This window comes from Saccopteryx leptura, chromosome 2 (genome assembly GCF_036850995.1).
Source record: "Saccopteryx leptura isolate mSacLep1 chromosome 2, mSacLep1_pri_phased_curated, whole genome shotgun sequence".
Classification (NCBI taxonomy): Eukaryota; Metazoa; Chordata; class Mammalia; order Chiroptera; family Emballonuridae; genus Saccopteryx; species Saccopteryx leptura.
This window is the reverse complement of record NC_089504.1, coordinates 74,309,011-74,381,099: the sequence shown is the minus strand read 5'-3', so window position 1 is coordinate 74,381,099 and position 72,089 is coordinate 74,309,011.

The window sequence follows — 72,089 nt, the reverse complement described above, 5'->3', positions numbered from 1 at the left end:
GGATTTTGTTGGAAGAAGCAAGCATGTATTGATTTCCTATTCCTTGAACTCCATAAGAGCTGATCCTTTCCATCCCTGAGCCTAAATTGTTTTCATCTATTTCCTTTTCTGGACTAAGGACAAGGATGTGAGCACTGAGGAGGTATAATTTCTGAGGACCTGCAACTTTCCCCTCCTTCCATTCCAGAGCTCACAGACACATTCATGAGTTTGATTGAAAGGTCTCAGACCATGTAAGTTCACAGAATGGGTATGAAATAGCCAGTTTGGACACTGTAATCCATCCAGGTGCACCATAACTTAGCATCTGGGTCATTAGAAAGAGAATCAATACTTATTGTGCTAGGTCCTGTGCTAGGTACTTTTAAGCACATTGTCTCATTCCCCAAAGAACTAAGGGGTATTATGATATAATGGAAAAGTAGAAGAGAAGGAAGCCAAAGACTGGCTTTTGTTGAATGCAACATGACTAGCCCTTGCTGTCAAGCATCTTTCTAAGTACTTTTATATAGCCTCACAACTCTGTTTATATGATTCTCATTTTACAGACATGAAAACAAAAGCTCAGAGAGGGTAAATCCCTCATGTAAGACCCATCCAGTGAAAAACAGAGAGGGCCAGATTTTGAACCCCACTGTTGGCCTAGGCAGTTTCTTTGTGTGTTTTGAATGTTTATCTCAATTTTATTTTTAGAGAAATTAGTGCTTTTTGCTTCTCATTGAATGGTGTTCTTATATTTATCAATGTATAAATATATTTTGCATTCCATTTACTGCTCTATTTGGTCAATAAGTGTTTTTGTGCCTTGCTATGTATTTGAAACCACTTTACTGAAGTCTCAACTTCTTGATATAAACCTAAAATGATTTTATTTGTATGTTTTTTCCAAGTTCTCCTACGGTATTGAAAAAATCTCCTTTTCCCATGGGCAACTCCTTTAATGCCATCTTAGATACATCCTATCAATTTCAGCCACTTTTTGTCTTAGAGAGATCGCATTCTAACAATTGAGTCTCGGTCTGTTGCCTTTTAAACTTCTGTTTCAAATTTGTTTTCAAGTTTTTCCTGTCCTTTTCTTCCATGCCAGGTAAGGCCTGTTTGTAGGCACTGGATGGAGTTGTAGTGAAGACGGCAGTAGATGGGGGGAGACCAGAGTTGCTCTCTATATACCTCCCCTGCCCCCCACCCATGAGGTGATCATACCTCTCAGTTTTCCAGCGGAGAGTTCCTGTTGTCCTGGTGTAGTTATCAATAGCATTTTTAAAATTCTTAGATTTGTCCTGGTTTACCTAAGATCTTATAAGATCAGTCTAATTCTTCCTTTTCTCTGTCCTTCCCATCTGTTGTCAGAGTGTGGAGGAGGGATAAGGAGGCAGACATCTCCTTGGTGAGGCTGGTTGATCATGGCACCCTTTGATGGTCTCCCTGTGTTGCAGATATCCAAATGTTCCCTCTGGTGGACTGAGTATGTGACTCTTCAGAGGACCCTACAGGAGCTTACCACTCTATGGTTCCTGGCTTGGGAGCTCTGATTCCAGCTTATCCTCTTTCACACCAAATCAGCTTTTGCCCTCAGCAAGGAGCTTCATAATAGCTGCCTGCAAAGGGTCCCTCTCCCTCTGGAAAAAAGCACTGTAAAGTCTCTTTGCAATGAATAGGGAGGAATCCATCAATGCTGTACTTCCATGGAGTCCAGCTCCTCTTACTACCCTTCAGTCTTTTCACAGAGACAGGAGCAAATGGAGAGAGAGGCAATTGTTCAGAGGTCTGGCTCTGCTCTGGTGCCTCTCCGTAAGGCCCATGGGAGTACCTAGTCCATACTAACTCTCTGAAACTGGAAGGTGTTCAGACTGTGCGTTGGTTGAAACCCCAGGGCAACAGGTAAAGTTATATTTGACGTTGTGCTACATTTTGATCACAGATACTAGCTTCCACACATATGGCAAATCAGCCATGTTGTCACAGTGAACAGCAATAGGGACAGGAGAGACCAAGATGGCTGCAGAGTAGGCGGAGGCTACACTTATTTGCTCCTGGTCCTAAACTGATTTTCAGCTAAATTATAGAGTGATCTACTTGAAAAATCACCTGAAGACAAGCTGAACTGATATATCATAACCAAAGATTTACAGAAGAAGCCATATAGAGATTAGAGAGGACAGAGACATGGAAAGAGCTGGCCTCTGCACCCATGTGCAGCAGCTGACAGGCTGGAGGGCTATCTTGGCCCCAAAACCTCCTCTCCCCAGGACCATGGGGTCTGAATCCCATGAAAAGATTCTTCAATCCAGAGCTACAGAGATGGGAAGAGTAGCCTACATAGCTTCTAAATTGAAAATCAGTGGGAATTCAGTCCAATGGGAGAGAAGGGAGACCACTAGAGACCCAGATATCACTTTTCCAGGATGAGCACTCTTATTGTTATAGCACCAGCCTGGGGAGTGCACTACCTGGTCTTCCAACTACTAGCAACATCGCAATGCCATGCTTGGGTCCTGCAGAGGGATCTGCTGGTTGCACCCAGCAGGGACCTTTGGTGCATTCTTTTTTTCTGGAGAAACACCTGACAGAGACTCAGACAGTGATTGAGCAGTGTATCTTTGGAAAGGGGACCATTCTTCCCCACCTCAAGCGTAGCCAGTGCTCCCCCCACTCCACATCTGTTGAATCACTGGGCATATGCTACCTCTCTGTGGTCCTGCCCTGCTGAGTTCAGTCCCACAGGGGGATCCCATGTAGAGCTGGGACTTTTAGGGTACATCTCTTGGGGAAGCTTTTGTCCAGAAATCAGATGGGCTAGTACTGAGTTGTGTGATTACATTACAGGGGGCCACTTTTATTTCTCTTGCAAGCTCAGCCTGCACTATTCTCCCCAAAGGAAACTCATTTGACCTGACTTTCTGGTAGCCAGCGTGGGGTGTGTGTCAGGTGGGACCCTGCTCTGTTGAGCTCAGTCCCATGGGGGATCTGAAAGCTGCTTGGAGCTGGGACCTTCAGTCCACATGACCCTTGGAGGCTCTTGCCTGGGAAGTAGAAGTGCTGACTACCCTCCTATAAGCTTGCCAGCACCACGCCCAATGGAAGACTGTTCAGATCTGCCCTCCCAAGACTGGTGGCCCTGTCTTGCTGAGCTCAGTCCTGTGGGGGAATCAGAGAGCTACTCAGAGCTGAAAACTTGGGAGTGTGTCTCCCTCAGAGGCTTTTTCTGCAACCTGGATGAAGCGCTTGCCCCACTTTGGTGTACTCAGCCAGTACCACCCCCACTGGGAGACTTTTTGGTCTTTTCTTCTGAGCCCTGGTGGCTGCACCTTGCTGAACTGGCTCCTGCAGGGAGGACAGCTGGCTGCACCCAACCTGAACCTGGGCGCACTCCTTCTGAGAGAGCTAGAGTTAGAGACTCTGACAGAATCTGAATAGTATGGCTCTGAAGTAAGGGCTACTTTCCCCTCATTGAGTGCCTGACCACAAGACACCCAAGTAGGAGACCCACTAGCCTCATCCTCCTGACCCTGATTGCCCTGCCCTACCAAGCTTGTTACCTGTGGAAGGGTCTGTGGGTCATGGCCAGCTTAGGCCCACGCTACAGTTTTTCTTTGGAAGGCTCTAGAAGAACAGGCGATCTCAGTGGGATGCAGAATAGCTGATAGGTGGAGGTGAACCTCAGGGAGCCTTGGATCTTTTGTACATCAGCCTCCAGCTTTAAGCTGCAGGAAACCAACCATTTACACAGATTGGCCCCCTCTCTTATGCACACCCAGGCCCAGTAAACACAGCCACAAACAGTGAAAAACATGGTAGCTCTAGACAGATAGCCCAAGGCTGGTTTCACACAAGGTCTGACATCAACCTATACTTGAACCCTGCCCAAGAGGACCTGGAACCAATATAACCAGTGGAGGGCTTTATACTACACCATAGCTTGACCCCCACTAGCCATACAAGTGGTACAACAAAGGGGGATTTCAGCAGACACCGGGCCCTGTTGGGAACAACTCTGCCTCAGTGGGCAGCTCCTGCATAGTGACTCATACATGGTGACTGAGGTTTTTCCTTAAAGTCAGCCATCCTGAAAAGTTAACTCCACCCATGAAAGGACTAACAGCATTTAAGACACAACTACAACAGGGGGATGAACATAACCTACAAGAAATATTTTTGAAGCACTGAGTTCAAGTGATCTGGAAGATTGTGCCACTGAGCCCAACAAGACACCTATATCATAAAGCCATTATAAATTTGGGAGTCACAGCAGACCTACCTAGTACACAGAGATAAATTGGGGTGACAAAGAAATATGCCTGAAATTAAAGAACAAGGGAAATACATAGAAAAAAAAATTGAATGAAATAAAAGAAACCAAGATACCAGATGCAGAATTTAAAATAATGGTTATAAAGATGCTCAAGGACCTAATGGAAGAATGGATGATCTCAGTGAAAGCTCAAACAAAGAGATAGTAAACATTAAAAAGGACATAGAGACCATAAAATAGAACCAGTCAGAAATGACAAATACAATATATGAAATGAAGAATACACTAGAAGTAAGCAACAGCAGGTTAGATGAAACAGAGAATCGAATCAGTGATTTAGAAGACAAGATAACAGTAAGCATTCAAGCAAAGCATCAAAAAGAAAAGAGAGTTAAGAAAATTAAAGAAAGTCTATGGGACCTCTGGGATATCATCAAACATCACACAACATCCACATCATAAGAGTATCAGAAGGAGAAGAGAGTGAGCAAGGGATTAAAAAATCTGTGTTAAGAAATAATAGCTGAAAACTTCCCTACCTGGTGAAGGAAAAAGTCCTACAAGTTGAATAAGCACAGAAAGGCCCAATTAAGGTGAACCCAGAGGCCTACACCAAGGCGTATTATAATTAAAATGGCAAAGGTTAAAGACAAAGAGAGAATCTTAAAAGCAGCAAGAGAGACATTTAGTTACCTACAAGGGAGTTCCCATAAGGCTGTCAGCTGATTTGTCAACAGAAACACTTCAGGCCAGAAGGGATTGACATGAAAAATTCAAAGTGATGTAAAGCAAGGACCTACAGTCAAAACTGCTATATCCAATAAATCTATCATTTAAAACTGAAGGTGACATAAAGAGCTTCCCAGACAAAAAGAAAAAACAAACAAACAAAAACAAAAAGCAATAACAACAACAACAAAAAAAATAAAAAGATTTCATCACTACCAAATCAGTATTTAAGAAGAGGAAGGAAAGTTTTTATATATATATGAGAGAGAGGCACATAGGTATAAAGAATAATATAGCAATAAGTAAGTACCTGTCAATAACTTTAAATATAAACAGATTAAATGCTTCAATCAAAGGACATAGGGTAGCTGAATGGATTAGAAAACATGACCCATGTACATGCTGTCTATAAGAAACCCACCTCAGAACAAAAGATACACACAGACTGAAAGTGAAGGAATAGAAAAAAATTTTCCATGTAAATGGAAACAAACAAAAAGAGCTGGGGTAGCAATACTCACATCAGATGAAATAGATTTCAAAACAAAGGCCATGACAAGAGACACAGAAGGTTACTACTTAATACTAAATGGATTAATGAAATGAGAAGCTATAACCCTTGTAAACATATATGCTCCCTACATAGGAGCCACTAAATATATAAAGAAAATCTTGGTGGACTTTAAGAGAGAGATAGCAATACAGCCATAGTAGGGGATTTTACCACCCCAGTGACATCAATGGATAAATCTTCCAGACATAAAATCAATAAGGCAACAATCTAACCCTACACCTAAGAAAACTAAATAAAGAACAAGAAACAAAATCCAAAGTAGGTAGAAGGAAGGAAATAATAAAGAAGAGAGTGGAAATATATGACATAGAGACCAAAAATCAGATCAATGAGGTGAAGAGTGGTCTCTTTGAACAGATAAATAAGACTGACTAACTTTTTTTTATATTTAAGTCTGAACAATGTTTTATTTTTAAAAAATGACCAGATTCCCTCTGTTACATTCATCTAAGACTCACTCTTTTTTTTTAATAATTTTATTTTTAATGGGGTGACATCAATAAATCAGGATACATATATTCAAAGATAACAACTCCAGGTTATCTTGTCGTTCACTTATGTTGCATACCCATCACCCAAAGTCAGATTGTCCTCTGTCACCTTCTATCTAGTTTTCTTTGTGCCCCTCCCCCTCCCCCTTTCCCTCTCCCTCTCCCCCCTCCCCCCGTAACCACCACACTCTTATCAATAAGACTGACTAACTTTTAACCAGAATCATCAAGAAAAAACGAGAAACGACTCAAAGAAACAAAATTAGAAATGAAGGAGGAGAAGAATGAATGACCCTACAGAAATACAGATTATAAGAAAATACAATGAAAATACGATATACCAAGAAATTGCACAAACTGGGCAAAATGGACAAATTCCTAGACACATACAATCTTCCAAAATTGAATCAGGAAGAATCAGAAAATCTGAATAGACCAATTACAAGTAATGAAATTGAAGTAGTAATAAAAAAAAAAACTCCCAGCAAACAAAAGCCCTAGACCACATGACTTCACAGGTGAATTTTACTGAATATTCAAAGAACACTTACCCTTCTCAAACTATCAAAAATATTCAGGAGGAATGACTTCCAAGCTCATTTTATGAGGCCAAAATTATCCAAATTCCAAAACTAGATAAAAGTGCTACAAGTAAAATTGTAGGCCAATATCCTTGATGAACCCAGATGCTGAAATCCTCAACAAAATATTAGGAAACCCAATCTAGCAATACTTTAGAAAGATTATACATCATGATCAAATAAGATTTACTCAAGGGATGCAAGATTGTTTTTTAATACTCACAAATCAATAAATGTGATACACCACATAAACAAAATTTAGAATAACTATCACATGATCTTATCAATAGATGCAGAAAAGCATTGGATACAATTCAGCACTCATTTATTATAAAACCCTCAGCCAAGTGGCAGTACAGGGTTCATACCTGAACTTAATAAAAGTCAAATGTGACAAGCCCACAGCCAACATCATATTCAATGTCGTTTTCCTTATGATCAGGAACAAGACAGGGATGTCTGTTTTCACCACTTTTTTTTATTTAAAAAATTTAATTACATTTTAAAATTTATTGTGTTAACATGGATTCAAGCATCCCACTCAATATAACACACTCACTCCCCAACATCATGTCCCCAATTATACCCCTTTTCCCCCCTCCACCTGACTCCATACCCCCCTTCCCTCTGGGATTTACTGTCCTGTTATCTGTATCTATGTGTTATATATATATAATTGCACTAATCCCTTAACCTTCTCTGATCCTGTTCCCTCATCCCCCTTCTCTCTGACAGCTGTCCCTCTGCTCCCGATGACCCCACCTCTGCCTCTATTCCATTCCTCAGTTCACTGTGTTTATTAGATTCCACATATAAGTGAGGTCATATGATATTTGTCTTTCTCTGCTTGGCTTATTCCACTTAGCATAAAAATCTTCAGGTCTATCCATGCCATCACTAAAGATAAGATTTTCTTCTTTTTCATGGTTGCATAGTGCACATGTACTACAGCTTTTTTTATCCACTCATCCACTGACGGACACTTGGGCTGTTTCCAGATCTTGGCTATTGTAAGCAATGCTACAATAAACGTGGAAGTGCATATATTCTTTTGAATTAATGTTTTGGGATTCTTAGGATATATTCCAAAAAGTAGAATAGCTGTGTCTAAAGGCAGTTCCATTTTAAATTTTATAAGGAAACACTGTACTGTTTTCCACAGTGGCTGCATAAGTCTGCATTCCCATCAGCAGTGCAGGAGGGTTCCTTTTTCTCCACACCCTAACCAGCACTTTTTGTGTGTTGATTTGATAATGAGAGCCATTCTGACAGGTGTAAGGTGGCATCTCATTTTGGTTTTAATTTATATTTCTCTCATGATTAGGGACATTGAATATTTTTTCACATGCCTATGGGCCATGTGTATGGTACAAGTTTGTGGTCCAGTTTGATTTTTTTGAATGCACCAGTCCAATTTTCCCAACACCATTTATTAAAGAGACTGTCTTTACTTCATTGTATACTCTTGCCTTCTTTGTCAAATATCAATTGACCATAAAGGTGTGCATTTATTTCTGGGGTTTCTGTTCTGTTCCATTGATCTGTATGTCTTTTCTTATGCCAGTACCAAGCTGTTTTGAGTACAATGGCCTTGTGGTATAACTTGATATCAGAAAGTGTGATGCCTTCCACTTTGTTTTCTATTTTCAAGATTGCTGAGGCTATTTGGGTTCTTTTTTGGTTCCATATAAATTTTTGGAATATTTGTTCTAGATCTGTGAAGTATGTCATTGGTATTTAATAGGAATTGCATTGAAATTTTTTAGATGGCTTTGAGTAGTTTAGACATTTTAGTAATGTTTATTCTTTCTATCCATGAACACGGTGTATTTTCTACTTGTTTATATCTTCCTTGATATCTCTTTTCAATGTTTTATAATTTTCTGAGCACAAGTCTTTTGCCTCCTTGGTTAAATTTATTCCTAGGTATTTTACTTTTTTGTTATAGTTGCAATAGTCAAGGGGACTCCTTAATTTTTCTTTTTGACTGTTTATTGTTGGTATATAAAAATGTCACTAATTTCTGAATATCAATTTTGTTTCCTGCCACCTTGTTGAATTCATTTATCAGGACTAATAGTTTTCTGACTGAGACTTTAGGATTTTCTATTACAGTATCATGTCATTAGCAAATAATGACAGTTTTACTTCTTCTTTTCCAATTTGGATACCTTTTATTTCTTTTTGTCTGATTGCTGTGGCTAGAACTTCCAGAACTATGTTGAATAAGAATGGTAGAAGGGTCACCTCTGTCTTGTTCCTGATCTTAAGGGGATTGCTTTTAATTTTTGCTCATTAAGTTTGACGTTGGCTATTGGTTTGTCATATATGGCCTTTATTATGTTGAGGGATGTTCCCTATATTTCCACTTTGCTGACAGTTTTGATCATAAATGGGTGCTGAATTTTATCAAAAGCTTTTTCTGCATCTATTGATATAATCATGTGATTTTTATCATTCCTTTGTTATGTGATGAATCACATTGATTGATTTACAAATATTGTACCAGCCTTGCCTTCCCAGAATAAATCTCATTTGAACATGATATATTATCTTTTTAATGTATTACTGGATTCAGTTTGCTAATATTTTGTTGATAATTTTAGCATCAATATTCATCAGGATTATTGGCCCATAGTTTTCTTTCTTTGTTTTTGTGTCTTTATGTTCTTTGGAATGAGGATAATGCTTGACTAACAAAAAGAGCTTGGAAATCTTCCCTCCTATTGAATTTTTTGAAACAGCTTGAGAAGAATAGGCGTTAGATCTTCTTTGATTGTTTGGTAAAATTTACCTGTGAAGCCATCCGGCCCAGGAATTTTGTTTGCTGAAAGTCATTTGATGACAGTTTCAATTTTATTTGTTGTAATTGGTCTGTTTAGGTTTTCTGATTCTTCCAGGTTGAGTTTTGGAAGATTGCATGTTTCTAGGAATTTATCAATTTTGCTTAGGTAGTTCAATTTATTGATATATCATATATATCTTCATAGCATTTTCTTAGAATTCTTTGTATTTCTGTGGTGTCAGTTTTTACTTCTCCACTTTCATTTCTAATTTTATTTATTTGGGTTCTCTTTCTTTTTTTCTGAAGAGTCTGCTTAAAGGTTTATCAATCTTGTTTACCTTTTCAAAGAACCAGCTCTTGGCTTCATTGACCTTTTTTTATTATGTTTAGACTATGTCATTTATTTCTGCTCTGATCTTTATTATTTCTTTCCCTCTACTTCTTCTGGGCTTTATTTGTTGTTCTTTTTTTTAGTTCTTTTAGGTGCAGAGTTAGGTTGTTTATTGAGCTTTTTTTTCTTAAGGTATGCTTATAATGCTATGATCTTCCCTGTTAAGACTGCTTCTGCTATACTCCATAGACTTTTGAAAATATTCATTTTCATTTGTTTCAAGAAAATTATGATTTCTTCCTTGATCTCATTGTTAACCCATTTGTTATTTAATAGTATGCTATTTAACCTCCAAGTGTTTGAATATTTTTTAGTTTTTCTATTGTAGTTGATTTCTAGTTTCATGCCATTGTGATCAGAGAAGATGCTTAATATGATTGCCATCTTCTTAAATGTATTTAGATTTGTTTTGTGTCCTAACATGTGATTTATTGTAGAAAATGTACCATGAGTACTCAAAAAGAATGTATATTCTGCTGCTTTGGGGTGAAGGGTTGTGAAGATATCAATTAAATCCAGTTGATTTAGTGTGTCACTTAAGGCCCCTGTTTCTTTGTTAATTTTCTTTCTGGAAGATCTATCCATTGATGTTTGTGGGGTATTAAAGTCCCTTGCTATTATAGTATTGCTGTCAATCTTGCCCTTTATGTCATCAAAATCTGCTTTATATATATATTTATGTGCTCCTATATAAGGTACATAAATATTTACAATGGTTATATCCTCCTGTTAGGTGGCTTTTTTTTATCAGTATTTAGTGACCTTCTTTATCCCTTATCCTTATAGCCTTTGTTTTAAAGGATATTTTGTCAGATATAATTATTGCTACTCCAGCTTTTCTTTGTCTTCCATTTGCATGAAATATATTTTTCCATTCCTTCACTTTCAGTCTATGTGTATCTTTTGTTCTGAGGTAGGTCTCTTGTAGACAGCATATATATGGGCCTTGTTTTCTTATCTATGCAACTACCCTATGTCTTTTCATTGGAGCATTTAATCCATTTACATTTAAGGTTATTATTGATATACTTATTTATTGACATTTTATTCTTCAAATCTATAATCCTCTTTATCTTAATGTCTTTCTTCCTTTGCTCTTTTTATAGCAGGCCCTTTAACATTTCTTGAAGTACTGGTTTGGTTGTAATGAATTCCTTGAGTATTTTTTTTTTTTTTTTTTGTCTGGGAAGCTTTTTATTTCTCCTACAATTTTAAATGATAGTCTTCCTGGATAAAGAAGTCTTGGTTGTAGGTTCTTGTTTTGCATCAGTTTGAATATTTCTTGCAAATTCATTCTGATCACAAGTGTTTCTGTTGAGAAGTCAGCTATCATTCTTTTTTTTTTTTTTAAATATTTTTTATTCATTTTAGAGAGGAGAGAGAGTGAGACAGGGAGAGAGAGAGAAGGGGGGAGGAGCAGGAAGCATCAACTCCCATATGTGCCTTGACCAGGCAAGCCCAGGGTTTCGAACCGGCGACCTCAGCATTTCCAGGTCGACGCTCTATCCACTGCGCCACCACAGGTCAGGCAGCTATCATTCTTATTGGGCTTGCACTGTTGGTAATTAACTGCTTTTCTCTTGCAGCTTTTAGTATTCTTTCTTTGTTTCTTAACTTTGGCATTTTTATTATGATATATTTTGGTATAGTCCTCCTTGGGTTTATCTTTTTTTTTTTTTTTTTTCATTTTTCTGAAGCTGGAAACAGGGAGAGACAGTCAGACAGACTCCCGCATGCGCCCGACCGGAATCCACCCGGCACGCCCACCAGGGGGCGACGCTCTGCCCACCAAGGGGCGATGCTCTGCCCATCCTGGGCGTCGCCATGTTGCGACCAGAGCCACTCTAGCGCCTGAGGCAGAGGCCACAGAGCCATCCCCAGCGCCCGGGCCATCTTTGCTCCAATGGAGCCTTGGCTGCGGGAGGGGAAGAGAGAGACAGAGAGGAAAGCGTGGCGGAGGGGTGGAGAAGCAAATGGGCACTTCTCCTGTGTGCCCTGGCCGGGAATCGAATCCAGGTCCTCCGCACGCTAGGCCGACGCTCTACCGCTGAGCCAACCGGCCAGGGCCTTGGGTTTATCTTTAATGGGACTCTGTCACTTTTTCTTTTTCATCTTTAATGAGGCTTTCTTGAACTTGTGTGACTTTTTTCTTCATCAATTTAGGGAAATTTTCAGCTATGATTTCTTCAGACAGATTTTCTGTCCCTTGTTTGTTCTCTTCCTCTTCAGGACCTCCTATGATGTGATGTTGTTTCTCTTTAACAACTGTTGTTGCAGAGGTATTTTAGAGTTTCCTGGGTCTTTTTGAACTTCTTTTATTTTTGCTGCACTTCTTCTGTGCTTATGTTTTATTTTATTTTTTGTATTTTTCTGAAGTGAGAAGCAGAGAGGCAGACAGACAGACTCCCACATTCACCCAACTGGTATCCACCTGGCATGCTCACTAGGGGGCAATGCTCTACCCATCTGGGCTGTTGCTCTGTTGCAACTGGAGCCATTTAGCATCTGAAGTGGAGGCCATGCAGCCATCCTCAGCTCCTGGGCCAACTTTGCTCCAGTGGAGCCTTGGCTGCAGGAAGGGAAGAGAGAGATAAAAAAGAGAGGGAAAAGGGTAGAGAAGCAGATGGGCATCTCTCCTTTGTGCCCTGGCCAGAAATTTTATCTGGGACTCTGGGACTTCTACATGCTGGGCTGACACTCTACCACTGAGCTAACACTCTACCTTGTGCTTGTTTTTTTTTTTTTTTGTCTTCTAAATCACTGACTTGATCCTCTGCTTCATCCAGCCTGCTGTCCATTCCTTCTAGTGCAGTCTTCGTTTCTGATATTGTATCTGTCATTTCTGACTGGTTCATTTTTATGATTTCAATGTTCTTTTTTTTTTTTTTTTTTTTGTATTTTTCTAAAGTTGAAAACAGGGAGGCAGTCAGACAGACTCCCGCATGTGCCCGACCGGGATCCACCCGGCATGCCCACCAGGGGGCGATGCTCTGCCTATCCGGAGCATTGCTCTGTTGCAACCAGAGCCATTCTAGCACCTGAGGCAGAGGCCACGGAGCCATCCTCCGTGCCTGGGCCAACTTTGCTCCAATGGAGCCTTGGCTGCAGGAGGGGAAGAAAGAGATAGAGAGGAAGGAGAGGGGGAGGGGTGGAGAAGCAGATGGGTGCTTCTCCTGTGTGCCCTGGCTAGGAATCGAACCCAGGACTCCTGCACGTCAGGCTGATGCTCTATCACTGAGCCAACTGGCCAGGGCCTTCAATGTCCTTTTTGATGCCTGCTATCTCTTTGTTTGAGTCCTCACTGTGATCATCCATTGTTGCTCTTAGTTCCTTGAGCATCCTAAAAATCATTATTTTAAACTCTGCATCTGGTAGTTTGGTTACTTCCATTTTATTTAGTTCTTTTTCTAGGGATTTCTCTTATTCATTCACTTGGGTCATATTTCTTTGCCCATTTTGTTTGTGTATTAGGTAGCACTGTCTGACTTTAAAATTTGTTTTGGGATCTTTATGAGGAAGATGGGCTCAGTGGTACTGACCTCTAGGTCATCTCAGTTCTTTGCTCTAGGAATGCTTCTTGAGGGTAGTATTTACCCTCCTGTTGTATGTGAGTGTTGAATATAGTTGGTCCTTTTATGGATGCAGTTATCCCTTCAGGCTGGCTGGCTCTGAGGGTCAATCTTGATCATGTGTATTATACACTGTGCATTGTCTGTCTTTTTGAGTGTATTTATTCTCTACAGTGTCTAGCGCTTGCTGGACTCCTCCTTTAGGCTTGATGCTTGTATAGCTAGCTGAGTGTAGCATTGGTGCTATCTGTCAACTACTACTGGTTGTGTTGGTTCTGGGTCTTTTTGGGTTGGTGTCAGCCATTGTTTGTAACCTGCTGTGGGCTATCTGACAGGAACTACTGCTCTGTTTGCTGTTTGTGTCTGCGTTTTCTGAGTCTGGGTAGTGTGGGAAGGGCTGACCTGTGTATACAAATCAGCTTCCTCCTGCTTAGAGATGACAGCAGCTCCACAAGAGCCTCAAACTCTGTAAGATTTGCCTCCACTTTTCAGCTGCTCCACCCCCTCCTAAAGCTGCATGGTCTTTCCACAGAGTCTTTTTTAGAAAGATTATTCTGTGGGCTCAGAATGGCCTCACCACACCAACCCCTTTGTAGGTTGCAAGCATGGTCGTTAGAGCAACTGAGGTTGGGAATACATTGTTAGTGGGACCCCCTACATCAGGGGTCTCTTGGTCAGGAGCTCAGTATGGGAAAAGTGGCCCCTACTTGAGCCTAATCCTCAAACACTGCTAGATACTTCAATTCTATTTCTCCCCAGCAAGGTGAGCAGCAGGTTCAGATTGGGTGGGGCTGACAGTCCCCTCTACAGAAATTCTTCCTAGTCTCAGGGAGAAAGACTAAGAGATTTTTTCCCTAGGGTTGACTGCACCCTCCCCCCTGAAAATGGATAAGCCCCTTAACTGAACCCAACAATAGGCCTGTGGGTCCCACACTTTAAATGTTTGTGCTCAAAGCCCCTCTCCCTTCCCCCTGTGGAACCTCACCCAGAGGGGTAGGATATCTATCTAGCACCTGAGCCGGCTGACTGTGAAGCTCCACCCTATACAATGCATATGAGCTGCTGTGTAGGTACTGACCACAGAGAGTGAAACTCACCTTAGCTGGGCCCTGTGCGCAATGAGCCCTCCCTTAGGACATGCTGCCAGCAAGGGTCATTAGGTCCTGAACCATTGCTCTCTGCAGCTGGCCACTAGATGTGCCAGTCCTGGGCCTCCCTGTAGGGAACCTGGCACAGACCATTGAGAAACACTACCTGTGACTGGCCCTCAGCAACCTTCTTGGAGCTATAAGAAATTCAGTATTTGTGGCTGCCTTTGCTGGGCCCAGGTGCACATGGAAATACCAAGCCACACACTAGGCTGGCTTTTACCCACACTGACACTGGGGGAAGGTCAGCAAAAGGCAAAGGTTCCCTGAGTTCCACCTCCTGTAGCCTCTGTCTACTGGCTGCTTGTTGGGCTCAGCTAGTGAAAAAAACTATGGTAGAGTTTAGAGCCGTGATGGTGAACCTATGACACGCGTGTCAGCACTGACACACGTAGCCATTTTCGGTGACGCGTGGCCTCATGTGGCCACATACCAGAGAAGTATGGGGCCGCATGCCGAGAAAGATGTTTCAACCTTGGCTCCTGCATGGCCAGGTGCAGTAGCTGAGGATAAAACATTTGCTGTAGTGTAGACACTCTGTGCCGGAGGTCTGTAGGCCAAAACAACAGAACTCTGGCATAGAGCGTCTAGTTCTGGGACTTCCGGTTAGGCCATTAGGGGATCTTTGACCTCACTTCCGGCCAGCGGAGCAGACAGCAGTGGAATGCCACGGGGGACGCATCTCTGGGGGTCCTGCGATCGCCATTACCAGCAACCACATAACCACAGCAACCATCATCCAATCTACTGTTCTGGGGTGTCGTGGATTTCTAATTGACAATCATTACTGAGAGAAGTGAGGGGGAGGCTGGGAGAGGTGAGGGCCTGTGCTATGGGTGCCGTTTCCTGCCATTAGAAATAGCGGCAGCAGTCTTAATTTACATAAGATGCAATTTGCAGAATTTCAAGACAGCATCTGGGCTCAGGTGTTTGTCGACTTGAGGTCAAAGCTTGAGAATCTGGAAAGGTGCCACTTGGAGAATCAAGAGGAGTGCCACTACGAACAGGAAATTTGGAGTGCCTGGAACCGATTACCAGACACTTTTAGCACCCTGAAAAATATAGCAATGGCTTTACTCACAATTTTTCCCTCTACTTACTTTTGTGAGACCTTATTCTCAGCGTTAAATAATATCAAAACCAACAAAAGAAACAGATTGACAGATGAAGTTAGTAGCGCTTACTTGAGCTTGAAGTGTACAAAATACCAACCTTCAATTGAAGATTTAGCCAATGAAATTCAGCAACAAAAAAGTCACTAATAGGCAGGTTAATTAAAGAATTCCCCCTCCCCCTCACTTATCTTAGTTCACAGCAGCCTACACAAGTTAAATAATATCAAGACCAACAAAAGAAACCGATTGACAGATGAACAAAGAAGTCTCTAAGCAGATAAGTTAAATAATTAGTTTTTGGTTTATTAAATACAGTTATATATCGCAATTATACATTTTTGTTACTTAAACTATAAATATTGCGAAATTTGGTTTTTTTTTTCAAAGTAACACACTACCCGAGTTATGCTTGGTTTTTTGGCAAATTTTGACACATGAAGCTCAAAAGATTGCCCATCACTGGTCTAGAGCCTGGAGTCTTTCAGGGATTAGGAAATGTAGTGGGTGTGGCTCAGCCCCAGTTGTCAGTCTGTCTGGACTTTTTTTTACAGACCTCAATACAGTGTGGCCCCCAGAAGTCTTGTGGGTATGGCCTCTGCAACCCAGAGGTGTGGTCTTTCCACAGTCCAAACAGTTTCTACTGAGTCTCCTGTGAGATGGAAGCACCAGTCATAGATTCGAGAGCATGCAGAGGACAGCTCAGGCCTCAATGCTAGAAAACTAGCCTGACCTGTGGTGGCGCAGTGGATAAAGCATCGACCTGGAAATGCCGAGGTCGCCGGTTCAAAACCCTGGGCTTGCCTGGTCAAGGCACATATGGGAGTTGATGCTTCCAGCTCCTCCCCCATCTGTCTCTCTCTCCTCTCTCTCTCTCTGTCTCTCTCTCTCCCTCTCTCTCTCATCTCTAAAATGAATAAATAAAATAAAAAATTAAAAAAAAAATGCTAGAAAACTGAGTGACTGACACACCCCCTGCTTCCTGGCTGACTTTTCAGAACATCTCAGTCTTCATAAGGTGGGGCAGGAGGGATTCTTGAGGGTGGGGAAGTTTCTTTTTCCTAGGCTGATGCAGCAGGGAGGGGAGTGCTTCCACCAAGAAAGATGGTGACTATAGTATTGGAGAATGACTCAGCACAGGAGATCTGGTGGCCATCCCCACCGTACCTCTCCTGGGCCACCAACTTCACACTGTTCTCCCACAGCTCTAGTCCTCTCAGCCCTCGCTCCACAGGAGCCCCAGATAAGTGACTATAAATGAGATTTTCTGCACTGGCCCTTTAAGATGGAGCCTGCACCTTTGAGAGCTCTGTCTCTTTCTCAGTCAGAAACCTTTTTTCACCGCCAAATGCTGTGTGGGCGTCTCTTTTAGGCTCTGGGACTCTAGGCTGCGGTTCTAGGCCTGGAGCTGAGAACCCACACCCCTCAGGGTGAACCTCCTTGCTATGAGAGTTTCTCCAGACCCTCAACTGCTGCTTGTTCCTGTGAGTGAGGCAGCCCTTTCTGTGTCTTTGCCCTTTTTACCAGTCTTGATGTGGCTTCTTCTGTGATCCTTGGGTATAGACTTCTCTTTGTTTATTCCAAAGTTGATTTTTCATGATGGTTGTTCTTAAATTGTAATCCAATTTGGTCCTGGGGAGTGGCTGTTGGAATGTCCTCCTACTCTGTTGCCATCTTGGAATCTCTCATCATTCTTATTTAACACAGTACTGGAAGTCCTAGCCACAGCAGTCAAACAAGAACAAGAAATAGAAGTCATCCAGATTGAAAAGGAGGAAGTAAAAATGTCATCATTTGCAAATGACATGACATTGTATATAGAAAACTCTAAAGACTACATCAAAAACTACTAGATCTCATAAATATAGTTGGCAAAGTATCAGGATACAAAATTAATATTCAGAAATCAGTGGCAATTTTATATACCAATAATGAACTATCAGAAAGAGAAATTAAGAAAGCAATTTCATTTATTATTGCAACAACAAAAAGGTTACCTAGGAATAATTTATTGAAGGAAAAAAAAGAGCTATACTCAGAAAATTATAAGATACTAAAAAATTGAGGAAGATGCAAACAAGAGAAAGTACATGAATAGGAAGAATTAATATCATTAAAATATCCATACTACCCAAAGCAATATACAGATTCACTGCTATTCTTATTAAAATACTAATGACATATTTCACAGATTGAGAACAAAGAGTCCAAAAATTTATGTGGGACCACAAAAGACCCTGAATAGCCTCAGCAATCTTAAGAAACAAGAACAAAGTTGGAGATATCACATTAGTACCCAATATCAAACAATACTACAAGGCTATAGTAATCAAAATAGCATGGTACTGGCATAAAAACAGGTTAATAGATCAATGTAACAGAATATAGAGCTCAGAAATAAACCCACATGTTCGTGGTCAATTAGTTTTGACAAAAGAGTCATGAATCTATAATGTGGTAAGAGCTCAGAAGATGATCTTCACATCTCAGTCTCTTCAATAAATGGTGTTGGGAAAATTGGACAAACACATGCAAAAAAAGAAAGAAAGAAAGAAAGAAAGAAAGAAAGAAAGAAAGAAAGAAAGAAAGAAAGAAAGAAAGAAAGAAAGAAACTATACCACCAACTTGTACCATACACAAGACTAGAATCAAAATAGATTAAGGATTTAAATGTAAGTTGCAAATCCATAAAGATCCTAGAAGAAAACATGGGCAGTATAATTTTAGACATATCTAATAGCAATATTTTTGCTGACATATTTTCTTGGGTAAGAGAACCAAAGGAAAAAATAAAGAAATGGAACTACATCAAACTGAAAAGCGTTTGCACAGCAAAAGCTACCATCAACAAAATGAAAAGGGAACCCACTGAATGGGAGAACATATTTGCCAATAATACCTCTGATAAGGGGTTAATTTCCAAAATATATAAAGAACTTACACAACTCAACACCAGGAAGACAATCCAATTAAAAAATGGGCAAAGGACCTGAATAGACAATTCTCCAAAGAGGACATACAGATGGCCAATAGAGAGATGAAAAAACACTCAATGTCTAATCATCAGTGTGATGCAAATTAAAACCACAATGAGATCACCTCACACATGTCATAATGGCTATCATCAATAAATCAACAAGCAGCAAGTGGTGATCAGAATGTTGAGAAAAGGGAACCCTATTGCAGTGCTGATGGAAATGCAGACTGGTATAGGCACTGTAAAAAGAGTATGAGATTTCTTCAAAAAATTAAATATGAAACTGCCTTTTGACCCACCAATCCCACCCCTGGAAATATATCCGATGAAACGTGGAATACTAATTTGAAAGAATATAGGCACCCCTATGTCCATTGCAGCATTATTTGCAATGGCCAAGATTTTGAAGCAACCCAAGTGCCCAATCCTATATGAGTGGATAAAGAGCTGTGGTTCATTTACACAATGGAATACTACTCAGATATAAAAAAAAGAAGAAGGAAAGAAGGAAATCTTACCCTTTGTGATAGCATGGGTGGATCTGGAGATTATTATGCTAAGTGAAATAAGCCAGTCAGAAAAAGACAAATACCATATAATCTCACTTATGTGTATAATCTAATGAACAAAATTGAAACAGAAGCATGGAACAGACTGAAAGCTGTTGGAGGCAGGAGTTTGGGGGGTTGGATGAAAGAAGGTGAAGGGATTATGCAAATATATGTCCATATTACACACACACATATATAACACACAGACACCGACAATAGTGTGGTGATAGCCAGAGGGAAAGGGAGTGAGGATAGGTGGAAGTGGTCAAAGGAGGATTAATTGGGCACAAAAAGAGACTTTGCTTTGAGGGATGGGAGCACAATGCAGTGTTTGGATGATGTTTTGTTGAATTTTACAGTTGGAAACTTGTCTGGTTTTGTGAACTACATCACCCCAATAAAGTCAATACAAGAAAAAAGATCAATAGGAACTAATATTCTTCCAGTTTAATTTTAACTCACCTTCATGAATTTTGTATTCCTCCACTTAAATATCTCAGTTACAATTTAGAAATGAAGCTCCTTCCCTTTTCAACTATCTTGTCAACAAAAAGACATTCTATTCTTAACAAGCCACGTCAACCAGTTGACAATATTTCTCAAGAAAACAGAAAACATAGTAAATCTAAGAACTTATTCTTAATTACCATCAGTCAACAAGGCAGCTTTTCTTTTCCTATGATTTTTATAAAACTACGTGTAGTTTAAAAAAATCCTCCAAGGTCTGGTGCCGTGTCTTATCTGTCTGCGCATTTCTGGGAGCTAACTCTCCACTGGACACCTTAAAGTTGTTCAAAAATAATCTGTTCCTTGGTTACATTTCTCTTTGTACTGTTCACAGTGCCTAGCATGACATTGTATATTTAAGCGCTGAATAGTTTTGTTATTGTTGAAATACTGTATAGTCCCTTTGCCTAATTTTACAGGTTGCTTTAAGAAAGAAAGGGTTCATTTAGAGAATGTGCCATTTAGTTTGAACCACATTTCTCAAAACTGCTTTCTTTGCACTGGTGCCAGAACATTATCATGGGAAGAGTCCTGCATTGGACTCAGAAAATGATCTTCACACCTCAGTCCCTTTTAAAGACCCCTTGGATGCCAGTGTTTCTGTCTAGGCAGCCATTGGAACGTTTATTTTTATTAACTTTTCTGCGCATGCTCCTTTCTTTGTTTAGTGAGCTGTTCTCGGCCCTCTCTCTGCCCCCTTCCCCCAGCCTTGAGCACTCCCAGGTGGGGTACTGCTTGGTCAGGAGTCAGGCTCAGGGCTTCAGCTCAACTCATAAATGTGGAAATAACAAAATGTGTTCCCTGAAGCTTTGCAGCATTGTCAGGAAATGGGCTGCTTGCATGTTGCACTTCCATGGATCTGGAAATTCTGCCGAGCTTGGGTTGACTCCAGAAAAAAAAGTTTAAAAGTGTTCAGGGAAGAGAGGAATTAAAGCGGGCCATTAGTTGGAGACACCAGCGCTCCTGCTGAGTCTGTGTCTTGGCCGGCTACTTGGCAGGGAGCAGTGCTGGAGCGGGTGTTGTGTACTGTGGCGGCAAAGTTTGCTTTTCTAAGGATCGGGGCTTTGCAGAAACTTTCCTTCCCACATTTGTCATATCTCAGAAATCTGCGTGGCACCCTTGGGAGAGAGTGGGGGATAGTAATTGTTTTCGGCTGGAAAAGAACAAGGCACAGAGGTCTAGACTCATTACTCCTCAAAGATAATTATTGTATCTTAACTATCTTACCAACTACCCTGGCCTAGGCCCTTGGCAAATAGGTGTGAAATAAGGGAATGGGTAAAAGTTAGTTCTGTAATGATTTAAGTCTTAATGGTAGGGCCTGAGCTCAGCCTTAGGTCTCATTGGATACTCTGGGCTATGCAAATGATCTCAGGTGACAAGAATAATGGAACTCAGCAGCAATTTTCTTTGGTTGTGCTACTGACATAATACTTTCCTCATTATTCTAAACTCAGGAAGAAATTTTCTGGTATTTGCAAAAGTCTAAGTTGAGTTTTCAGGTTATACAATGGAGCTATCATACCAGGGAGATGGAGTGTGGTTGGAGGAACCTAGAGTGTGGTTTTCCTTCTTTGTGGCATTTTCTCTGGGGTCCTGGACCACCAGAGCCTTGAGATCCAGAAGGTAAGACTCTCAGGGCAGTTGTCAGGAGACATGGTGGCCTCTAGTCGTTACCCTAATTTAGGACATAAGATTATAAGATAAAAAAGCTGACAAATCACCTAGAAGACTCATAGCTCATTTTGGATAGTTGGTTTTACTTACGTCATAGCTTCTCAGGAAACTCTTCAGGTGATTAGAAAGGAATTTGATCACTAATCAAGTAAAAAGATAAGTGACTAGGTATTTAGGCTTACTTTAAATATATTTCATTATTTTTTTTCATGATGCAATTTGGGGAGGATTTTGGGGATCCTTTTCTCACTTTCCCAAGGGGCTTCCCCTTAACCTACAATGCTCGAGATCAAATTCCTGCCTCTGCCACTCACATGCTAAGTGATCTCAGGCAAGTTACTTAACCTTTCTGAGTTCCAGCTTCTTCAAATGAAAAGTAGGGAGAGACTAGTACTTAAGGCACAAGTGTGTTATGAGGCTTTAATAACTTATTGCATATAAAATTCTTCAAATAGTGGATACATGTCAGCTAAGATTATTGTCATTTTGCATAAGCAACATCAACCAGATAATTTGACATAGGGGTCAAAATATATACAAAATATATAGTTTTAAAAATTGATAGAGAATGAACTAGTTGAACTATCAAGGCTTTCTTACAATATAATATCTTCTTGTGAAATTCCTGTTTTTAATTGCTACCTTCGTAACTATAATAGTTATTTAACCATTCTTGGCTTTAATTCCCTAAATTTCTTTTTAGAGTATAGTATACTAGTTCTCCATATGAATTTTAGGGGAATTTGAGTATGTTGATTGATGCTTTTGAAACATTAAAATAAAAGGCTCCAAATGTTTTTTCAAGTGTACATCTCTGTGCACCTCTTCGGTTTTGAGCACCAGTTATGAAATCGAAGCTGAAATTAAACTGTAAAATATCAGCAAATGGTTTTGAGTCTTCTGGAGTAAGTTCTTACAATGCTATTCACTTCGTTATATGTCCCTAAATTATTGAAAAGAAAAGAGGGAGGGAGCTGGCTTAGATCACCTTGCCAAATTCATTTTCCGTGAACGCTGCTATCCCGAAGCACAACAGGAAACTTATTGGAAACCTGGCGGGCTGGAGAAACACAGTAGCTAGCTCAGCAAAGAGTGTCAGCAGAAGATAGGAAAAGAATGAGGAGGGCACAAAATCACCCAAAGATACTGAGCATAGTTCTCTGTAAGGAACACTTTCTGTAAAGTCAAGCCTGGAAATGTCTAGAACTCTGTGAGGGGTGGGGAGAAGTTCATATACATGCACACACATTGTCAGGTACACACACACACACATACACACGCACACACACACACATTTGGCACTTGAATTGCAGATAACCTCACCTGATACTAACCTTGGCATAGCTACAGAAGTAATATTTTTTACCATGAGAAACTGTTGAACAATTTCTCCAATGCACTACTCATACTTTAGCGTCAGATGTGCAGGTTTTCTTTCTTTTTAACTCATTTTAATATACACAGATTTCTGGTTTGATCTAGGAAAGAAGAATATTATTGTTTCTAAATACCAGTTATTTATGTACTCATATAACAGCAATGAAGTTTCATCTATTTCAAGAGACTATATTTAGTAAAATAGGTGAATCTACATTTCATGAGTTCCATTGAATCATTTGAATTGGGAAATCAAAAAATTACTTATAGAAACAGATATAGAAAACAATGGTGAAGTCAATGTATTGCTTTGGACAGGTAATAATTTCTTCTGCCAGATCTATGTTTTATTGAATATCATAGAAATTAAAGTATTTGATATTACTCTTCTATACTTACCTTTATTTTAATTCCATTTGAAGATCTGTTAATAATTTTTTATCTGCCATAGAACTTCAATACATTATGAAATAATGATGACTTCTCTGAAGGTGCATTTTGACAGGCATCACACTTAATGATTCAGCTACAATATTAAAGCAGTAGTTCTCAAAATGGGTGCCCTGAATGCATCAGCTTCACCTGGGAGCTTGTTAGAAACTCAAATTCTTGGCTCTGGCCGGTTGGCTCAGTGGTAGAGCGTTGGCCTGGCGTGCAGGAGTCCCGGGTTCGATTCCCGGCCAGGGCACACAGGAGAAGCACCCATCTGCTTCTCCACCCCTCCTCCTCTCCTTCCTCTCTGTCTCTCTCTTTCCCTCCCGCAACCGAGTTGGCCCAGGCGCTGAGGATGGCTCTGCGGCCTCTGCCTCAGGCGCTAGAGGGGCTCTGGTCACAACAGAGCAAGGCCCCAGATGGGCAGATCATCACCCCCTGGTGGGCGTGCCGGGTGGATCCTGGTCGGGCGCATGCGGGAGTCTGTCTGACTGCCTCCCCGTTTCTGGCTTCAGAAAAAATAAATAAATAAAAAGAAACTCAAATTCTCAGGCTCATTCCAGATCCTGAATCAGAAACTCTGCGAAGATGGGGATCTAGTCATCTTAATCTGTATTTTAATAAGCTCTCCAGATGATTTTGATACATGCTGGTTTGAGAACCAGTGAGTTAGTTAAGGTAACCAACTACCGAGTAGTAGGTAACTACTCTATTTATTAACTTGGGTAAGGTCAGTCTGCCATAATAGAGATTTAACAAGTTAAATCTTGCCAAAATTAATGAGGAAGGATATCACACCCTCTGAAAATACTAAGAGATTATTACAAGGATTTTTTTACAGGTCAACCTGTCTTCAAAGGCTATGTGTTTTTCCCACCAACCTATGGTAGCAACAACTGTAGCCCTTCTATGCAGACAAATTTATTTTAAACTGGTTTTTAAAGAGTTTTAGATCTAGAGGTAATCAAGATAAAGAACTAAACACTATTTTCCTTCAATCCAGATAATATGTTTCTTTTATTAATTTGCCTTGTGAATTCAGCAAAATGGTTTAGAATCTTACTTTTTTTCAAGTAGATTATTTTATCTCATCTGAAATAGGATAATAATGGTGCATTTCATCAGCTGTCTGGTGAGAACCATGGAGATGATTTTGAGGGAACTTGGAAAACCTCAGATAGTACTATGTTATTTAGTTGTACTTTACTGAGCACATAACTACCTGACAATTTCTATGACAATTAAATTTCCTCAATGAGGCATACTTTAAATGTAGCAGAGAAATATCAATATAAAATATTACAACCCCTGTTAGAGTAAAAATATCATTTTTGTGATGCAAACCGTATCCTCAATACAGTATGTTTGCCAGAGCAATAGGAGAGGTCTCTGGAAATCACACATTTTAGAACAAGTGCTTCGATGGAAAAGATGAAATTGGGGATTATACATATCAGTGGCAGAGTAACAAAGTTATTATTATTAGTTTTGGTCCTGGAATATGAAAAGCAAAGGTATTTTATAACAATAAGTGTGTAGTTGTTCTACCTTAGCATCACTAACTATATTGAACATTTGATTACATTGAGTTTTCTTAAAAATAATAACCTTCATTTTTCAACATAACCAGCATTATTGTTAATATAGACTTTCATTTATACAGGGTGGGACAAAAGTAGGTTTGCAGTTATTCATATGGAAAATAATACAATATTTAGTAAATGTTAATACAAGAATAAACTCTGTTTTGTGTATGCACAACTATAAATCTACTTTTCCCCCTCCTGTATATTTTAGATCATTTTTTAAAAACTTTTGTTACACACAAAAAGCACCAAGTTCTTCAAACAAATTCTAAGGTGTATGGGTGGTGGGTTTTTTCTACCCTGATGTTAGTTCCCAAAATAAAATAATTTCAAATAATTTTGTTATCTTTTTGACCAATTGGATTAAAATCAATTAGGTAGATAAAAACTTGTCTTGCAAAAAAAAATTCATAAATATGTTTATGATTAGAATCTGTGTTGTTAAAATGCCACATCCCTATGTTTTAAGGCTTACTGTTATGTATAAGGATAGGTCTTCGGGGTTTTAGAAGTATAGGGAGTGAAAATGGGAATTTAGATTTCCTGATGTTCTCTGATAGAAGCAGCTTAGCTTTGAGTAAGTTCAAAGAGAAGGTGCTTTTAGAAGGCACCGAGGAGGGAAACATTGGAAGACAGGGACTGCACACCCAGATGCCTACACAGGCTAGGAAGCTAGATGTGCCACATGGCCTTGGTGAAAGGTAACAGAGGACAGTGGGGACTGTGGCAAAGGCACGAGAGTTTACTCCCAAAAAAGTAGACTTTGCACCTCAGCTCTAGCTGACTGTTGCTATGTAGGATTGCATACAAGTGTTGCCACATATTTATTTTTTTTAAGAGGAGATGGAAATGTGAATTTCTATTTAAAAATCTCTTAATTTTCAAATGTTAATTCAAAAGCTGTTATAATAATGTGATTTCTAACACACAAACCAAACAAAGCTCATCTGTGGGCTGGGTTTGGCTCATGGGCTGCTATTTGTATCTGACAAATAGAGGTGATGTGTGTGTCTATGTGTGTGTGTGTGTGTGTGTGTAGGCAAGATAGGGTAGCAATCGTGATGGGGTTATATTTAGTGTGTTGATTAAATATGTTTGTGTACAGCTTTAGGTAACTGGAAGCAAATATGACATGGCCTTGAGTGCCATCATTATTTTAGGAAGAGAAGACACATCTAAATTCCAACTCAGCATTCTCATGATATATTCTCATGGGGTCATGGAATAGGTGAATTAGGCTATTCTTCATTATTTTGGCTGACTAATTAGGGTCATCTCTGTTGCCAGCATATAACCACAAATCTATCCCCAAAGCTGAACTGAAGTTTAATATATTTAAATTGGTTACAAGTCATGTTGGTAACATGAGCAATTGTAGTTGCAACCACAACTTTGTATATATTTGTAATTGAATTGTCCAGTAGGCATCCTTAGGGCATGACTTCACCATAAGAAGTAAATGTAGGGACAAAATTCCCTTTTAATTTTCCCTCTGCTGGGAAAACCTACATAATTTAGTCGTGGCAATGTTCTGCTCTTTGTGGTTGGTGTGGTTCCTTTTGCTCATAAAAATAAAAACCATCTCACATCATCTCTCCTCGATTGTCTCATAAATGTAAATCAAAGAGGGAAAAAGCTATAAAACAAACACAATACCCACTAGATAGGCTAAGAAATAATGGACTGGGATTATTGCTTAACATACTTAAAGCACAGTCCTCTGCATAACAAATATAACTCTCTTTAGTCAGTAGATGGATTCCTGAAAAGTTACTTGTAAATCAATTTTGCAAAACAAAATTATATTAAAATGCATTAGATGAGTATGCTATTTAAAAGAAAGGTAGTGCGAATCCTTTCTGAAAGCAAAAAATATTCTTTTTAAAAAAATGAAATCTCAATTCTAATATCTTTCCTCCAAGTTCACAAAGCCATAGAGTGAATATGTTTCAAATGGAGACCTCATCTTATTTACTACTCTATCACATTACACTTTCAGACCCCAAAATCTTCACAAGTAATGTGTTTGAAGTGTTGTTTTTAGATTCAACATAGATTTACATATCCACACTGGAATCAAGTCTGGAAATGCATAAAATGTTTGTAAATAAATAAATTTACAGGCAGAAGAGAAGCTACCCGAGGCAAGGTTCTTGGTGTTGCATAAACAATGCTGGGTTCCAGGTTAAAAATGGGATTCAGGGCCCTTAAAGTTTAATAAGATGGTCTTTAGTTTCTGTTTCGCACTATATGGAAATTAAATAGCTAGACCAAGAGGTCATACTTATTTCTACATCTGGGCTCCTGCTCCCTCATATGTTATCTTAATTCTGTACCCTAATAAACCAATATGAAACTCAGCTCATTGCTTGATTTTGACAAAAATTTCCATGCAAACAAAGCATATATAGGTGCTGAAGATATTGGGATGGGATGTAGACAAAGGAGTGTTTGCATTATAGCCAAAAGTTGAGCATTAGATATCGTCATACTTAGAGTTGCCTAACAGTTCCACCACCAGAAAATTTTCTTTCCTTTTAAACAGAATTTTCAGTGTACTCTGTGAAGTCTTTTAACCTTCAACTCTCTTAATAGCTGTTTTTATTCTTTCCTCTGCTTATTTCTTCTCTTTATGTTCTCTTCAAAAAACAAACACACAAAAGCCTTGCTCATGCAGAGGAGTTAAGGATTCCGCTCTGTTGCTCCAACACCTACCATATTCTCTGATCTCACCTCCTGACCCAAGCAGTTTAACAAGGTATTTTCCAAAACAAAGAAAATCTCCTCTTTGGAAATTTTCAAATAATAAAACTCTCACCACCATGTCAAAAGAAGCAACAGTATCCCCTTCAAATTTACTTAAGTTGACTTAGTAAAACCTTAGAAATTATTGTTAGATCAAGGGAGACTCTCCCAGAGAGTAAGCATAGGAAGAGTGGTTGGCCCCCAGGCCTGGAGTGAGAAAGGGAGTGCAGTCACCACCGAGTCAGCTGTCCTCGGGTCTTTCTTTGCTCTCCTCAAGGCCACCTGCCTCTTGTGTCATATACTCTATTTACATGTCCTAATTTCTTTGAGTAGATAGGGGATTTCTGCTTCTTTATGCACTTGGCAGCCCCACGGCCCCAGTTCACATAAGCCAATTCCAGACACTAATCCTGGTCAGACTTCGATCTGATGCCCATTAGACATGGGGTAGGAGATGAGAGAGAGAGAGATGGAGAGGTGGAGAGGGAGAGCAGAATCCCAAAGTAAAAACACAGGCTATATGAGCCTATTTCTTAGGGTGGAGAAAGGACAATTTTTTTTTTTTTTTTTTTGCAACAGAGACAGAGAGAAAGAGGCAGACAGGCAAAAAGGCAGAGAGATGAGAAGCATCAGTTCTTCTTTGCAGCTCCTTAGTTGTTCATTGATTGCTTTCTCATATGTGCTTTGACTGGGGGGGGAGGTGTCTAGCAGAGTGAGCGTCCCCTTGCTCAAGCCAGCGACCTTGGGCTCAAGCCAGCGATCTTGGGCTTCAAGCCAGTCATCATGGGGTCATGTTCATGATCCCACACTCAAGCCGACGACCTTCGGGTTTCGAACCTGGGTCCTCTATGTCCCAGTCTGACGCTATATTCACTGTACCACTGCCAGATCAGGCATGAAGGGACAATTTTTTGATAAGAGAGTGAGCTGGGTTTATTCTGAAAATAGGGGTCAAGTGATGTTATAATTCTAAATCAGGGGTCCCCAAACTTTTTACACAGGGGGCCAGTTCACTGTCCCTCAGACCGTTGGAGGGCCGCCACATACAGTGCTCCTCTCACTGACCACCAATGAAAGAGGTGCCCCTTCTGGAAGTGCGGCAGGGGACCGGATAAATGGCCTCAGGGGGCTGCATGTGGCCCGCGGGCCGTAGTTTGGGGATGCCTGTTCTAAATAATGACAATGTATTTGAACTGCAGATATAATTAAATTATGACATTGCTACAACGTATTCAACAAGTCTCTAGAGCATGAATGCATGATAGTGGCTCTTGACAGTAAAAGAAGGAAAAATGGTTGAAAAATAACCATAATTTCTTCTAGTAGGCCATATAAGGTGAAGAGTCATAAAATAAAACAAATTGATAATAAGCTCAAAAGGCAATACGGTTTAGGGAAAAAGAGAATTGAGATGCAAACATGAGTTAACTAAATTTTAACTGTGAGAGACTGAGGTTATAACTTCTCCTCTATGTACCAAGTGCCCTAGGAGAACACAGCTTAAGGGAAAATAGCATAGGGACAGAAGCATGAAAAATCATGGAGGAGGGGCTAGGTGGAGGCAGAGGCTTAAGAAAACCTCACTATGATCTTTAGCCTTTTTGTATCACCTCTGTTTATAGCCAGAAGAGGAAATAAGCATTAGTTGAGGTAAAGAAATATTTTTGATAGTATGTAAAAATTTAGCTAAATAACCAGAAATTATGGATATTTTACCTTTTTAAACGTAGGAGAGATTCTCCTTTTTGGGGGGGTTAATGAAGCCAGAAGAGGTTAAGACTACGTCATGAACTCTTAATACATAGATTCCATCCCTCCAGTCCACCATCTATTGGTTCACCTTATATCCCTCTTTCCATAATTAGAGTCACATATTTCAAACCTCAAGTTTTGGAGACAAAAAGTCACAGATATCTCCCGGAGCATTCCTTTTGTTGAATATGTTTTAAAGTAATGTTTACAATTTCTTAACATAGCACATTTAATTTTTATGGCCAACAGACTGGTGAACACTAAGAAAATAATGTAGTCCTCATTGGGCTCTGGTCACATGAAGACATTATCATCACCTCATCATTGTTTAAAGCACCTGGCCATAGAACCTGGTGTGTGAACAATTGCCGAATGACAAATGTGCTAAATGCTGGCCTGCCTTGCTTAATATAAAGCTGTCATGGTGCGTGGGGCAATTATTCTTTCCAGCGTCTCCTCCCCTCTGCCTGGCTTCAAACCACACAGTAAAGAGAAGAATCCACGGAGCTCTGTTATGGCTTTTAGAGCAACCACAATGTAGTCACAGTATCAGGCTGCAGAAGTGGCAGTACCCATTCCTAGAGTGTGGTTGCTCACAGGGGTCAGATGAGGGGTTGCACATTGGGGCCACAGGCTTCCTTGCTCACTTGTTTTAGTGTCTCAGTTCCTAACTTTGTCCTCTAGCTCTTTAAATGGGCAGAAAGGAGACTGTGCATCTCTAAGGTCTGTCACGCTGCTGAGGTGGTAGTGTTCACCTATGTTGTTCAAACTCAAGCCTCGAGCTCTCTGGACTGCTGTTGGGATCAGTGAAAAAGGAGATACTCTGAGAAGAGTGCAAAGAAGTATAAATCCAGAGAAGGAGAATATTTAGAAATAAATTTAACCTATGTGGAAAACTTTATCATTTGCCCTCACCGGGAACCATTGTAAACTAAACATCTTATGCTAAGAGCATAATTGTAATATAGAATGTTCTTAAAACTATGTGCAGCATTAAAAGGCCCCTGCAAATAGGTTATGCTATGGGATTCAAGTTTATTAGAATCTATGGACTCTGGCCAAAACTGACCACAAGTTAGTAAACAGATTTTACATTTCTTGTACTTTCTCCATTTCCACTGAACTATAGAATATGTTGGTCCATGGCTGATTGTTGGCACTCAGAGATTTGGTGGTAGAAGATAAGACTAGTATTTGCCTTATGACATTAGTTTTAAAGTTCTCTACAGGTGACTCAGTGTAAATATCCAGGATAGCATAAACCATACCTTATATTTTCTTATATTTTGGTACTATCCATTCTACATTCTGCATATAATAGAAGCTTTATAAACACTTGATAACTAGTGCATGGCAATATGTTTGATTAAAGTTATGATGTAAACATAGATTATATATAATATATATAAATGTAAACTATATATAATATTTATATATAAATTAAATAGATAGATGTATATGATTACCTTTTAGTCAACTGTTCATTTAGTATACATTTACTAGTCTTCTACTTGTGACAGGTTTTTTGCTTAAACCTTGGAGGCATTAGTTGTAAGAAATTATTCTAATATTAAGAATCAGGTTTGACAGAAATTTTGTAATATACTAATTTAAATATATTGACCATCCTTTTTCCTTTCTGCTTCTCTTTGTATTATTTGATTTTATTCCATGGCCTAATCTCATGATAAACAAAGCAAAGCCTGTAAATCCCAGATCACAAAGATTTTTCTTTTCCATTTTAAAAATAACTTTTTGTAGACTATATTTAGCTTCCTTAGAACTGCTATTTTTCATTTCATCTCTAAGGAATTTTGATGACTCCAGTCTTCTCAGCATCCCTGGTAGCTCAGTGAAGCCATATGGCTAGACTCAGACTAATAAGATAAAATCAGAATTGGGTGCTAAAGTGCATGCTTTAAAGGGAATGTTTACTCAGTTCTTTGCACCTTTTCCCATTCTCTGTCCTGGAACACAGATTTGATGTGTGGAGTCCTGGCAGCCATTTTGGATCATTAATGCTAGCACTGCTCTTTAGGGATGGGAGAACGATGTGATGAAAGAGCCAACATGTCAGCTTGGAATGCCTATCTTTTGACTTTTCCATGTGAGGGAAGAATAAACTTTTATCCTGTTTAAGTAACCTTGTTTTGGGTTTTCTGTAACATGCAACTCAACTGAACTCTAATAGAGCCTTAGCATCTCCTGATTTTTTCTGACATTAATATTTAGATATCGTCCCGAGGAAAAGACCTATAAAATCTTAAAATTCATGAAAAAAAAATATTCTTCAACCCTAGCCAACTGAGAAACAAGTTATTCAAATGCCAGAATTTCTACTGGATTCAATAGAAGCCAAAAAAAAGGACCCTCCCTCCCTGACCCAAGGTGGAATACCATCTGCGAGGGAGTGCTGTGACTTTGAGAGAAGCAAGAGGAAGGAATCCTGGAACTTAAGGACAACTTTAGAACTTGGGGAGGCTGGACTGGTGAAAGAGAAGGGTGTAGAATGATGGAGAAAGCAACATTTGAAGCCCTTTCCCCACCAACTGTCAGTAATATTGTAGTGGGAATTTGGGTGGCTGGATGAACCGAAAAGAAGCCTCCAGAAAGCTCTGGTGGCAGGGACTCTGGAAAAATCATTTTCTGAAGCTGAAATGATCTTAACTGATGCTGCAGAGAGCTGCATGGAGAAAGCTGATGATCATGTTCACGGACTTGGGCAGTTACGTCAAAATGCCAGCTTCTGCAATGGCAGTCGTTACAGAGGAGCAACTTCACAAAAGGGCACATTTCTTTTCTGATGTGGTGGGGAGCATCACACTGGGCCTGGGAACTTCAGGACACTAGAAGCAAATGGCAGACAATGACAGGGAGGGTGCTCTCCATGAGCAGCAGGAAGAATGCTGCCCTACAGCAGGTCTAACCCTAAAATAGCTGTACTAGGAATGGAGAAGAAACCTTTAGTGTTGAAACCATACCGCTACCCCACCAGCATTTCCAAACTTTGTTCCTGCTTCTATATCTCTTGAGCTTATCACCTGGAAAGGTATCCTCTAACTCAGTGGTTCTAAACCTGTGGGTCGCGACCCCGGCGGGGGTCGAACAACCAAAACACAGGGGTCGCCTAAAGTCATCGGAAAATACATATTTATAAATTATAAAGATGGCTTTAGGTGACCCCTGTGTTTTGGTCGTTCGACCCCCGCCGGGGTCGCGACCCACAGGATGAGAACCGCTGCTCTAACTGAATGCCAAGGAGAATTTTCACACTATTTCTGAAAGAACTACCAGTCCTTAATAGACTTTTTAGCATTTCAGTGTGAGAAACTAATGGAAGGAAAAAAAAAAAAAAAGATCCTGTGAGTAATTCTAAATCATAAAGAAATGAGCATATAGTAAAATATAATTTAAAGGAAGAACACATTCTGAGTGTGTTCCTTTCAGCTTTTCTTTATTGTAAGTTGACATTTTTGTTAAAGTAATATATTTTGTAGTAGTTTAAAAAGCCACCTGAAAGGCTATGCCAGTCCCCTTATTGTCAATTCTCATTCCTCAAGGCAATCACTTAGAACACTTCGAAGATGCCCCCAAATTTAACATGCTATGCTATTATTTTTTTAGGCTTAGATAGAATTTATTTTCTATTAGAAGAAATAGGTTCTTTCTCCCATATCACTCATTAAAATTGTATGAACACTTCATTAACCAGTATTTACATTATTATGATTATGTAAATAATGTTCACACTTGAGCCACTTTTGTACCATTTTCTTTCTTATAGAATTTTTTGTTTTGGCTGTAGTTAATAATGGACTCTTTTCTGTTTGCTTGGTTTCTGTATAACTAATTTATTGCAAACTTTTCTAATTTAAAACTACATGTCCTTATTATAGTCAAACGGCTCTGATATAGCTCATGGGCACTACAGCTCCCTGACCCATCCTGCCTTCCTGCACATTGCATCCGGGAACCTGCCTGTACCATTATTCTAGACTTCCCTTAGTCTTTAACTCTGTGGGACCTCCAGGTGTCTGATCCCATGTTTTCCTCTTTCATGGATTACTCCTTTGTTTTGATGGAGCTTATCTAAAACTGCAAAAAGGAGCATTAGAGAAATGTTTTTGAGACTTTGACTTTCTGAAACTAACCTTATTTTGCTTTGTTATTTGATTTATAATTTGGTTGGAACAAGAATTCTGACTTGAAAATAATTGCCAATGGTTTTGTAAGATACTGCTCCTTTGTCACTTAGCTTCCCATGTTGCTAAGGCCAATGTCATTCTTTTTTTTATTTTTTTTTATTTTTCTGAAGCTGGAAATGGGGAGAGACAGTCAGACAGACTCCTGCATGTGCCCAACCGGGATCCACCTGGCACGCCCACCAGGGGGTGATGCTCTGCTGCTCTGTTGCGACCAGAGCCACTCTAGCGCCTGGGGCACTCTAGGCCAAGGAGCCATCCCCAGCGCCTGGGCCATCTTTGCTCCAATGGAGCCTCGGCTGCGGGAGGGGAAGAGAGAGACAGAGAGGAAGGAGAGAGGGAGGAGTGGAGAAGCAGATGGGTGCTTCTCCTGTGTGCCCTGGCCGGGAATCGAACCTGGGACTTCTGCACTCCAGGCCGACGCTCTACCACTGAGCCAACCGGCCAGGGCCACCAATGTCATTCTTAATCTCCATCCTTCTGAACTGTCCTGTTATTTCTCTTTGGGGACCTTGGGGCTCTTTTCTTTATCCATAGTATTCTAAAATTTCACAATGCTCTTTCTTGTAGTGGGTCTATTTATTATGCTGGGCACTTGGACCTTTGTAATTTGGAAACCTATTTTTTTTTTAGACATGGCAAATTTTATTGTATTATTTCTTTAATAATTTTTTGATCTCCATTATTTTTAAAATTCCCTCCTTCTGGAATTCCTATTACTTTGGTGACGGACATCTGGGACCCCTTCTCAGATTTTAGTAATTTTCCTCCTCTGATTTCCATCTTTTTTTGTTTATTTATTTTACTTTATAGAGATTTCTTCATTTATCTTTCCTGCTTTTTACAACATTAAAATTTTTTTGTCTGAAAGTTTCTTTTAAAAATGTGAGCATGTTTTTATTTCATATGCAAAATTCTTCTCAAATTACCTTTGAGACAATGAATACTTTTAAAAAAAATTGGAGTCTTCTTTTCTGCTTGTAGCTTTGCTTTTGTTGTCTTCAAGTGTATTTTGATTTTTTTTGGTCTTTTTTTTCCCAGTGAGAGACCTTTCTCAAATACAGAGTGAACATTGGTTTTCTGTTCATATTGTCAATGTAAAATAACTTCCAAATCTGTAAGAATTTTTATGAGTTTATTTGAGCCAAACTGTCGACAATTGCTGGGAAGCAGAGTCTCAACAGACTGAGAAAATGCTCCGGTAAGTGGCAGTTTCACCACTTATTTTGTACATTAGAATCAAAGGGGAAGACGCAAGGGGGTCACATGAAATTGATGATGATAGATCAGGGAGGGGGAGAAGGCAAAGTGGGAAATTCTCTGGGATTGGGTAAAAAGAAAAATGTATACACTGAAATTTCTTTTACACAGCGAGGCATAAGATAGGTGAGTTAATTCACATGATAATAATAACAATGAAGGGGTTTATTGGTTCCTGCTCTGGTGGGATGCCTTCCCTGAGGGGGCAGAAAAAATATTACCCCTACATTTCAAAGGCATGTTATCAGGTACATTATTGTACATGCAAAAGGCAACAGACAGGCTTCAAAGCAAGCTTTGACATTAATTCAGATAGAGAATAAATCTCTGGTACAAGACTACTCACCATAAACTGCTTTTAGTCAAAAGAATTTTGACTTCAGACCATCCTGTGTGGTTCCTTTAGTCCCCCAGTCTGTAAGTCTTACCACACAGGCTTTCCCTGAGCTTGTTAGGTTCAGAATGTGGCCCCTTTTTCATCTACACTATTTAAAAAGAGCAGAATTCATATGTGCAGGGGTAGATCCTGTCTGCTGGTGACCTCTGAGTGTCATTAAATAAAGGTCTTTTAGACTAGAGGAACCATTTCTAAAAAGAAAGTCTCTAATGTCTTGCCTGGGTACTGGGGACATTTTAGCTCAATATGTCTTGTTTGCCTGGATCCCCATTCCCATCTGAAGAATGGTGTCTCACCTTCCCCCTCAGTTCTGTTGGAGGACTCTGATTCCCCCCCGGTTTTGTATTTGCAGGGAGATCATTTCCCCAGAGAGGGTCCTCTAGGGTAGAATAAGGTTCTTGGCTAAATAAATGGAGAGTCAGAAAAATCCTTGCCAAAGGATTTCAGACATTTCTCCTGTTTTTAGCCTCCTCTTTCAATACTGTTTTTACAAGTACCTGGAATAATCAATTTATGATACTTTTGGGGTTGTGTGACATCAATGACCTTGCTGGTTCATTGTGTTCTTTTCCTCTAGTCTTAGGTTTCAGCTTTTTTTTTTTAACACACACACACACAATTTATACTGTAAAGCATATTTTTGAAAAAATATTGAAGAAAACAAATATATTTTATAAACTATTTTGCGGTCTTGGAAAAACATGGGTTATATAAAAGAAAACCTGTAAGATGAGATGATAATACAATAAACAGATTTGAAATTGGAACTGCTTTGAGAGGCAAGTAGAAATTTAAAATGAGTCACAAGGAAAAAAATAACTCTTTTAAAGTAAACATTTAAGAACAGAGTTTTTAAATGTAACAGGAGTAGAAATAATACCATATTAGATCAAATCAAGGGTATAGAATATATGCTTGATAAAAATCTCCTAGAATGCAGACATAAATGACAGAAGTAAGGACAAGCAGAGATGAGGTAAGTAATTTGGAGGATGTGTTACTGAGATCCTGCTGTGGAGCAGGAGTGTCACTGAGAGGGACGCCAGACTTAAACAGAAGGGAAGCTATCTTTGAAAAAACTAAATAACACTTGGCTGGGCTAATGAAGAAAGTTCTGGCTTTGTAAAATGAGCTCACTAGATCTCAGAAAGTATTAATGAAAATAACTTGACAAATAGTTATATTCTGATGAATGTTTTAAACCTTGAGGGGAAAAAAACAACAATCAATCTGCTTCTAGGCAGAAAAGACTGGTCATTTACAAAAGAAAAAAGAACCCTCAAAATGTGTAGCCTCAGATTTTTCCTCTGTAATAAGAGACACCAGAAGACTATGAAGTATTTTCCTAAGAGTTTTTTTTTTTTTTTTTTTTTTTTTTTTACGGAGACAGAGAGAGAGTCAGACAGACAGGAATGGAGAGAGACGAGGAGCATCAATCATCAGCTTTTCCTTGCGACACCTTAGCTGCCCATGGACCACCCGCTCATATGTGCCCTGACTGCAAGCCTTCAGCCGACCGAGTAACCCCTTGCTCAAGCCAGTGACTCTGGGTCCAAACTGGTGAGCCTTTGCTCAAACCAGATGAGCCCGCGCTCAAGCCGGCAATCTCGGGTCTTGAACCTGGGTCCTTCCACATCCCAGTCTGAAGCTCTATCCACTGCGCCACCACCTGGTCAGGCTTTTCCTAAGAGTTTTAAGGGGGGGAGGAGGAATAAAAAGATTGTAATTGAAGATTTCTATACTATAACTAGGTTTTAGTCACATTCATACAAAAATGAATAGAAACACTTTACTAAATATACGAGGTCTCACAAAGCATAAATTACATGTACACTTTCTTTTAAATATATACACAAATTTTCCTAACAATTAAGAGTTGGACACACACACACACACACACACACACACACACACACACACACACACAGTGTCAAGAATAAGGAACCAATGAAATATAGAAAAATTAGGGCTAGTATCATAAAAATATTAATGCTAGTATGATAGGTTAAGAAAACTAAAATGGTCCCTGACCGGTTGGTTCAGTGGTAGAGCGTCAGCCTGGCGTGCAGAAGTCCAGGGTTCGATTCCCGGCCAGGGCACACAGGAGAAGCACCCATCTGCTTCTCTACCCCTCCCCCTCTCCTTCCTCTCTGTCTCTCTCTTCCCCTCCCACAGCCAAGGCTCCATTGGAGCAAAGATGGCCCGGGCGCTGAGGATGGCTCCATGGCCTCTACCTCAGGTGCTAGACTGGCTCTGGTGCCAACAGAGCGATGCCCCGGATGGGCAGAGCATCACCCCCTGGTGGGCACGCCGGGTGGATCCCGGTCAGGCGCATGCGAGAGTCTGTCTGACTGCCTCCCCGTTTCCAGCTTCAGAAAAATACACGCACACACACACACACACAAAAGAAAACTAAAATGGTAATAATTATAAATATAAGTAGTTTTAAAATAAGAATTATTATTTGAAAGCAGGAAACTAGACCTCAAATCCTGGACTATATCACAAATCTGGTAGAAAAAGTAAAAGTTGTCAATTTTTCACCTAAGAAATCTGTTTCAATCTAAAGTTAGTAAAAAAAAAAATACATTTTTAACATAGTTGGAAAATATAACACCTGGGAAATTAATTTTTTATAAATAACTGGAGGGAAAAAAAGGGAGAAATAAAGCGAATAAAATAGAAAACATCAAGGAATGATTGAAAAAACAGAAAGCCTCAAAGTGACAGAAAAATAAAACTGTAGGGACACATGCTTACACGAGAAACTATGACTTGTCTCCACAGAGCACAACTTTCTGGGTTATCTGAGTCTAGCCTCTCATTTTCTTTGATTTGTTTATCATCGTAAGTTGTAAGTGACTGATAGCAATGCAAATTACAAAAATACCAGGAAGAATTAAAGCAGCTTAATAGTTTTTATTGTATTAAATAAAGAAACTGAAAAATATAAAAGTGTAAACGTTTGGACAACAATGTTTTGGGCAATTTCAGATACAGAAAGACATGGTTTGCAATATTAGTATGTGACTGAATAGAATATATGCCAAATAAGAATAAATAAGACAAAGGAAGTCAGCATATTTGAAATTTTAATATAGAACAAACTAAATATGTCATTGAAATAGATAATGCATAAAATGTCAGAAAACAAAGAGAAATGGTTAGATCAATTAGTAGAAAGAATCTCTATTAGGCCTCCTCTCTATTTAACACATGGAACAGACAAAATAATTAAATATAAATAAATGAGGGCCCAAATAATATAACTGATAGTATTGATGTCTTGGTCATGTATTGAAGTTTGTATTGTGTAAATGGGTTTCTCTCTTGAAGAGTAAGTTTGCAGTGGACAGAACAGATCATTACTTTTATTAAAAATAAAAGAAGAATATACTCAAAAGACATCCTTATCATAGCCTTGAATCTTACCATGTCCTTGATTTGTATCTTTGACTCACTCAGCGTGACTCCCATTAAAGCCTGACTAAATGACTAATAGACTGATAAGTAAGTTTAAGAGGTGTTACTATGAATAAAATAAAAAGAAAATAGATAGACTCCTAGATAATCTTCTAAAAGTAAAAAACAGAAAACAAAATGACCATCCATACCTATATTTTTGTTTAAAAATAAAGAAAAGAGTATGTATAGCAATTTATGCAAAAGAAACTATGTTAGAGCACAGATTATAAATTATAAAATAGAAATAATCCAAATTATCAAGGACAGCCTATTATATTAAATTTCATCTTTAATTAATCAGATTTTCTCCTGCCATTAAGAAAAATATTTTAGAGAAATATACTGCTCACAAAAATTAACAGACATTTCAAAATGACTATGAGGCAAAAAAATATCCCCTAATTTTTGTGAGCAGTGTACTTAGTAACATGAAAAATATTCACAGTATGTTAAATGAGAAAAAATGACTACAGAGAAAATGCAGTATAAAATTATACAAGTTTAAGTTTATATTTGAAAGAAGTGTAAGTATATGTATAAAATGTATAAAAATATATACTACAATATTACAAATTCATTTTTTCTGAGTAAATATTAGAGATTAAAATTTTTTTAATGCTCAGCTATATGTTAGACGAAGGGTCAGGAACCTATGGCTCGTGAGCCAAATGTGGCTCTTTTGATGGCTACATCTGGCTCGCAGACAAATCTTTAATAAAAAAAAATAGTAACGTTAAAAATATAAAACATTCTCATGTATTACAATTCATTCATTTCCTACCACTCATGTTCATGGTTGCAGGTGGCTGGAGCCAATCACAGCTGTCATCTGGGACAACACCAAATTTTTATTGGATAATGCATAACATACGCGAGTCATTGCGAGGTCAAGAAATAAACTTACGTTCTTTTAATCAAGTAGTCAGCTAGCTAATTGCAGAAACCCTTTTGATGAAGAAGATGGCTAAAAGAAAAAAAAGATGAGGAGTATTGTACTTTTCAGCAGGAATGGACAGAAGAATTCGCCTTTGTGGAGAGAACAGGTTCTGCAGTGTGTCTAATATGCAATGATAAAATTGCATCGCTAAAACGGTCAAATGTAAAGTGACACTTGACACATGCCAAACTACATTTGCATCAAAATATCCAGTGGGGGACAGCAGTAAGAAAGCATGTCAAGAGCTACTGTGCAGAGTGCAAGCTAGTCAGCAGCAACTCCGTGTTTGGACCCAACAAGGTGACTAGAATTTGGCTACTTTTGCTGGTGCCTTAGCAATTGTGAGAAATGGAAAGCCATTCACAGATGGGGAGTATGCCAAATCATTCATGCTTGATGTTGCCAATGAACTTTTTGACAACTTTTTGGATAAAGATAAAATAATCAAATGAATAAAAGACATGCCTCTGTCGGCAAGAACTGTTCACGATCGTACCATCATGATGGCAAATCAAATTGAGGCAACACAAGTGAAGGAAATAAATGCAGCACCATTCTTTTCTCTCGCTTTGGATGAGTCAACAGATGTAAGCCATTTATCCCAGTTCAGCGTGATTGCAAGATATGCTGTCTGTGACACACTCTGTGAGGAAAGTCTTGCTGTTTTGCCTATGAAAGAGACAAGAGGGGAGGATTTATTCAAGTCCCTCACTAGTTTGCTAAAGAAAAAAAATCTACCAATGAATAAACTTATTTCTGTGTGTACTGATGGTGCTTCGTGCATGGTGGGGAAAAACAGAGGATTCGTAGCGCTTCTTCATGAACATGAAAAGAGACCCATCCTAAGTTTTCACTGCATCCTACATCAGGAGGTGTGTTGTGCTCAGATGTGTGGCAAGCAGCTTGGTAAGGTGATGTCGCTGGCCATTCTGGTGGTCAACTTTATTGTTGCCTGAGCTTTAAATGATTGCCAGTTTAAAACACTGCTAGATGAATTTGGGAATAATTATCCTGGTCTACTTCTGCACAGCAATGTGTGTTGGTTGTCAAGAGGGAAGGTGCTCCGCCGTTTAGCAGCTTGTCTGAGCAAAATCCGGACTTTTCTTGAAATAAAAAATGTCAAGCATCCTGAGTTAGCTAACACTGAGTGGCTCCTGAAGTTCTACTATCTCGTGGACAAGACTGAACATCTGAACCAGCTCAATGTGAAAATGCAAGGTGTTGGAAATACAGTCTTGTCCCTTCAACAGGCAGTGTTTGCATTTTAAAACAAGCTGGAACTCTTCATCACTGACATTGAAACATGTTGTTTAATACACTTTGAAAAACTGGGAGAGTTTAAAGATGCATGCACAGCAAGTGACCCTGCTCAACATCTTGATCTCCAGCAGCTAGCGGGCTTCACATCTAATCTCCTGCAGTCATTCAAAGTGCGCTTTGGAGAATTTCATGAGTGTACTCACTCATCTTTTTAAGTCCATCACCCATCCACACGAGTGTGCAGTGGACAGCACCGACCTGAATTACATCCCCGGTGTCTCTGTCAGAGATTTTGAGCTACACACTGCTGACCTTAAGGCCCCAGACATGTGGTGACTAAGTTCAAGTCACTGAATGAAGATTTGGAAAGAATTGCATGACAGCAAACAGAGTTGGCGAGCAAACACAAGTGGGGAGAAATTAAAAAACTTCAACCTGCGGACCAGCTGATTGTCAAAACTTGGAACGCGTTTCCCATCACATACCACACACTGCAGCGTGTGAGTATTGCTGTACTGACAATGTTTGGCTCTATGTATGCATGTGAGCTGTCTTTCTCACATCTAAGGAATGTTAAGACCAACCTACCATCATGTTTAATGAATGGAAGTCTCAACACCTGCATGAAGCTTAACCTCACCATGTATCAACCCGACTACGAAGCCATTAGCAAAACCATGCAGCACCAGAAGTCGCATTAATGGTAAGAAGTACTTTATTCATCATTGGTTAGCAACAGCATAACTGTGGGTGGAGTGCAGAGCACATTCCTAGCAGCTGTGGCTGATGCAATGCTGTGAGAATTCTCCAGCTCCCAGAAGCCTCCTGGGAATACCCAGGAAGGGAGCTCTCCTGCTATAAGGAAGTGACTTAGCGCTAACCATGCAGTTCTCTGATCTTTTCAGCCATTGGCTTTGAGAAACAGGCTGTAACACCCTATAGGCTGAACCTGTGTATATAAGCTAGCTTACTTCCTGGATAAAGTGGATCTGCGTCACTGAACCTGGTCCCCAGAGTTGGGTCTTTGTGTCTCCATCATCCTCAACCCCGGCAGGACTTGTCCACACATAACAACATTATTAAAAATAATTCAGAGACTTATTGTACTTTAAAAGTGTTGGTCTTACATAAAATGCATACATTTACTTGTATTTAGTGTTAAACATATTGTATGGCTCTCACAGAAAATACATTTTAAAATATGTGGCGTTCCTGGCTCTGTCAGCCAAAAAGGTTCCCAACCCCTGTGTTAGACTATAAATATATGTGATGAAAAAGGTAAAAATTCTATTTTCTTCCTGCCCAACTCTCATTTACCTGGAAGTTTGCTCAAGCAGCTAATAAATGAGTGATGGCCACCATGGCATCCCTGGGTAGACAGCAGCTGATAAATTCAGAGGAATAAGCAGCCCCAAGCTCATTAGGTCCTCTCTCCTGAGAATTTCAAACTGAGATTTGAAATTGCCAGTCAGTTAATTTTGAGAACAAAAAATTATATTAACAGACAAACCTAGGGCTCAGGGGCTTTATTGGAGTGTGGCCATTCAAATAAGAAGAAGCATTTGCCTTGAGCCAGCAGGAGAGTTGGTTTGCAAAGGGAATAATCAATAACAACAATAACGTATGCCATTTATTGTTTGCTCATAATGTGACATGCCTTCTTTTGAGCATGCTGTATAAATGAACTCATTCATTGACACATGGAAACTTTAAGGTGGATACTATCAATTTCCCCACTTTATATGTGGTGAAAGCAAGGCAGAATGTTGAGATGAATTGAAGAACAGTGCAGAGGGCAGAGAGATGAATAACCACGTGGTCTTGGAGAGACAGAGAAAAGAGTGCTTTCCTTGGGCCTCAAGCTTCGCAGGTCCTAACTCTAGTTCCTTGTGGGGCTTTGTTGTATTTCTTGCCATCTGTTTGCAGGAGATTAAACTCCTTAAACTCCTTGCCCTTCACAAGCTTGAGTGGATACCAGTTTCTTGTAGTCTATCAACCCATGGCGAAGAGGGAATAAATGCTGTGGGTGGCTGTATATAAAGTGTTTTTGATACCGTTAATTTTTCTCATATTATCTTGGAATTCAGGCCATCAGGAGGAGTAACATGTTGCTGGAATTCATCATATACAACTCCATATAAGTAGCATCTATTCTCCCAAATCACAAATAATTTTAGAAAGTATTAAAAATATCATATTTTAATGAGTATCATTAAGAGGGTACTCATTGAACAACAGTCCTTGAGTAATTGAGGAAATCTCTAAACACTCTTCTTCTTCCCCATAAAAAATGCATATTTATTTATTATATTTTATTTATCGTTCAGTTATAGTTTACATTCAATATTATTTTGTATTAGTTTCAGGTGGATAGCCTAGTGGTTAGACAACCATATACTTTACAAAGTGGTCCCTCTGATATTTCAAGTACCCACCTAGTGCATAGTTATTATGTATTATTGACTATATTCCCTGTGCTGTACTTAACATCCCCAGGACTATTTTGTGACTACCAATTTGTACTTAATACCCTCAACATTTTCACCTAGCTCCCTAACTACCTTCCCTCTGGCAAGCATCAATCTGATCTCTGTATCTATGAGTCTGTTTCTAGTTTCTTTGTTCTGCTCTTTAGATTCCACAAGTAAGTGAAATCATATGGTGTTTGTGTTTGTCTGACTTATTTCACTTAGCACAGTAACCTCCAGGTCCATCCATATTGTTACAAATAATAATATTTTATTCTTTCTTATATCTATGTAATGTTCCATTGCATATATGTACCACAGCTGTTTTATCCATTGATTGATGGGCATATGCATTGCTTCCATATGTTGGCTATTGTAAAAAATGCTGCAGTGAACGTAGTGGTGCATATATTCTTTCGAATTAGTGTTTTGGGTTCTACCAAATGCATATTTATATATAAAATTATAAACAATTTTAGATAGAGTTCACATTTTTTATTCTGGCTACTAACTTCTGTGGTAGAGGCTACTATTTTAAAGAAAAATAATTGCATTTTCTTCAGTTTATATGTTACTACAGTTTAAGTTCATCTAATCAGAGTGCTGACCTCCTAGACTAGCTTTGTCAGTCTCTGCATACAAGACAATAAGAGAAGAGCAAAAAGGGCATTCCTGGGAAAGGAATACAGAGACAAGAGCCTCAAAAATATTTTCAGTGAGGGGAGGACTTTGAAAGGTGTGAAAACCAAATAAGCAACTTTTTCCTCAGATTTAATAGTTGAATTCTTCGCTTCCTAGGTTTTAGGATACTGCCTTGTGAAGTTTTTTTTTTCTTTTGAAAGACTTTTCTTCTAAAGATGTTTCAGAGTGGTAAAATAATTGGAATATTATTGAAAATTATTGAAAAACTATAATGATGTGCCTTGGACCTATAGGATGTGTTTCCTCCTTATTTTGTTGTAGTAATTCTTGTATAACAGCTAGATAGGTATTTTTTACCTATAGGACTCAAGGAAAATTTGGTGGCCAAATATCCGAAAGAAAAGAGAGGCATTCAATTAATCATCTGGATGTTTTTCTATATGAGGGAGAATTTGTGGTGTTTCCAAATATTTGAAAAAAATATTTGGGAACATCCAAATGTTTGGCCTTATGCAGCTCAAACATTTAAATGTTAGACCAAATTGCCCTGTTACAATTGGATGTTTCAGCATCAAGTAGACCCAGCCAGGGTCATAGCAATTCCAAATTGTTAGAAAGTGTCCCAGAAAATTATTTGAGGGAAAACAGGGCACACCAAAGTGTGAAAGGTATAGGTGATCATCAAGTTAAAGAGTGTGGAAAACAGAAGGAGAGTATTACCCCACTGATCAATCAGATTGAGCTATTTCTAATATAAATTGTTGGCAATAACAATTTCTTGCAGAGGGTCAATAATTAGGAATAATAAACATAAGCTGGTATCCCTTCCTGATTAAAAGCCAGTCGCACTTGCAGTGTTTACAAAGCTTGAAAGATGTAGAAAGGGACATCCTCTACTTTGAAATGAGTTAAAAAGTCTAAGCTTCATGGAAAAGGTTTAGGAGAGTTCATTTTTCTCTTCTAATTTTATTAGGCTCATCTAATGTAACCCTGCAGTGTCTTCAATTACAATGTTCTTAAGCGTGTGGGAATCAGTCTAATAAAAATACTGTAAAGGAATACAGCTCATCCCGCAGCTGTGGGCCGGCTGTGTGGATTACCATGGTGCAGGAGTGAGGGTCAGCCTCCAGAAAGCAGATTCCATTTTCGACATGGCAGTAACATGAACTTGAATGGAGGCGTTAAATAAGAAGACAATGTTTTGATTCTGATTAAGATCCTAAAATCTGATTTTTACCCAACGTTGTTGGCGAAGAATAGCAGTGCCATAAATAAAATCACCACAGATGGATCTGAATATCTGTTATGAACAACCATTAAGAAAATGTTTTTATTTTAATTAATTGATACTGAACAAAAGTAGTATTCAGCCAAAATCATATTGCTAGTCCTGTTGTAATTATTTTTTTAACCAGTTCACCGCTGCATTTCACGGGAGTGTCAAGACCTCCTACAGAGGTGCCTGGTACAAAGCCGGCACCTGATATGTGTTTGGCTTTGCATACCACGCCTGAAATTGTTCAAGAAATTAATCTCTTTTTTTTTTTTACTTGCAAAAGCATCGCTTGTTGGAAAGTAACCTAGATTTGGTCTGGGTTTCTTTTTAAAGTTAACAATCTTCAGAGAACCTGAGGTTGGGTTGAAATCAGGAATAATATGGGCTGTCATTGTTTGTAGGATGGGAATGACAGTTTCAAAGCCAAAGCTGACTTTCCAAAGAATTTATCAGAAAATTGTGGGAGAAGTAGACCTTAAAACTAAAGAAGTATTTCATATTGCTAACTGCTTTCTGAAGATTTAAATTCTGGCTTAATTTGAGGAAGCATCTAAAAAATTCTTCACACTAGAGAGAAAATTACCCAAGTATAATTCAATTAAAAGATTAACACACACATTAATAACAGTGATAACACTTAGCATTGTTGTTTGTTTTTGATAGAAACAAATCTTTCTTTGGTTTTGAAAATGGCTTTACAAGAGTGGAGAAGGAAATACAATTATAGTACTGCACAAGTTGCATGGAAACCAGTGAGGAGATAACGATGATTTCTTCCACTGATGAGCATGACACTTTATAACTTTACAGGCTAACTGGACAAAATTTCCTATAGTGGTATGCTGAGAGGTGTTATAAAAGAGGTGGAAATGATCAGTGTCAACTAGAGAGACCATGGGCATCATTGGGAGTGTGTATTATAGTGAATCAGAGCAAACTAGAGACAATGGCTTAGGTGAGAATCAGAGGTCTATCTCTTCTGACTGCCTCACCTCATGCAAGATATATAACCTCTCTCTCTCTGCCTTGGTTTTCTCATATACAACATGGAGATGATAAGAGTAATCCCAATGCCTAGGTTGGTAGCCAGGATTAAATAAAGGATTAATGCTGCTCATGTGAGTAACATTTCAAGTCAAAGTGCATGATCCAAAGAGTGTTGAATCCAATGGTATGTGAAGATCTAAGATGGGAATGGGAAGAAGAATCAAAGCCATACAATAGGATATCGTGATCAGAATTAAAATGAGACAAATTTGGCACTTAGTAACATTCTGAATGATTGGGCAGCAGCAAGATGTACACATGTGTCTGCTGAAAATGTGGTGAGGAGTGGGGGTTGGGCAAAGAAGATCAATCAATCTCAAAGCTATCAGTTAGGATCCTGTGGGCAGTGAAGAAGACTGGAGTTCTCAGGGAAGAAACTGGCTGATACTATTATTTTTTTAATGCAGCATTCCAGAAAACATAATCAATGGCACCCGTCCAGTTCCCATTTAGTAACCAAAGAACTAGCTGCAGCTGTTTTTATGCCTGGTGGTGCCAGTTTGATAGTGTATAATCATATTTGCATAAAGATAAAAAGGAAGGTGTTATAGAACACAGTTAAGCCTATGGTTTTCCCATGAATTAAAGGTAATTTCAGACTAATTAGGTATAATTTGTTAAGGAATTCTTCCCCGCAATGATGACTCTGATTTTGTAATTACAGGACAATGCTTACTGTGGCTTTCAAGGCAGGAGAAAGCGCACCCGAGGGGGTCGTGTCCCACACTAGGCAGATCTAATGGTGCCACAAAAGACAGGTGTTTTGTCAGATTTCAGCCACACACTTTCACACCTGCAACGCATTAACTACAGCAGCAATGTTAATGAAGACCAGGTGCCTGTTCTTCAACTTAAATGAGGGACTGGCATGAGGTTTGCTGTTTGCTACCTGACTTCCTCTGTGTCTCTGAACACCGGCCTTCTGGATGATGAGGAAGCCGTGCGGGGTGAGTAGACATCAAGGTGGCTTTGCCCTGGTCCTTTTGAGTGGGAGAAGGGAGGTATTAAAATATTGACCTTTGCATTGTGGTCATTACCTGTCTACCCACTCACCAAACCCTCTCGGCCCTTACCCTAAAGTGGGGGGAAGCTGTCCTAGCATGAAGTAACCCCTGGCTTTCAGTCCTGCTGCCCCTTTTGTGTAGAACTCAGCCTCCCAGAGTCCTGAAAAGAGCTGAGCTGCATAATCTACAAAATAGATTTCTGGAAAGTACTGTGTTATCAGCTGCTACCAGGGAAAGTTTGATTGTAGCTACTTGAGTCTTTTCAAACTTGAAGTTTTGCCATTCTATCCGGAAATGAGTAATGGAGGCCTTGAGCAAGCTTTTTCATTTTAATAAAACACAAGGTTTTCATTGTGTGGGGCTACATTGCTGTAGTGGTCTCTGTTATAAAATACAAAATCTTTTCCTTTCTCCTTAAAAAAAACCAAACCAAAACAAAACAAAACTCAGCAGTGGAGCTTTTCCCTTCTCCTTTTTCCTCTTTTCCTTTGTCTCACGACTTTGAGCTGTAGTCATTTGTTCCCTGCAATTTCCAGTAATTAAGTGAAAAGTTAATATTGTCAAAAAAAAAAAAAAAAGAAAAAAAAAAAGAAAAAAGAAGTAAGGAAACATGGACCGGAATTGAAAGTGGGGGAAAGAACGGCAGCTCTGGGTTCGCAGCAGCAGGGCTGTAATGATCAGACTCCTTACCAGTGACTTCTGGCACATGAGAGTCTCCTAACAAAACAGTTATCCTCTTTATGAGAGATGGAAGGATGGACAAATAGCAAAATGTCTGACACTGTAGTCAACATCCCACTCCTAACTAAATTAGAGAACAACAAAATCATCTGCTTGTAGAGTGGCAGATGTCGATCTTGGTGTGGAAAAGGCCTCTCAAGTCTGGAGTTCCTTGATTCTTATCCCCCTGAAGTGAATGCATTGGCACCCCAGCATAACCTTCAGAAAACAACTCTTGAGGAGACCTGCTGGGAAGACAGATCCAAATCATCCATGTCAGGCGATTTTGCAATATTTTTCAACGTACATTTGTATTGAACTTGAGAGAGTTCTTTAAAAGGCACCACAGAGGTACCAAGATGGCTGGTACGGAGGTCTTTCCAGAAAGGTAGGGCTCTGGCTTTCCTTCTTACATTCCCCCACCTACAAGAAAAGCAATTTTATTTTATTTTTTAATTTACTTATTTGTGAGACTTATTTTTAGAGCAATTTTAGGTTCATATCAAAATGGAGGGGGTGGGATAGAGATGTTTTATGTACTTTGTCTCCATATATGCCTAAGCTTTCCCCTTTATTGACATTCCCCATCAGAATGGTACATTTGTTATGAATGATGACGTCATTATCACCTACAGTTCATAATTTACATTATGGTTCACTATTGGTGCTGTGCGTTCTGTAAGTCTGGAAAAATATATAATGATATGTATCCACAATTATAGTATCATGCAGAGTAGTTTCTTTTTCATAAAAGTCCTCTGTGCTCTGCTTACTTATCTCTCCAACCTCAACCCCTGGAAACCATTGATTTCCTTACTGTCTCTATAGTTTTTCATTTTCAAGAATGTCATATAGTATGAATGAGAGTATGTAGTCATTTCAGATTGGCTTCTTTCACTTAGTAATACGAATTATAAAGTTCCTCGTGTCTTTTCATGAGTTGATAGCTCATTTCTTTTTAGCACTGAATATGCCACAATTTATTTACTCACCTACTGAAAGACATCTTTGTTGCTTTCAAGTCTTGGCAATTATGAATAAAGCTGCTATAAACATCCATGTGCAGGTTTTTGTTTGGATGTAAGTTTTCACATCCTTTGGGTAAATACCAAGAACAATTGCTTAATCTTATGGTAAGAGTATGCTTAGTTTTATAAGAATATTCAAACTGTACTCCAAAGATTTTTCCTCCTCTTCTTCTTCTTTTTTTTTTTTGTTTTATCAGTTCTCACTGTAGTTGTCTGTTCCCTGAAATTTCTAGAACTTATGTAAAAAGTTAATACTGTTTTTTAAATACCCACAACACCTTAAACTCAAGATACAGAGAACAGATTGGTGTTTGCCAGAGAAAAGTGTGGTTTGTATATGTGGGGTGAAGGAGAATGGGCGAAAGTAGTAAAAAAAAAAAATGTGGCTCTCCTGTTATACATTTCACCAGCAGTTAATGAGATTTCATGTTATTTCACATCTCTACCAACATTTGATATTGTCAATTTATTTCCTTTTCTTGTCTTGTTGCTAGCTAGGACTTTCAGTATAATATTTAAAAGAATTGCTGACAGAGGACATTCTTACCTTGTTCTTTTCAATTTAGTTTATTGATTTGTTATTTATTCAAGATGTAATATAAAGAATGGTTGTAGCTGCCAAAGAATAGTTTGACAACCCTATCCTAAGGTGGAAAATCCTTGGGCCTCTACTGAATTCTCAAATATGTATTTGAGCAGATTCAAAACACTTGGAAAATGTTGATCATGTGTGCAGATAATCTTAAAGGGTACTGCTGTGCAAAGGTTGCTGAAACCCTTAGAGTGAGAAATGAAGTAATGTTTTTGATGTTTCTAGCAAACCTAGTGTCTAAAGAAATTGAATCACCTTTCAATTAACACTTCTGAGAGTTTGGATGTAGGTACTCACCAGAGCACTCAACTTCAAATTAACTGCTTCCCAATCTTATTGGAAGTCCGGTTAAGACAACTGATATTTATAAGATTGTTTCAATCCTCGCTTCTCAACGTGCGGTGTATGGACCAGTAGTGGTGATCTAATTTGGGAGCTTGTTAGACATGCCAAATCTCAGGCCCTAACTCAAATTTCCTGAATCAGAATATGCATTTTTAACAAATTTATCTGTTCTTAAACCAAACCACTGACTCATTTGTATATTAAATTTTGATCAGCATTAGGCTAGGAGATCCTGTATTTCTCTGGATCAGAAAATCTTAATTTGGGATCCTTTTGATCCCCAAATCTGTCTCATTTATAAATTCTTTTCATTTGAAAGCAAAATTGAATCTGTGTGAGGCTGTATATGTTCGTGTTTACAACCATAAGCTTACTTTTTGATGAGTGTTTATAATTTTTCAGCTTTTAAAATTATTGAAAACTATACAAATAATTACTTTTTTAGATGGCTACGACTATACATACACTGGGCCAGAACTCCAGACTTAGAAAGCTATAATAAAACCATATTTGAATAGAATTTTCCAGCTTTTGTTGAGCGTCAGTAAACTGAAATCATTTTTGCATTTTCTGCAAGTGGCTGTTTAGTTTGCCAAAGTGTGGTTCACTATCACTTATTAGAGTTTAGGGAAATAAAAACATTCCCAATGAAATATAATACTTCTTTTTATCAGATAATGACTGCTGTACAATTCATTGTCCCAGTCAAGCCCCTCCTTTAAAATTTTTTTTAATGTTGCAAGTTCGGAGAAAGCTCAGAACTAAATATGATACTCATTTATAAAACTCTCCCAAATTTATGCAACATATCTGTGAAGTAGTCAGTGAACACTGTACAGAGATGGTAACAGTTGAGCTGTGCTTGAAGAGTAGGAAGGATTATCAGGGATAGAAAAGTAAAAGGAGGTATGTAGCACAGAGAACCAAGAACTAGACAACAAACATAATGAGGGTTGGCTTCTCTATACCTTTCTTGCTGCTTTTTGTTCAACATCAAGTATAGTGCTTGGCAACTGATGGTTGGTAAATGTCTTTTACCATACAGACAAATTAATTTAAATACTTACTGAATGCCAACTATGTGGTAATGTGAAATTGTAATTAAGAAAAGAGTTGAAGTCTTAAGTTATTCTGTCTGGGTTCTAATTTCAGCTCTACCCCTTAAATCTACATGACCTTTGGTAAATTTTTTATCCTTTATTTGCCTAGGCATTTTCAAATATAAAAATATGAATAAAATGACACCTAACTTATAGGGCTATTATATGGGTTACTTTCATTAATGCATACAAGTTGTTAAAATAATGCCTAGCATGTAGTAAGCACTCAATGAATAGTGGCTATTACTATGTACCCAACACTTTTCTAGGTTCTAGGGAAATGGTTATAAGGATAAACGCTATTACAGCCTAACATGGCTTTTATATAAGGAGAAAATTTACATTTAATAATTAATTTTACAATTAGTTACTTTAAGTTGGGATATATGTTATCAATGGAGAAGTACAAGGTACATTTTGGAGGACCTGACCAGGGTCAAGAAGGCTTTCCTGTGGAAGTGAGTTTAGGTGAAGGGGAGGAAGGCAATAGAGAGATTCAGGTCTAGTGAGGAGGTCCCGCCGAATTCCAAGATTGGGATTCAGCCCAGCAAGTGAGGGTGAAGGGGGTGAGATAAAGCTGATGATGTAGATAGGACCTCAGTCATGCAGTGCCTCATGAATAATTTTGACTTTTAGTCTAAGAACCTTGAGGTATCTGAGAAGGGATAACCATGGCTGTGAGATGTGTGGGTTTTAATTTTTTTTTTTTTTTTTGTATTTTTCTGAAGCTGGAAACGGAGAGAGACAGACTCCCGCATGCGCCCGACCGGGATCCACCCGGCACGCCCACCAGGGGCGACGCTCTGCCCACCAGGGGGCGATGCTCTGCCCCTCCGGGGCGTCGCTCTGCCACGACCAGAGCCACTCTAGCACCTGGGGCAGAGGCCAAGGAGCCATCCCCAGCGCCAGGGCCATCTTCGCTCCAATGGAGCCTTGGCTGTGGGAGGGGAAGAGAGAGACAGAGAGGAAGGAGGGGACGGGGATGGAGAAGCAAATGGGCGCTTCTCCTATGTGCCCTGGCTGGGAATCGAACCCGGGTCCCCCGCATGCTAGGCCAACGCTCTACCGCTGAGCCAACCGGCCAGGGCCGGGTTTTAATTTTTAATGTATCACTCCAACAAGCATGGAGAGGTGGTTGAATGTGAAATAAGAGTGTTGAGAGATCAGGTAGGAAGCATTTATAGTAGGGCGTGAAAAAACCAATTGTAACTTTGTTTAGGATGTTGGCAGCAAATGGTAAAGAGAAGTGGATGAATTGGAGAAATACTTAGGTAAAGTTGGGAGGGTTGGTTGATTGATAGATTCCTGACTGAATTGTGTTGTGCTCTTTCTTTCTTCCTTCCTTCAAGACAACAAGAGAAAGTTAAAAGAGACTATGTTTCTAGATTTTTCCCTTCAGTCTATACACACAGACCCATCTGCTCTCACAGGCATTGTTTTGCTTTATATATGTCCCTATAGGTTACTCTCTTAAATCCATATACAAGTCATATTGTTATACCTTTCCCTTATAAGACTACTCCTGTATAGTACAGAAGAAAATTCATTTATGGTTATAAGACAAAGGTTCTATTCTTCTCAGTTGACATTAAAAAGCTTTTGAAGTTCTTTGAGGTGTCTGGGGTGTGGTGGGATAAATTCTTACCTTTGCATTCCTTAGCCACAAGGAACACAATATGCAATATCTTTTGACGGTTGTGATATAAAAACTTCCTGCTTACCCCCCTTAAACTTCTTAAATTTAAGCAGGTGCTGACAGAGAATAACTAACACCATGTGTTAAAATCTTTGCTCTTGTTTCTCTTTGGTGGTGATGCAGAGAAGAACTGAGGTATCCAGAATACTTAGTTTCTTGCTTTCTACAAAGATTTTGACGTATTTAATCTTAATCCCAGCCTTCCTCTTCTTTGTCTTATTCTTAAGGGGATGGCATGATAATAATTATTTTCCCCTCAAAGAAAAAGGCTATGGTTTTACTAAAGGGACTCAAACTTATCAAGTAGGTTGTAATATTAAGAGTAACAAAATGGTAATTATAGTGATTGTGAAAGAGGCTACACTTTTGTAGGGAGGAAAGAGGGACAAAATATATATGATGGAAAATGATTTGACTTTGGGTGATAGCTATACAACATAATCAACAGTTCAAATGCTATAGAAACATTTACCTGAAACCTATGTACTCTTATTGATCATTGTCACCCTGTTAAAATTAATTTTCTAAAAAAAATAAAAAAAATAGAGGCTTCCACTTATTGACCATCTCCTAGGTGTCTGAAACCACCTTCTGAATTATTATCTCCAGTTTCTGAAGAAAACAAGGCAATGTATTGTTTATGTTGGCTCTGATTTAAAAATAGCACCCATTTCTTGCCTTTGTGGGTTCTCCTGGCTCTGTTCCACCTTGTACCTCAGATTCTAGTGCCTCTTGTGTTTCTACCTAGAACTGCCTGTCTAAATAGTCTCTCTATTTTTGCTCCTTCAGACCACTTTCTTCTGCCCTTTATCTATTCTTTTTCCTTAAGTTGATGGCACAAGAATCAAATAACTGGATTCATTAATAGGTGTGAATACAGTGAAGGAACACTCACTGGGTGTGCCTCTAATAGGCAGACACTTCAGCATCTTGGGCAGCACAGGAGGGTAGCAATGTTTTTCAAACCCCATTAGATGAGACCCTGTGAGTAGAACCAACTGGTCAGTATGCAGGGTTGCCCATGGCTGAACATCGTTTTGTTTCTTTATGTAAATAAGGTGTGGGATTTGAGCTCCTGGCCTGGTCCCGGACTATGTTTGCACATCCCTGAATTCTGAGCTGAATTCTGCCATCTCTCCAGCAACACTTAATTGTTTTTAATCATCCCTCCACTGAAGCTGAACCCAGGTCATAGCACAGAACACGGCTCATAAGTTTTACGAGCCTCCTTGTGTGTCTTCTCCATGTGTGCAGCCACCTTTCCTGACCGTGAGCAATCCATCAGGCAAGTACCCCTGCCCCCGACAGGATCTGGATGCTCTGAGCAGGGGTCAGCTGTTCTTGGTAGCAGTGTGTTGACTACCATTGTGCCAGAAAGCTGGCCAGTGGGGACAATGGGCTGGAGACTCCAATTTCAAATATCAAAATTGTATGTAAATTGAACTTTGAAATGATCTTTATTTTCACTTGTGAATGTCATCAGACTTCACAAAACTAAAGGGGTTTGGGATTCCCTAAGCTCAGTTCTCCTCTACTATGCTAGGAATTCTTATTCTGAATTTCTACTGAAATGTCAGGCATTGGGCATGAGTCCTCATTTGAACCCTAAATACTTGGTGGAATAACTAAAAAGTCTGATATTTATGGGCAGGTTCCAGAGCAAGGGTCCTTACTTAAAAGTGGATTTGGTAGAAACATATAAGATCCAAAACCTATTTCCCAATGATGCTGCTCAGCATCTGAGATATATTAATTAATATTTATATATCTCAGTCTTTAAGGGTAAGATTGGAAAAGAGAGCTAGAGGATTATCAGTCATAGGAACTAAATGGCTTATTTCTTTGAAGCTCAACTTTTCTCCACTGGAGTAACTATGAAGGCATCCAGGTATGTGCAGCTGTTATTTGGGAAGGATAGTAGGTAAATTGATTATATGAACTGGTTGACTCAAGTAGGCCCAGTAAGAATAATGATTCTCAAAGAGGGTACAATATCATAGATGTTAAGCAAGATGCCTTTTGGAGGTCTCTGAATAAGTTCTTTTTTATTCTTCTAATCTACTATTTGCTCAGATATTCTCTTCTATTGTTTGCAAGTGATACTGTTTTCCATTTAGTAGTGATGAAAAGTTTCCATGAAAAGTGAATGTATATAAGTTAAAAAGTTAGTCAGAAAAAGAACAATGTTAAGTGAGTAATGACATCAGTGGCAACTGGAAATGTCAAAAGTCATGAAGGGTGGTACATAAATGATTGAATTTGGGGAAACAGTGGGATAGATGATGGGCAGCCTTGGGTAGGAAGGGGACCCTGAGAGCTGTAGGTGGTAGGGCACCCAGTGGAGGGTGTGGGGTGAGAATGAGGATCGGAAAGAGAACTACTCCGGCAGCAAAGGGCGTCTAAGGAGACTGGTCTGCAGGCATGTCCCCCTCTTGTGGAGAGGCGTCAGTTTCAGAGGGTAGTGGAGTCTGGGGAGGCAGCCTGGTGTGATGAGAAACAGCCTCAGAACCCTGAGTGACCCGCTCCGCAGAGATGCTTTTGACGGCATAGAACACAGCCCTGACACAGTAAGGCCGAGGACTTTCCCAGCTGGCCGTTTCCCCGCTGTCCACCCCCCTCCCTTCCCCTTTCCATTTCCACCAGAGGTGTAGATTCCTCAAGCCTGAGTACTTCAGAGAAAACGATTTTTACACCAAAATTGCTCTTCCCTCTTCAGTGAATGTCCTGTAAGGCTTATTGTAACTTGCCCCCCTTTGTCCTTCCAAATGTCACTGAAAGAGGGAGGGCAGTTGCCAGAAGCACGCATTTGGTTTTGGCAGCAGCATCTTAAGCTGTGGTTCCCTTGACTGTACAAGAGGTGTCCTGTCTCTGAGGCCACGTGCATCTGTGGGAGTAAGTGTGTGAGGATGTGCGTACAGTTGTGGTTGTGTTTGTCTAAAGGATGAAGAGGAATCTTTGCTGGAATAAAGAAAGGAATGCGACGGGTGTCAGGTAGTCAGCCAACCAGAGGGAGTGGGGGAAAGGAAGACTGCAGCCAGCAGAGGACTCCCTTCCAATCAGTAAAGGCAAAGTGCAGCAGGAGGCTGACCTCTTACTATAAATTGTGTCAACTGCACGTTGTAACCTCCTGCCATTCGTTACAACCCAGCATACCTCTGGCGGGCTCTCCTGTTGGCCTTGGTCTTCTTCCTCCCTCCCCACCACCTCCCTCCTCATTCCCCACTCCACTGGAAGACTCAGGTTGTGGACTGAACTAGGAGCTGAAATGCTTTTTTAAATAACGGGCCTTATAAAGCCAGTGTTCATTCTATGCATTTGAATTTTTTTTGCAAAAGGGATTTTATTTTTAATCTTAGTGAGTGGAGGGGAGGCATAGAGAGACTCCTGTATGTGTCCTGACCAGGATCCACCCGGCAAGCCCACTAGGGGGCGATGCTCCATTGCACCCGGAGCCATTTTTTTTAACATCTGAGGCGGAGGCCATGGAGCTGTTCTCAGCGCCTGGGGCCAACTCTCTCTAATCAAGCTTTGGCTGCAGGAGGAGAGGAGAAGAGAGACTGAGAAAGAAAGAAGCAAGAGGGGGAGGGGTAGAGAAGCAGATGGCCCTTCTCCTATGTGCCCTGACCAGGAATTGAACCCAGGACATCTACATGCTGGGCCGATGCTCTACACCTGAGCCAACTGGCCAGGACCACAAAAGGGATTTTCTTATGTGGGATCCAGAACAATAACAAAATAAAATAAAACATTCATCAGCTGAGACTGGAATGTTATAAAGCATTCCACATTCTCCTTTTGGAAAAAATTTTCAAGCCTGTTGTTGCATGATTAGGAACCTAGAAAAAACAATTTAAAAGAAGACTTGCAAAAGAAATATAATCTGGAGCACTGTGTGCACAGAATGGGAAAGAAACTTGAAAAATAGGTCTGCAAAGAATTAAAAAATTCTGGACCCTTCTTTCTGTTCCATTTCTTGTGAGAGTTTACTAGGAAATCAGTAGTCCTTTGTGTGAGCACCTTTGGTTTTTAACTCAATGGAAAGAATGAAAACGTACAGATAGGAAGTTTATACAGACAGTGCTGGCTTCATAGGCATGTGACATGTGCAGTTGCACAGGGCACTGTGCTTGGAGAAACCTTGAATTTGGTTCAGTGCTCTGCTCTCACTGTCCCAAGGCTAAATTTTAAACAAAAGACTTCACATTTTCATTTTGCAGGGAGGAGAAAGAAGAAGAATCTCATGGTTGCTCTGTAGTCTTAATATTGACATTGAATTTAGGACTTTTCCTCAGGTGAACAGAACTTGAGAAATGTTCTTAAACTTTCCCATCACTGCTCAGGTGTTTTTCTGTGTTCTGGAAATAGTGTTCTACCTTTCATTTGAGTTGTCATGACAGGAACATGTAAAAAAAAAAGCATAAGAAATAAGAACATGCTTATAGTTGGAAAAACAGCAATGCAAGGAGTACACTGGGGAACAAAATTTTTGTTACATCCACAAAAACACTTGTTCTTACCTGATTCGAGTGTTTTGATCTCAAATCTGACATTAGTTTTTCTCTGTAAGCTACAGGGTTTTTTGCAATTCAATATTTTAGGCTTTCATCTTATTGTAAAATTTTCTACATTTAGTTTAAGATAATGAAGTAGAATGTCTTCTTGGGCATCATCTTTGTGAAAATATAATAATTTATATAGTTCAGTAAATATACTAATACACTAAAAGATATGATTGCATCAGAATTTGTCTACAATTTAAAGTAGAACATATTAAAACACTTATTTTAATCATAAAATTAGTGCAAAACTTATTTAAATGTTATTCAGACAAAAATTTGTGTTTGTAGCTCTTGCGTTTGTGTACTTGTTGAGGACAATCTTGTCTGATGCTCCAGTAGTAGTCTGTTCATCACTAACAGCTCCAAGATTTTTGAGAAACTTATCAAGGTGACTGTTCAGGAAGTGAATCTTAACGCTCATGTTACATCCAATGTCGCGGAAAGCCAACAGCAACCTTTGAACCAGAAGTTCATAGTTTTCTGCTTTTTTCTTGCTAAGGCAACAATTCTTGTCTTGATCACCAAGGGGAACTTAAAAATAGGCAATATATGCACATGTCATAAATGATGAAATATTGTACCTTTGATGTTGAAGTGTATAACAGCCACATATATAACAGAAGGTGTTTTGTAACTTCCACAAAAGACTGTCATGCTGCTTTCTCCTTCTTATTCATCTTCCTGGCAAATTCTTCATCATGTATGAGGGTTCAAATTTGAGGTCCATTGGATACAACTGCTTTTATCTTCTCAAAAGACAGGGCAGGAAAAGCAGAAATAATATATTGAAAGCATTCACTTTCTCTATTCAAAGCCTGAACAAACTGCTTCATTAAGCCAAGTTTGATGTGAAGTGGGGAAGAATGATCCTGTCTCGATTAACTACAGGTTCATTCACAATATTTTGCATCCCTACTTCCAGAGCTTCACGTTTCGGCCACTCCTTCTGTGTCCAGTGTTTCTCCCAAGCTCAGCTGTCCCATAAACACAGAAAGCAAGGATACTTCGTGAAACCTCTCTGTTGTCCTAGCAGGAAATTTACCATTTTAAGATCCACACAAATGATCCAGTTATGCTCCTTATAAAGCTTCAGAAAGTTGAGAACAATTTTTATGTCATTCTTTCTAAGTCATTCAATTCAGGTTGGCTAAACTGCTGAGGGGTTAATGACTGCTTGGCATCAGAAGAAGTCCCTTCAGATTCTACAACCATTTCCTCATGCATCTTGTCAAAATACACTTGATCACTATGTTCACTTTCTTTGTCCTTAGAAGAAATAAAACCATTGAAAACTGGAACTGGGAGTGTCTCAGAGTGTGGGACAGGTTGTATTGCTGAAGGAACATTAGGATATGTGATTGTATGCCTTTTTTTCTTGCCGATGCCCTTTGTATGGATCATACAGAAATAACAGTCACTGCTATGGTCCTTAGGTTCATTCCAAACCATGGGAATACCAAAAGGCATTCCTTTGCATTTTCCTTGTGTCCAGTCATGAAGCATTTCCTCACAATTATGACAACAATATGAGGAGCCCAATTCTTGTCTTGATCACCAAGGGGAACTTAAAAATAGGCAATATATGCACATGTCACAAATGATGAAATATTGTACCTTTGATGTTGAAGTGTATAACAGCCTCATATATAACAGAAGGTGTCAGGACTATTCTTATATTTATGCCTACTCAAGGAAGCCATGATTCAATCTTAAAATAAGAGGATGTTTTTATCAAATAATAATTTTTTACATTTAAAAACAACACAATTATGTAAAAGTGATGTTTGTAAAACATTAATTGCCTTGTGGTCATGTTAAGTCCAAGAGTTGTTGCCCTTTAACTCTAATTTAAAAACCAATGCATGTCATTAACTGTAACAAAAAGAAATTAAAATTGCATAAACACTAGAGCATGCACCATAAAATAAATTTCAGATTTGGAATCAGCAATTCAGAAATATTTAGAAACAGTTCTAAAACCTCATACAACAGAAAATGAAAAAAAAAATTGTTCCCCAGTGAGCTATCTATACAATACTCTGATTTTGTATGGCAACCGAAAATGTCAAGTTACAAAAGGTGGTGCCATAAATGATCAAATTATGGGAAATAGTGGGGATAGATGATGGGGAGCTTTGAATAAGAAGGGACTAGGGAGCTGTAGGTGGTAGAACACCCAGTAGAGGTTGTGGAGTGGGAATGAAGAACATCAGAAAGGTATCTATACCTGTCAGCAAAGGGGCATCTAAGGAAACTGACATCTACAAGCATGTTGTCTTGTGGAGAGATAGCTGGAGAAATGGATGGGTTTATGCTGTATAAAACATGCCAAAATTTTCACGATGATATTGTATTGGAAGGATGAGATTATGGGTGATTTTTTTTGTTTGTCTTTATTATTTTTTTTTAATTTGAGATTTGTAGAAAAAGAATGCATTACTACTGTGGTTAGATTAAAATCCTTTTTTTTAATGGATGTGTGTAGCATTAAACGCATTCTCAAAATAAGATTTTATATCAGAAAGTACTTCATAATGCTGCTTTGACTCCATTCTGAGTTTTCAGAACCTTGTGGTGCAGTGGTTGGGGATCCTGTTTATCAGGAAGACCAATAGGTACAATGCTGATTGAGTCGTCTGATGTTGCAATAGGTATGATGCTGATTGAATAACCTGACTAGTGTAGGGATGTGCATCAAATTGTTTTTTTGGGAAAACCATTATTCTACTTTTAGTTTTATGAAAATAATTCACAGGGTACATTTGGACAGTGAGATTTCAAATTGTAAAAAACTCCTTTCAAATTTTGGATACAGAATTTACTGTTGCTCCAACATTACTTGGAAAAGAATTTGAGTTCTGTTTTTCTTATAAAGCATATTCATGGAGATGAATTAGTTTTCCATGCCATGAAGTCAAGTAAAAAGTGAGATGCAATATCAGCAATGATGTGAGTGCTCATTTGGGGATGTCTCACTCAACTGCCTCGAATAATTTCCTGAGTGGTGTCTTGGGCCAAAAAGCTATTGAAAAAATCTGATTTCAAGAATGCAATATCTTCTGTGAGAATGTCAACTATTGAGAATATATTTAGCATGCTTATATATTGATTTGAATTTCACCCAGGTTCATATACTGAGATTTTGACACTTTTAAATTATATTACTTTAAAACATTGTTTTTAGTTCCTAACTTATCATTTCTAAATGATTAGTTATGTTGATTAACATGTACATAGAACTAGGTTGTATAATATTATGGGTAGTTAAAGTTTTAAAAACTTTGTATCTTCCCTCTCTCCCTCCCTTCTTTCCTTCCCTTTTGTATTTTTCCAAAGTGAGAAGTGGCGGGGGTGGGATGGGAAGGGGGAGAGGGACAGACAGACTCCCGCATGCGCCGGACCAGGATCCACCCAGCATGCCCACCAAGGGGCAATGCTTGGTCCCTCTGGGTCATTGCTCCCCTGAAATCGGAGCCATTCTAGCGGCTGAGGCAGAGGCCATGGAGCCATCTTCAGTACCTGGGCCAACTTTGCTCCAATGGAGCCTTGGCTGTGGGAGGAGAAGAGAGAGATAGAGATAAAGGAGAGGGGGAAGGGTGGAGAAGCAGATGGGTGCTTCTCCTGTGTGCCCTGACTGGGAATTGAACCTGGCACTTCCACACACCAGGCTGATGCTCTACCACTGAGCCAACCGACCAGGGCCTATAGCTTGTGTTTCTGAGAAGCAAGGACATTCTCTTATTTAAAATCACGGTACTGTAAGAGTCAGACAACACTCGAACACCAGGTGTGCAGGCTTTATTAGAGGAGAAAGACCTGCCAGGGCACTCCTCCGGGAGAAGTGCACTGAAACAGACTCTGAGGCAAACATTTATTAAGGTGGGGAGAGCTTTGAGTAAGTGTGTGTTGAGTCAGCAATTCTGGTATGCTCCCTTCTGCAGTCCTACGATTTCGGCTTCCTGGAAGCTTCTCCTCAGGGCAGCTGACCAGCTTCCTAGAACTTTTCTGCTTCAGAGCTGGGGTCAGATAGACAAGTGGAACAGCAAAAGGGCAGTTGGAGGTTCTGGTAAACTCATGTATCCATCAGGTATCATTATAAAATCAGAATATTTATAACAATGCTATTATTATTTTATTATTGTTATTGCTATATTTAGTTTATCCATTAATTTAAGAGAGAAAAAGTTGTTACTTAGTTGTTTCATTTTTGATTGTGTACTCATTGATTGCTTCTCCTACATGACCTAACCAGGTTGAACCCACACCTTGTTACTCACGGATGGAGTTCTATTTACTGCGCCATTCAGCCAGGGCAATGCTATTATTTAACTCACAGTCCAAATTCATCGGTTGTCAATTGTCTTAACAGTATCCTTTATATCATTACTTTTTTCCTGGTCTAGGATCCAACTCAGGGTCATACTCTGTATATATCTCAGTTGTCTACTTCAATTTGGAATGGTTGTTAAGCCTCGTTTAGTCTCTTTTGACATTGTCACTTTTTCAGAGTTCAGGCCAGTTATTTTGTAGAATGAGTCTCAATTTGGGTATGTCTGATGTTTCCTTATGATTTTTTTTCAGGTTATGCTTTTATAAGAAATACCACAAGTGATGTTTTGTCCTCACTGTATCCTATTAAAAGGAAGATTATGTCAGTTTGGCCTAGTGTGGGTGATGTCAGCTTTCATCCTTGGCGAAGGTGGTGCTTCTGCATTATAAAGTTTCCTCACTCTGGAGTTAGCATTTTACGCTTTATAATTAATATGGAATTTGTAGAGAAATACTTTGAGATTATGTAAATATCTTGGTCCTCATCAAACTATCATCCCTCCATTGATGATTTCCTAACCTTATATCATAATTCTGCAATACTTTAACAAGTGGCATTGTACTATAAGGATGATGGTTTGTTTTCTGTCTCCTTCATATATTCATTTATTTATACAAGTGTAGTATTTGATATTTAAAATGATAATTTTATCAGGTTCAACCTGATAATTCTGTGCTATGTGTTTAGGATTGGAAACAGTACTATTAATGTATCTTCACATCCACTTATATTTGCAGTAATTTTAAAAATGTTTAGAATTACTGTACTTTTTTTCTTACCTGCTGATTATATCATTCTCAGTAAAAAATATTGCTTATCAAAATAGAATTCTCTACCCATTTCCCTTACCCATAGTAACATATTTCATTAAGTCTGTGTTGAAATATCTATAAGATGAGCCCTTAGTTTAATCTAGTCTATATTTAAGGCAGCATTGATTGTGAATGTATAAATATGAAGTTTTTTACTGTTCATTCAAATATTTTATTTTTATGAAGTCTTTTTTGACTTTAAAAATTTATGTAAGCCCTGGCTGGTTGGCTCAGTGGTAGAGCGTTGGCCTGGCATGTGGAAGTTCCAGGTTCGATTCCCATTCAGGGCACACAGGGGAAGAGACCATCTGCTTCTCCACCCTTCCCCTTTCTCTCTCTCTCTCTCTCTCTCTCTCTCTCTCTCTCTCAATTCCCCTCCTGCTGCTATGGCTCAAATGGTTTGAGCACATTAGCCGAAGCACTGAGGATGGCTTCATGGCCTTGCCTCAGGTGCTACAATAGCTCAGTTGCTGAGCAACAGAGCAGCAGCCCCAGATGGGTGGAGCATCGCCCAGTAGGGGGCTTGCTCGGTGGATCCCAGTTGGGGCACATGCAGGAGCCTGTCAGTCTGTCTCCCTGCCTCTCACTTAATTAAAACAACAACAATAATCACAAAACAAAAAACAACTTTATGTCAATAACCAAGATCTTAGGGAGGTTAGAAAGAATTTGAACTCATCTTCAATAAATACAGAAATACAAACTCCTTCAGTCAATTTACCTGCCATTTATTTTATTTTATTTTATTAAAAAAATTATTGATTTTAGAGAGAGAAGAAGGAAGGAAGGAAGGAGGGAGGGAGGGAGAGAGAGGGAGAGAGAGAGAGACAGATAGACAAAGAGAGACAGAGACAGAAACATCAATCTGTTCCTGTATGTGCCTTGACTGTGGATGGAAAAGGCAAGTTCTGCACTGCCAGTTGGTGCTCTATCCAGCTATCTGTCCATGGACAGCACATTTATTTTTCTTTTCTTTTTTTATGTAGCAGTGGGAAAACAGTAGAGTATTATATATAATTTTTCAGAAGAATTGTCACCAAATTAAATGAATGTACTGTAAATTCTATTTAACTTCTGGTCTTATTTTTACAGTCTAAGTAATTTAAAGTTTTAGAACTGTAAAAAATACTTTTTGAAGATCCTACATGTGGTCTTCAAAGAGATTTCTTCAGCAATACATCTTATTGATAGTGGGGTTTCCATGTTTAAAGTAAAAACAAAAACAAAGTAAAGCTGTCTGAGAGAAGGGGGATGAGGGGAAAGGATCAGAGAAGGTGACGGGATTAGTGCAATTATATATACATAACACAGAGATATAGATAACAGGACAGCAAATCCCAGAGGGAAGGGGGAGGAGTGAGGGGAAGGGGGATAAAGGGGATGTAATGGAGGCACATTGTTGGGGGTGAGGGTGTTATATTGAGTGGGACACTTGAATCCATGTTAACACAATAATTAAAATAAAAAAAAGTCAAGGGAGTTCCATATACATGTGTTGGCTAATAGGCCAATTTCATGATTTCTTAGCTAACCCATCTTTGAAAGGTGCAATGTGAATAATGATATCAGTTTCCTATGAAAGGATGTCTAAGATGGTCTGGCTAGAAAAGACTAACAGACAAGGGAGCCTGTGGTCAATATTCTGAATGGAAGAATGAAGTAAAAGGAGGGTCAGAGAATCAGGAGACATGAGGGAAAAGATCAGAACCAGGCACCCTCGTGAATGGCAGGAAGTGGTTCAGACTAACTCTGCCTGTGGGACCCTCACCCTGAACTGAAGTGCTGTGTAAGTCTTCTATAATTTTCAATGGTGTGCTAGCTCCATTTTAGCCCTGGCCAGGTAGCTCACTTGGTTAGAGCATGATCCTGATATGCTGTGGTTGTGGGTTTGATCCCCAGTCAGGGCACATACAAGACTCGACCAATAAATGCATAAATAAGTGGAACAACAAAACAGGGTTTTTCTCTCTCCCTTCCTCTCTTTCTAAAAATCAATCAATCAATCAATCAATCAATCAATAAAATTTTAAAAATAAGGAGACTGGCCAACATTAGACACTCCTCTGAGCTTCACTGTCCTCAACTGTAAAATGGTGAAAATATTTATTTACAGAGTTGTCAAAACTAAGTACCTGGTACTGATTAGATACTCAAAAACATTCCTTTTAGCCACCCACTGTAAGACGTGTTTTCTGACTCACCACATTTCCTGACATGGCTGATGTCTTAGCTCTAGAGACAGACACATGTTTCAATTTGTTTGTTGGTCTAGTTGTTGCTTGCCTCGGCAGAAGGCAGTTTGCATTGGAAGCAGTGGCCAGTATCCAGAAAGAAATTATGAAGGGACAACAGGGGCATCAGATGGGAACCTGGATGAGCAGCTTGTGAGATTTGGTAGTGTTTTGGCAGCCACCCCACGAACGGGGAAAATTCCATTGTTGGAAAGGTCCTTGGGAGATTAAAAAATATTTTGTAAGCTTGTTCACAACAGTGTGATGGGAAGAAAAGGAGGTAGGAAAGGAGATTGTTGTATGATAGAGGAAAAGTCTTAGAACTGCTGGAAGGAGTTACTGGAGGAAAGAAAAAAATCTGAAGAACATAATCAAGGGAGTGGAACAGGAATGGAAACCTCTCTGAGAAGAAAGCTTAAATGCCAGAAATTAGTACGTTCCAATTTAACTGCTCAAACTAGTTCTTGTTGATTTCTAGTTAACAGCTGATATTTTGTGGTTATGAGGGATATTTTATTTAAGTATCCAGATTTTCTAATATCCAACTTTTCTATGTAGGGCGCAAGGCTTTCAGTCTGAACATGACAAATGAAGCCAGATTGCATCTATCAGATTAGAATTTTTTATGTTAACTTTTTTTATGGTATGGAGTGTATTTTACAAAAAGCGGTTTGTTTGTTTGTTTTTGTATTTGACTTCTGTCAGATTATTTTTATGAAATTTAAATTTAAAAGAATTTAACTATAGTAAAAGTATATTGTAGAGTATATAAGACCTTTGGATCCATTTTTTTTTTTTTAATGGGAAAATGAGATGTTTTGGGAGATGATCATATCTGTCTTGGGAGCCAAAAGGATTAGATTTTGATCCTTGGGCTGTTACTAATTAGGTGTGAAATTATGAATGTTCTCTCCTCTGTGAAATCAGGGTAATGACGATAATGAGGAGGCCCGCTCACAAAGGGTAGTGGAAGATCCCGTATCTGCACTCTCCACCCAGTGAGGATCCACAGTGCGAATATCAGGCTAATATAAACAGTTTATATTATATTTCAAAATTATAACTTGGAAATTCTTTTTTTTAAACACTAGGGTAAACAGTTATTCTCTAGGTATTCTTATTTTCCTATTCAGGTGCATTTATTGTTGTAGTAGACATCATGAAATAGCTGAAGAATGCCTTATACAGAATATACAGAGTTTTCAGATAACACACATGTACAATCACACACTCATTTGTTCACTTGTACCCTTTCTCCATATGTTTAAATGCCTCAGGTAAATTGGAAAATTTTATTAGAATGAGTTAGAAATGGGTGTTTACCAATTTACAACTGCTCTAAAGATAAGTTTTTAAAGCAGATTCCTTTGTTTTGATTGTATATTTACAATATATATGTTACTAAATGTAAAAAAAAAGTATTCCAGACATTAATGACTTCATTATGTTCTTCCTTTCCAATTGTTTTTTAAAAAAGGATATATAAATAGCAACGCTGAAAAATTATGATTTCACAAAATGTCTGTGTTTATAGATGATCGTTATTGATACATACTCAAGCATTTTGTCATTTCTTCTTCGCAGCATTATACTACATTTTAGAACTATTTTGCATGAAATATATTTAAGATTAATATACTTTCAAAATTATAAATAAATAAGTAAACCAACCACATTTTTCTTTGTCATTTTTAATATAAATTTTCTTTTCCTGGAAATCTTTCTTCCTATGGTGTAATTATTTAAATAATATTATATAATGTAGAATAAACTAGCTAGGAGATTCAAAGACTTGGGTTCTGTTTGGACTGTACTCTATATCTGTAAGCAAATCTTTAAAACCCTTTCAGTGTTCTTATCGCCAAAATGCTGTGATGGAAGGGGATGATAGGTACGGTCTCTTCTCTCCTTTGACATCCTACAATTTTATTAGCCTTTGGCTATGAATACATTGAGCAGAGTTTCATACTTAATAATGCAATTTAATCAGTACGAAAGGAATCTAGGTAACTTATCTGCATATTTCCCTTCTTCTTAATAGCATGGCAGAAGTTTTCTCTCTTTTCGGTTTAGCTGGACAATTGCTTGAATTTCATCCAGGACCATTTTGTAGAAGAATTTCAACTTTCAGTTTCCATGTTATATCACTGTCATTCAATTCTCTTGACTGCTAATCCTGGTTTGAGGTCCTCTGTTCTTTTTTTAATCTAACAATATTCAGAAAACACTAACTCATGTAGAATTGGCAACAACCTTAAAAATGAATGTGCCCATTCCATTGTGAGGGTTGGCTTGGTCCTGGTGCCTGTTTTTATTGCATGTTAAATGTGTGCACTGAGTCCATTCAGGGGATTCATGGAGGATTCTATGTCTGCTTTTAAACCAGCTGTTTCTTTTCCTTCATTTCTTTTTAAAACCATGAGGGAATTGTTTGGAACATTAAATTTATTTCCCAGCAATTCTTGGCATGGGGCAACGTTGAAATAGATCATGTTTTCAACTTTCCCAGATGGGGGGAATAAAAATAAATAATAAGGAAACTTTGATGCAGCTTTGAATAATTTTTTTATTGTGGTAAAATATACATAACATAAACTTTACCATTTTAACTATTTTTTAGATGTACAATTCTGTGGCCCAAAGAACATTTATAGTGTGTAACCATTACTGCCATCCATTTTCTAAACTTTTTCATCTTCTCAAACTAAACTTTGTACCTCTAAACAATAACTTCCCATTCCTCCCTCCTCTCAGTCCCTGGAAAACACTATTTTATTTTCTGTCTCTATGAATTTGATTACTCTATGCACCTCATGTAAGTGGAATTATATATACTGCTCACAAAAATTAGGGGATATTTCAAAATGAATATGAAGCGATAAACAAAATAGTTGATTTTTTTTTATTAAACAAGAATATCAGAAAAACAAATGACAAGTCAAAGAAAGTTGTTTGATTATGCAAATGAGATGCAAAACCAACTTATTTCATTGGCAAAAATGCACTATGCAGAAGGCTGAAAGTATTGGAGTATCTTCACATTCCCTGATCCCCTAAGTTTTCTGAGCAGTATAATATTTGTTCTTTCATGAGTACCTTATTTCACTTAGCATAATGTTTTCAAGATTCATTCATCTTGTAGCATGTATCAGAATAGAAGATGTGGTACATATATACTATGGAATACTACTCAGCCATAAGAAATGATGACATAGTATCATTTATGACAACATGGATGGACCTTGATAACATTATATTGAATGAAATAAGTAAATCAGAAAAAACTAAGAACTATATTATTCCATACATAGGTAGGATATAAAAATAAGACTCAGACACATGGACAAGAGTGTGGTGGTTACCAGGGAGGGGGGGAAGAAGGAGTGGGAGGGGTGGGAGGAGGGGAGGGGCACAAAGAAAACCAGATAGAAGGTGACGGAAGACAATTTGACTTTGGGTGATGAGTATGCAACATAATTAAATGTCAAAATAACCTGGAGATGTTTTCTCTGAACATATGTACCCTGATTTATTAATGTCACCCCATTAAAATTAATTTAAAAAATAAGAAAAAAGTCTGAATAATCTTTCTTGGTATAGATATGACACATTTTGTTCATAAATTCATTTGTTCATAAACATTTGGGTCATTTCCACCTTTTGGCTATTGTGAATATTGCTGCTATGCACATTAGTGTACAAATATGTGTTTAAGTTCTTAATTTCAGCTCATTTGGGTATATACGCAAGCATTAAAATTGCTGGGTAATACAGTAATTCTGTGAGATAAATTTTTTGATGAACTACCATGTTAATTTCCACAAGGGCTGTATCCATTTACATTTCTACCAGCAATGCACCAGGGTGTTATTACTTTAATTGCTCTTCTTTTCCCCTCCACTGTTTTTTTCTCCCTTTTCTCTTTCTCCTCTACTCCCCACTCTCAGCCAAAGCTTAATAATTGCTTACCACTGATTTTAGGAAATTGAGTTACTTTTTAACGGTACAATGCTAAATTACTAATGAATATGATTAGGAAAGTAAGATGAACCCAGATGTTGAGAAAACAGTAGCATCAATCTACGCTCACTTTTATTTTCATGTGTGCAGGCACTTAGCTAGATCTTAGACTGCATCAGAAGTGCAGTACAGGGAGAGGGAGAACAGTTCATAAGGAGCTTTATTACGGCAATAAAAGTTTCTTTTACAGCCTGAGTCTTTTTTTCTTTTTCTTTTTTTTATTTTTCTGAAGTTAGAAGCTGTGAGGCGATCAGACAGACCCCCGCATGTGCCTGACAGGGATCCACCTGGCATGTCCACCAGGGGCGATGCTCTGCCTATCTGGGGAGTTGTTCCATTGAGGCAGGAGCCATTCTGGCACCTGAGGAGGAGGCCATGGAGCCATTGCCGGCACCTGGGGCAACTTTGCTCCAGTGGAGCCTTGGCTGCAAGAGGGGAAGAGAGAGATAGAGAGGAAGGAGAGGGGGAGGGGTGGAGAAGTGGAGAAGTGTTCTCCTGTGTGCCCTGGCCAGTAACCGAACCCAGGACTTCTACACACTAGGCTGATGCTCTACCACTGAGCCAACTGGCCAGCGCCTACAGCCTTAGTCTTTAAGTGAGAATTATGACCCAGATGCTTTTTAAAATCAGATATCAATACATTTTGGAATATCAATTGCTTTGCATGTATTATTTATTTGTTCTCTCAAAAAATGTTCCTATATAAAGAAGGTAAGATCTCTGAAAGCAGGGGTTCATGATAACTCACTTAAAAAATCATTCCAAAGCCCTGGCTGGTTGGCTCAATAGGAGAGCACGGGCCTGGCATGTGGATGTCTAGGGTTTGATTCTCAGTCAGGGAACAGAGGGGAAACACACATTTGCTTCTCCACCCTCCCTTTCTCACTTCTCTCTCTCTCTCTTTCTCTCTCTCTGTCTTCTCCTCCTGCAGCCATGGCTCAATTGGAGCCAGCTGGCACCATGTGCTGAGGATAGCTCCATGGTCTCCACTTCAGGTCCTAAGAAGAGCTTGGTTGCAGAGCATGGCCCCCTAGTGGGCTTGCCCAGTGGTTCCCAGGGTGCATGTGGGAGTCTGTCTCTCTGCCTCCCATCCTCTCACTCAATTAAAAAAAAATCCATATCATAAGAAGATTTAAATGATTTCAGGATGTTGGACTTGGGATTTAAGAGATATCTAGTTCAACCCATTCATTTTAAGATGCAGAAATTAAAAAACAGAATGATCTACTGCTAAGAGTTCAAACTTAGGACTATCCTCTAAGTTCAGTGTTTCTTTCTGCAAAAATGTGTTGAATTTTCAAGAATTCTGACATCAATTATCCTTCTGTGAATAATACCAATACACACCCCTAAAATTCACAATTAAACAGAAACTTCAGTATCCTTCCTTTTATAAAGGTGTAAACGAAGAAATCAAAATGCAAATCAATATAAACGTGCAAAAATACATAAAATTTTCTTGAAAATTATATTAGTGTTAATCTGTATCGATGTATTATGCTGATGAAGATGGGTCATAGAGAGTATTCCCCTGGAATACCCTAAGTACAAATGTTGTGATGACTCTACTTTTCTTTGGATGGGAATTGGAGTGGGTGCCAACCTACAGAGACAAGCTGGACCATAGGGTCAGATGTTCAGAAGATTTGGGGGAAGTTGCGGTGGTATGAGGATAAGAATAATTTTAGAATGAGTAATTGGGGCAATTACATTGATCAGGGTTATCAGGTTAAATTGCTGCTTTAAATATGATCAATCCCAAGGATTAAGCCAGCAATAATAAGCTTTTGCTTAGATTATATTTTTAATTTTTGCTTATTTGGGGGAAGCATGACACCCTATTCAGTGACTACGTTGAATAAACAGTAACTGGAACAAGTGAATAAAGAAGTGTTCTTCTAACTAAAGATTTAAAATGAAAGTTAAATATATTATTGAAAATATTCACGGCTTAATTTAAAAGTCTGTTATTATAATAAACCAAGTGATTTTCTATTTAAATTTAGCTACCTCAGGATGTAGACATCCCTAGTATTTGTTCATCTGTACTGAAAGGAATCATGAAAACCTAGAAGGAATACCTAATATTTCTAATAATGCTAGTTTCAAATACTATCTAGATTTGTTCTTAATTAGAAAAAATTTTAAATAAAAAGATGTACAGGGTATTTGCTTGATACTTCCAATAAGGAAAAGGTAAATCAAACAAGTTATATAATCATTTAATAAAAGATACTGTCTCAACACTGAGATTACTCTTTTTGTTTTTTCTCTTAGACCCATGTGATTATGAGCGCAATCTTATGTAAGTTTTTTCAATTATGAGAGAGGGATGACAATATTCAACAAATAGTTTTCTCATAAGGTTAATGTACGAGTGAATAAACTTAAATTCTTTTAGATGTTCTAATAAATGATACCAAAAATTACAACAAAACAGATAGTCAAGATTATAATTTGTTTTGCTATCCAGAAAGTGTCAGCCTTCTAAATCACATTCTCTGCAGAGACTTTCTTGGTTTGGTCTTATTTTTATTATTATACTCTTCTATTCTTATTTTCTGTGTTATAGTTTTTACTAGCTTTTACTGCTAATCCAAGAGATCTAGTCTGGGTTAATTTTTGATAGCAACTAAGAGGATTAAAAACAAACTAAGCATAGGCTCATTTGCCCACACTTTGCGACATTTAATTATTTTGATAGCCATGTTACAAATTTTTCTTGGTTCTCCCAAGATTTAAGCTATACTAAATATCTCTGATAATTTTTCTGATCACTCTGTTGATACTATTGATAAACCAGAATGTAATCTAGTTATTTAATATAGTTCTATATTTTTTAGCTTTTTCCAGCTTTACTAAATTATAATTGACAAATAAAAATTTTATGTATTTATACATTATTTTTTAAAGGTGTACAATGTGATTATTTAATATACATATACATTTTGAAATGATTACCACAGTCAAGTTAATTAGAATATCCATCGCTTCACATAGGTCCCTTTTTTGTGTGTCTGGTGTGAACACTTACAATCAACTCTCAGCAAATTTCACAGATATAAGTTAGTTTATTAACTATAATCATTATGTTGTAGATTAGGTCTCCAGATTTTATTCACCATGTAACTTCAAGTTTTAGTTTTATGTTTTATATAATTTAAATAGTCAGGTTTGATTAGTATGGCTATGTTAAAATTTGTGTTTGGTTTAGGGCCACTATTTGAAACACATTGGGTTAACATTGTTGATATGAACAATAAAGCAGTCAATCTCTACTAAGTCAAGTTCATGTAGAAGTAGATAATTACAAGCATGGAAAAGTAGGAACCATGAGCTATTTGGTTAATTATATTAAGTATTAAGGGAGAAATAAAAAACAATTCAGAATTATTTTTACAATATTCTTTTTCAAAATCTTCAGGAGGGGTTAGCAAGCATAGAAATGTGAGCATGTCACTT